Here is a 72,089-nt window from a genome sequence, read left to right as displayed (position 1 = left end):
CCATGATCTGGGGATTTAAGCAGAACATCAAATATCATGAGACGTGGGATAAATTGTGGGAGTTGGCAATGCTGCTTAAAGCATATCTCCTTATATGTTCAAGGTGACACCACCAAGTTAACCAACGAGCTTCTTTTTGTGACTCAGCCTTGGGCATAATGAGCATTGGAGACATGGCAGTACCAAGTACATACTGCACATCTGTAGGTGCAGTGGAGTATTATCCAACAGCAGGATCGGAGTGACTGTGAATGATTTATACTAGAAGGGACCATATCTGTGAAGAGGAGAATGGATATGACTTGACTAAAGCTCAGAATACCTAGAAGACTAAATTGCAGCTGGTGATGAGCCATTACCAGCAACAACTCCATGTCCTGAAAGTCACTTGGATTTGTCACTCTCCAGGGCTCAGTGTGGCTTTCCCAGTCCATCCCAGGCAGTGAGAAACTAAAATCAGTGATCAAATACTGCCTGACATTTATACAGCACCTTTCATTCCAAAGAATCCCAGAATGCTCTTATAGGCATAAGCAAGTACTGTATGCATTGGGACTACTTCATCCACGTCTGAAACACAGGCACCTCTGGAGCAGGCTATGTGCACAAGAACACTACTCACTAGTCTAGAGAAAGCATGGAGGAATAATATATCCAGCTGCAAATAGAAGGAAGTTAGAGAGGCAGAATATTGCAGGATCTAATCAGGACACAAGTGTTAAAATCCCTCCCTTGTGAATAGTGCCATGGAATCTTTCATGAGTGCAAGTGATTGGGACCTTGGTTTTACATCTCGTCCAAACGATTAGCAAAGGATGTCAGAATCTCAGGGGCAGAAAATTAAAGTCACATGCAGTTTTCCAGAAAACATACATGCATTTAGCTCAGCTTCCTGAAATGCTCAAAAGCAATGATTAAAAATACTCCCAAATAGTTCTAAGTGATGACTTCAAACTCCAAAGCAATAAAGGATTGCAAAGGTACCGTGTGTGTGTGTGTGTGATATTTTGTAATACCAAATAGCAGAACATTCACTTCTTTTTCTCTGCCTTATCTAGATTTTTACAGGGACCTTTATGAAGTAGTTACTTCACTGTGTATACAATTAAACATATTGACACAGCCTTTTTTTAATCACAATTTACGATCCTGCAATGAATAGAGCACATTCTTTCCCCGGAAAAACTTAGCTTTTTTGCATGTTATTTCTAAAGACCCTGTGGGTTATATTTTCAGCCTGGTGCACCATATTTCAAGGGGAAAAAATCAATGTGCTTAAATTATTAAAATTCTAAGTATCCGTTACGGATTCAGTCAGGTGTTGTAAAACTTACAGTACATCAATTTACTTGCTATATTAATTTTAGACATGTGCCTTGACATGAGAATTGAAGGTGTTACATCTCTCTCTTAGCTAAACAAAATGGAAGTGGCTCTAAAATATAGACCCTCTTTGCCTTTTTTAAGATTTATATTGAGTGGGTAGCTCTTCTCTGAGTTAGAAGGCAGGTGAATGGCAGGGCTGCATTATAAATGCCTGAGGTAACTATAAAAATATAAATGGTATAAGGTTATTGATTTTTTTCTTGAGACCACAAATTAGAAATGGCACTGCTAAAAATCACTGGTCTATCCACAAATTTTAATTAAAACATAAATAAATCATTTTAGTTGCTGCACTTGCATATAAACAATGAGAGAGATGGCACACTTACAACTACTTGTCAACATTTTGTGACTAATGAATCACTGTAAAAATACAATCTAAAGCGACTGAATTGAAAACAGATTCCAGAGCTAACTAATATCACATGCAAACCATCTAAAGCTATTACAGCAGGAGGCATTGAAACCACATATCAGGTTTGGGAGGGGGAAATAATTTTAAGTACAGCAATACTATTTTATTTTATTAAATAAAGTGAAACACTGTAATGAGATATTACAGCTGCAGCACTTTTGCCACATTATGGAGTAATGTTTTCCCCTGTCCTTGTAGCAAACAATAACCATATGCTGTATTTGTTACCAAATGTTTATTTTATTTCTTCATTAGAACGCTGAAAAGAGTTTTTTGTGGTTGTAAGCACTCTAGAAGAGCTTTTAATCAAACCTGCAGGGATCGAAACATTTAATATAAAAGAAATGTTCACATTTATTGTCAAATATCCACTGGCACTTAGGCAAGCAGGAAAGAACGAGGTATATTTGACCTTGTATTTTGCTACATACCAGAGTGCAAAAGCAATACCTAGCACTTCCTCTGTACAGATCAAAGTGCTTTACAAAGCTGGACTAGCATTATTAGCCCCATTTTACAGATGGGGAATCTGAGGCAGAGAGGTGACATGTCTTGCTCAAGTTCTAACAGGGAGTAAATAAAAGACAGTAATAGAACTTGGGTCTCCTGGCTAAAAGTCCAGTATATTGACTCCTACACGTTGCCTCTCTAAAGGGCCTACTCCAAGCTGTATGAGCTAAATGGGAAGAAAACATACCAGTAGTTTGCATTTCATCTGATAGCATGTTCCAGAATGAGACTGAGCAAGCGATTTAGGCAAAGGTGGCAGAAATGCTTGTGGTCCCATCTGTGTCTAGGCATAAAGAATAATGAAGGGTCCCTAAGGTTCTTATAGGTACTTCTCACAGAAAAGAATCATAGATTCCAAGGCCAAAAGGACCACTGTGATCATCTAGTCTGACCCATATAACACAGGCCACAGAGCGTCCCCAAAATAATTCCTAGAGCAGATCTCTTAGAAAAACATCCAATCTACCTTTAAAAATTATCATTGAGGAAGAATCCATCACGACTCTTGGTAAATTATTCCAGTCATCAGTTATTCTCACTGTTACAAATTTATGTCTTATTTCCAGTCTGAATTTGTCTAGATTCAGCTTTCAGCCATTGGATCATGTTATCCCTTTCTCTGCTAGATTGAAGAGTCCATTATTAAATATTTATTTCCCATGTAGATACTTATAAACTGTGATCAAGTCACCCCTTTATCTTCTCTTTGTTAACTAAATAGATCGAGCTCTTTGAGTCTACCATTATAAGACATACTTTCTAATCCTTTAATCATTCTCATGGCTCTTCTCTGAACCTTTTTCCATTTCTCAACATCCTGGAACTGTGAGCAGGAGAACTGGACCCGGTATTCTAGCAGCAGTCACACCAGTGACAAATATAGAGGTAAACTAATCTCTCTGCTCCTCCTTGAGGTTCCCCTATTTAGTTTTTAAATCTCTGACCTGTTGCTAAATTTTACAGTCATGGATGAGATAGTGGCAGCAATTTTACTGGCTGGAAAATATGCAACCCATACAATTATATAACAACAGCAAGTTGGGTAAAAGTTTGTGAAACATATTACTCATCTTCTGCCAAGCCCTTATCTACACACTCATGACAAAGAAGTCCAAATAACACAGAATAGATGTGTAATAACTTATTCTATTGTATTTTATAAACTCTTTCTATCTGATTTGACATATACAATAAGATTTTTAGGAACCTAAAGAATTCAGAGATTTTCTAGCAATTGTTAGGGTCAGTGAGAACCAGTTTTATGGAATGAGCCGAAGCCATATTTTAGGAGAAAATTCACTAGGTTTTGGATCAAACCTTTGTGGTGAAATCCTGACTCTATTGAAGTCAACAGCAAAACTCCATTGAGTTCAATGGAGCTGGGATTTCACCCTAAACTTCTGAAGTGCAGTTTGGTCAGGTTATGATTTGATCTGAACTTACAAGCTAAGATGTACTATGGTTGTCTATGCTTGGAGAGGAAACCTACAAGGAAAACCAGGTTCAGTAGAGATTAGGAATTGACTCACGGGCAGTCTCTTTTCTGAGTTAGTACTGAGCCAATGTCTCAGCATGGTTTTAAGGGCAATGAGATGCTGTCTTTCAGATGAGACGTAAATCCCGAGGTCCTGATCAATTCTGGTTTGTAGAGATCCCTTTAATTAAAGGTCAAATTTATTAACTATCCATACCCCTGGTACGTGTTAGCCTTGACATCTTGGCCAAACTTCATCCCAGGTGTTCACATTCTGTCTGTCTCAATTCCAACTGCAATATAAATTGGTTACAGCAGGGGTTCTCCAGCTGGTATAAATAAGCATAGCTCCAATGAAGTCAATGGAGTTAAGATGATTTACTTCAGCTGAGGATCTGGCCCCATGATTTGGGGTTTCCCCCCCTACTTCCTTATTAGTTGTTGCTCTGTACTTTTCAAGAGTTACTGTATTCCATTCCAGAAGTGGCTGTCTTTCAGTGGTAGAGGAAGTGATTCTTGGGTACATATACTGTATACTTGCTGTAGATTCCAAAACAGCTGGTGATCATTTAAAAAGGTGTGATTAAAAAAAAAAGTAACATATTATTGCAATACAAGTGGTTCCTCTGCACTGAACTATGGAAAAAGCAATGTCAAAAAGCCAGTTTTTGCCCCATCCGCAGTCAGTGCAACACAGTTAAACCAGCGACTCTGGCCCAGAAAACCAAATTAATATTTTTAAATGATGTAAAATATTATGATAAAAATACACATTAGTTTTAATTGCTGCATATGTTTTTATATGCGTGTCACAATATGTTACACAGTAATTGGTGCTACAAAGGAAACATCTCACTTAAAGAATTTAATGTCACCACAGTATTGCAGTCTAGGAATGGGTAAATATTGTGACTTAATGTGATAAAGCCAGTACCACACATTTCCTATATACACACAGACTCTGTCAGGGCCAGTTTTTTGAAAGGCACAGTTCTGTGCGTTCCTGATTTGCACTGTTATTAGGAGTTTCGTGCACACAGTATTGTGCTTTCAAAATCGGCCCCTCACTGAGTTGCAGGTGGAAAGTCCTGGTGTATGTGTAGGATGTACCTGAGGATCCTCACAGGGAAGGTATGTGGGCTGCAGAGTGCAGGCAGAGAAGCAAGTCATTAGTACATCAGTTGAGCCAGTTCCTTGCTACTCCCACAAATTAGTTGGGCCATAATGACTCCCCTGGCTCCACACAATGTGCCTGACTATCCAGCCATAAGCGGAAGGTTAGCCCCCACAAAGTTACCTGACACTGCTCTGCAGGTGGGTTGCATCAGGCTTCAGCCTAGTGGCCCCCAACAAGCCAAGTCCAGCTCAGCTTTCATTTAACATCAAGAGTTAAGGCCCCATCCCAGCTCCAGGTGAGTGAGCAACAGTGTCCTCCAGTGGATAAGACATGGAGTTAGTAGGAAAGAATTGAATTGACAGATTTGAGGCTGGGGAAAAGGGAATTGACTAGAAACAGGAGGGGAGACAGTAGATGGATTTTGAGGGAGTGAATTGAATGGAGGGATTTGAGTGAGGAGAAATGAACTGATGGATTCGGGGAACAGTAATTGAACGGATTGATGTGGGGGAGGGAGGACATTGTGTATTAATGAAATAAGTCCTTAATATGCAACTTATGTTCATGATTGTGGCTATTGTAGCTAGATGTTGTTTATAAATATCTGCTTTCTCCATATGGATTTAATCACAAACACACATACACTGGGCATCTTCCAGAGAGCTCATTGTAGGCTGCTCAAAAAGGCATTGTCTAGGCTGCCCAGAGTTTACCAGGTTGGCTCTTCAGGTGCACTTCCTGGTACTGTCATTCACTGTCACAACTTCATGGCACTGAAGTTTGAAGCTGATCAGTAAACATTGCCATCCGCTCTGTGAGGGATTCAGAAGCACAAATCTGCAGCTCCCGAAAAGCAGCTAAATGGATAGTAAGGATGGTCCAGTGATTAGGGCACTAGACTGGGATGCAGGAGACCTGCATTCCCCGCTCTGCCACAGACTTTTTGTGTGACCCTGGGAAAGCCACTTAGCTTCTCTGTGCCTCAGTTCCCCATCTGTAAAATGTAGACAGTAGCATTTCCCTACCTCACCGGGGGTTGTGAGGATAAATACATTAACTATTGTAAGGTGCTCAGATACTATTACTATAGTAATGTATTATTTCATTAATACACAATATATTACTATAGAAGCCATCTAAGTACCCAAGAAAGATAGCTGTATTACAATTCCATATTTTTCCATCTGACAATATAAGAGCCATTTTGTTCCACTGTCGGATGTGGATGACTTAATGGACAATCTCCAGTTTCCAAACTCTTCCCATGTGACCACAATGAAATTCTGTATATTTATCATTGGGACACTGATTGATTTACTGTTGACATTTAGGCCTAATTTTCTAATCTCCTTTACACTGCCAGAGCGGTTTAAAAGGCCCTTAGGATAAATGAGAATTGGGCCTGTTTAACTTTTTTTCTGTCTTTAAAAGGAAGAAAACGATCCAATTTTGTGTGTGACTTATATGATTTCAAGAATGATTGTGACAGGAAAAATTCTGAAGATCCTGATTACAACACATGTTCTTGGAAACAAGATGTATAGCACAGGGAGGCTGTCCCAGGAAGCAAGTTTTCTAAAAATAACATATGCAGATTATGTACATAAAATGTCATGAAATATCAGCACATAAAAATGTGTGGTAGTTCAGGCTGTTGTTGCAATTACAGCTAAAATATGCCAGATGAACGACATGCAGCATTTGGTGCTGTCTCCAGTGAAATTTAGGCATTAGGCCAGTTCTTATTTTCAGTCTGAGGTCAAAGGCAATGCTTAGTTAGTACACATGGGCTTGGATCAGGACATCAAATACAAAAAATATTGTGGAGGACAGGCCGATTTTCTTTGTGGCTAGCCCAATCAGAGACACAGGTTTTCCTTGGACAAGTCATAAAATAAAGTCCTAGCTTGCTTGGACACACTGACTGTAGTCAGGAAGGTGTGTGGTTGAGTAGTTCAAGAGCAACTTGATGACAGCCCTAATGTACTTTCACGCCAATCAGGCCAAATAAGCTAGCTAGTCTTGTAGTAGTGTAACATCAGCCTTATAACAACATTAAGTTATGTTTGAACATGCAATAGCTTTAACTACAGGCTTTCTCCTGAATGAGAAAAAAAGCGACAGGTCCCAAATTATAGATTGTTGAGGCCCAGGGCCCGTGCAGCTCCCCGCCCCCCCCCCGGGCCCCTTCCTCCCGCTACAGCCCTCCCACCCTGGGGAGCCGTGCGGCAGCTCCCCACCCCCGCCCTGAGGCACCCCTGTGGCAGCTCCTCACCCCCCCGGCCCGGGGAGCCGTGCAGCAGCTCCCCACCCCAGCTCACCTCTGCTTCGCCTCCTCCCCGAGCACGCCGCCCCGGCTCTAATTCTCCTCCCCTCCCAGGCTTGTGGCACCAAACAGCTGATTGGCGCTGCAAGCCTGGGAGGTGGGAGAAGTGGAGTGGCGACCGCGTGCTTGGGGAGAGGGCGTAGGAACGCTGTAAAAAAATTGGGGCCACCGCTTTTTGGTGCCCCCAAATCTTGGCGCCCCAGGCAACTGCCTAGTTTGCCTTAATGGTAGCACCGGCCCTGTTGAGGCCCCCTGAAGAGGAGCTATGCGAATGAGCCCTTGTATGAGGATGAGATTCCTGAGAGTTCAAATATCCCTCTTGTTAACTAGCTATTTCACAAGAATGCTGTGAACCACAGGTCTGGATCTGGAGACTTAAGGGTCACTATAATCTTTGCAACGGAACAGAGCCAATGTAATGATTCACAAGGCTGAGAGGGTAATGCCTAAGATATAGACGACAGGAGCAGAGCTGCCAGCTATTTGATGGATCCATCCGACATAATCTGATTGTGATCCTAACCTTACATGTACCAGGCAGAAGGAAGTCCAGTTACTCCAGCCACTGGATGGGTAAGCTCCACTATCATGTTAGTTCAAGGTGACACTCATGCCTTAGCACAAATCCCAAGTACAGCTTCAGCCACTGCTATGGAATAAGTCCTAGTTCTGCCACTACCTGCTCAACCCCTAGCAGTTTTCAAATTGATGCCCTTATGCTTCTCTCCTACATAAGAATGCGTGGAGGGGAACAAAGTAATACTAAAACCCTGCAGCTTCTTTAGAGTCATGGAGGTTGTGCATTCACTGCCCCTGGATGTGCAAGACCATTGAGAGTATGGAGTGGGCAAGAAGTAGGGTCTGAAAAGGCAAAGAAGGAGTCTGGGATTCACAACTGTCTTGGCCTCTAACCCTGTGGATCCTAGTTTTTCTTTTTCATCCCTTGTTTCGACAGAGAACAAGAGCAGTAACTGTGCTGCCATTGCCTTTTGTGACATCACTGTGCTTAATTTTGCAGTGTGGACCGTGGTAGCCTATGTCAATTGGCAGGGAACAGCCTGTGTAGCCCCTTCTTTCTTCCTTCCTCGTGGTTCCAGCATAGCCGCTTTGCGCATCACACAGCAAGGCCTATGTTTGCTCTAAGACTGCACATTAAAGGGACCATCAAAAGACTGATTTTACTGGCAGAGCTGTGATTTGTCCCCACCAAACCGGCTCTTCCCCAACTCCACTGCAAAGGGAATGTTTTCAATAAGAGTCTCTTGAAATATTTTTTCCTGGTCGTGCTAAACTGATATATCTCAGGGCATGTTTTAGGAGTCCAGGATCTGGCATGAGATTAGTGGATGGTGTGAAGTAAAACAATGGTTAGAGATGAGTCTGAACCAAAACCACCTTGGGGAGTGGGGAGATCAGAATCTGAATCTGGATCCAGATCTGCCCCTGGCTATAATGGGTGAAATCAAATCCTCATAGCTGAAGACCCCTGATATTTGATGAGCTTGACCCACCTCTAATAACTAAGTAATTTGCACTCAGCCCCTTTCATCAGAAGATCTCAAAGCACTTTGCATTCCTTAATTAAGTCTCACAACACCCCGATGAGGTTCTGAATGCAACATACCAAGGTTCTTAAGGGGAGAATTATAGGACACATGACATTTTCCTAGCGTACAGCTAGGTTTTCTTGAAGTATTATAAATTTTGTTAGAGTACTTCTTTTGTTATTTGCATAGATCTAAATATTGTTTGTTTTACCCAGTGACCTATATAATTCATTTTAATATATCCTTAGGAGCCAGGCTGGAACTGAAGGGATGTTTGGAGGGAATGCAGCTTCCCTTGGTACAACAAAGTAATTGTTTCCATATTTATGGACAAGACAAAAGTGCAGTAGGTTTCACTTTGTTTAGGGTTTCATGCTGGAATCCTACTTACCAATAGGAGGACTTGTTTGGCAATTTAAATATAGCCATTCTAGGTAATACAAATGAACCCAGGTCATTGGTTCCCCCCGAAGGGATGAGTGAACTCTTCTTAACTGCCCATTTTAAGAAAATATGAATTTGTAATTTAATTTCTGACTTCCACAATGCATTTTCTATTGGTCCCTCACAAAATCATGACTGTTGTTGTTATAAATGAAAGATACATATTTTTGGGGAGATGAGCCCCAAGACTTAAGACAGCAAGCCTCATATGGGCATGCCACAGACAATGGTCAGTTACTATGGTGATGGTGACCCTCAAAACATCAGAATACACTAATTGTAGTTAGTTCATTGGTTCTAGGGTGACCAGACATCCTGATAAAATTGGGACTGTCCTGATATTGAGTTGTTTGTCCCGCGTCCTGACCGATGTACGGGCGGGATGCCATTTGTCCCGATATTTTGGTGCGGGGCTGGAGTGGATTGGTCACCCTAGCTGGCAGGCTCCCATGCAGCTCCCAGGAAGTGGCCAGAAGGACCCTGTGGCCCCTAGGCACGGGGCGGCCGGGGGGGTCTCCAGTCCGCAAGCTGCGCCTGCCACCAAAGCCGGCTCCATCAGAGCCAATGGGAGCTCTGGGGGTGGGGCCAGTGAATGCAGGCAGCGCGTAGAGCCCCCTGGCCGCCCCGACCCTAGGAGCCAGAGGGATCTGCCGGCCGCTTCCCCAGAGCCGCCCCAAGTAAGTGCCGCCAGGTTCTCACCCCTGCCCCAGGCGCTGCCAGGACCCCACCCCCACCTCCTAGAGTCAGGGGCGGCCAGGGGGCTCTGCAAGCCCTGCCCCTGCAGCTCCCATTGGTGCGGTTCTGGCCAATGGGAGATGCGGAGCTGGAGCTAGTGGCAGGTGCGGCACGTGGAGACACCTCCTGGCTGCCCTGACCCTAGAAGCCAGAGGGACCTGCTGGCTGCTTCCTGGGAGCTGGCCAGGTATGCGTTGCCTGGACCCCGCCCCTGCACCTCCTCACCCTGCCCCAGCCCTCAGGTGAGGAGGAGAGCAGCTGGTGGGGGGCCAGCTAGGGGCAATGGGGCATGGATGGCATGGTCAGATGCACACTGGTCTGCCTGCCCCTTCCTGTTGGGGGCGGGCCCATGCTGCGCCACACAGCTCCCCCCCCCGCAGTGCCCCCCAGACCCACTATGCCCAGCGTCCCCCGGACCCACTATGCCCAGCACCCCCTCACAACCCTTTAACCACAAATGCACACTGCCCTGCACACCACTATTGCTGCCCAGCGCCCCCCCCACAGCCCCACCACAACTGCCCAGCACCTCACACAGAACCTCCCACTCCCTAGTGCCCTAATACACACAGATCTCCCCCACTGCCCAGTGCCCTTCCCCACAGCCCCACTGCCACAACTACACAGTGCCCCACACAGACCCCCTATTGCCCAGCGCCCTGACACACAATCTCCCCCACTGCCCAGCATCCCCCCAACAGGCCCCCCACTGCCTAGCACCCCAAAACACACAAACCTACCCCACTGCCCAACCCCCTCAACCCCCTCACAGCCCAGCACCCCACCACAGACCTCCCAGACACTCACTCTCCCATGCCCTGCCCCCTCCCCTAGCCACACTCACTGACCTTGCTGGGAGGTGAGGTGACGGTCAGCTGGGCTGAGCCAGCAGCGCAGCAGGGGCTGGAACTGGGATCATGAGCCCCTCGCAGCTTCCTAGGGCTGTGCGCCTCACTCTCCCATGGCTCGGGTGGGGGCTGTGTGCCTGGGGTTGTCCCCCCACCCCCATGTGTCCTGATATTTTACTCTTGCAATCTGGCCACCCTAATCGGTTCACAATCTTACTTTTAATGGAGGGTCCACAAAGTTCAGGAGGGCAAACAGTAACACGGGAAAATAAGAAGAAAGATATGTAACAGGCCATAGCTCACATGGGGTGTGGAAATTTGTCAAAAGCATTTGGGACCTTTTTTTAAAAATGACTAAATAAAATATACATAATATTAGAGAGATCTTGATTTGATTATAAGGTGCTATATAAACATAGTCTTATTATTATGAGATGGAGCCACAGCCCACTGAAGTCAGTGGGAATCTTTCTATGGGCTTAATTTTGCAATTCTTCCTCATGTTGGGTAGTACTTATTCAAAAATGTAGTCCCATTTACCTCAACAGGGCTCCTGGCGCTCAAAAAGGCCACCTACCTGAAGAGGTACTACCTCAAATGACTGGTTTTAGGAAATGATTGCTCGTATGCAAAAATTCAGCAAATGTTTGCACATGTGGCTTTGTGCAATTAGAATGAGGGCATCTCTTGAAAATTTATCAATAAAGCTTCTACTTCAAAAGAAGAAGCCAGGGGGTTTTATTAGTAAATCTTTAAGGAAAACTGAAATGGCTTTGATTTAGAAAACTACAACTTATCATATAAAGTCACTGCTGCTTGTAGGACTCAATTCATCCTTAGTGTAACTCCAGAGAAGTCACGACAGCATTAAACCTAACTGACTGCATTTCTGATCATTCAAATGTGTGCCTTTGTACAGATCTGCCCTGCATTGAACCCTGTTTTAGTGGCAATGTTTTAAAAAATAAAGTAAAGATACTGGGTTCTAATTATGGCTCCAAGAGTAATTCTTCCTAAGGTTTTGGATGATTTCATTTAACCTCCCTGCCTCAATTTCCCCTCACTTGGAAATTACCATAATTGCCTGTTAGGGTTTAATATAAGTTATTGCTTCTAAAGCCCTTTCAAAAAGGGAAAATGCTAAGTATTATCACCATGACAGTATTGCATTTATACATTCAAGCTGGTATAAGACCCTTGACCTACCATTTGCCATCTCCTCTCTAACCCTCTTGACCCACACTACAGACCAACATTATCCCTTGCTTTCCTCACATAGGATGAACAGTGTAAGGTTTCAAGTTAAACCTCACCATATTGTTAACTAGGGTATCTCACATTCCACCTCTGCTTCGCATTGCACTAGCTGCCCTGAGAGTTTTCAACTAGTGTTTCAGGAGCTGGTTTTTGACTTATACAGCTTCAGGCAGCCTGGGACATACCTGAGATAGGGGCTCTCAGGCATTACAACTGCCTATACCATTACAGTGGCAATCAGCAGAGGTGCTGGAGCCCCTTGGTTTGGAAGGAAAAGATGTTCTCCAGGAGGGTCCTTTGGCTATGGAAATTGCTCCCCACCTTGGACCAGAATAGCCTAAATTGGTTGACCTTCTCTTTTGATTACAATATTTTAATTATGGTCTCCACATATATCTCCACAATAATGCAATGTTTGTAAGCTCTATAGCAGAGGTGGGCAAACTATGACCCTCAGGCCACATCCGGCCTGCGGGACCCTCCTGCCCAGCCCCTGAGTTCCTGGCCCGGGAGGCTAGCCCCGGCCCCTCCCCTGCTGTTCCCCCTCCCCCGCAGCCTCAGCGTGCCCCGCCGGCGGCGCAATGCTCCTCTGGGTGGCGGGGCTGCGAGCTCCTGGGGCAGTACAGCTGCAGAGCTGGGGCCTAACCCGGTGCTCTGTGCTGCGCGGTGGCGTGGCTGGCTCCAGCCAGACGGCACGGCTGCCTGTCCTGGTTCTCTGGGTGGTGCGGTAAGGGGGCAGAGGGGTTTGGGGAGGTGGTCAGGGGGTGTGGATAGGGGTAGGGGTGGTCAGAGGGTGGGGAACAGGGTGGGGTTGGATGGGGCAGGGGTCCCGGGGGGCGGTCGGGAATAAGAGGAGGGGTTGGATGGGGTGGCGGGGGAGAGTCGGGGCAGGGGTTCCAGGGGCTGTCATGGAACGGGGGGGTGGATTGGATGGAACAGGAGTCCCAGGGGGCTGTCAAGGGGCGAGAAGCAGGAGGGGTCGGATAGGGGGTGGGGGTTGGGGCCACGCCTGATTGTTTGGGGAGGCACAGCCTCCCCTAATCAGCCCTCCATACAATTTCGGAAACCCAATGCGGCCCTCAGGCCAAAAAGTTTGCCTGCCCCTGCTCTTTAGGGTAGGGATGGTCTTTTTATGTTACTTGCCGAAATCATCATCTGGAACAATGAGGCCCTGAGCCAATGATCTGAGGGTACAAATAAAAGTAATAATAATAACTAAGCAAAAAAGCTAAATTTTCAAAATGATTAGATAATCTAGAACAATGGTATAGATTCTAATCAAGGGAGTGAAAATGACACCCTCAGAAACCCAACTAATGGCTTCTGACTATACTGATAATACTTTGTACATACTTCTCATCTAGAACAGAGGCTCTCAAACTAGTGGGGGAGGCAGGCCACCAGGTGGGGTGCAGAATGTATTCTGGGGGGCCATGAGAAGCTTTAGGGGGGGAAATGTACTGCGCACATTTTACCCATAACAATGAATAACTAGCAAAGCTGATTCCTCCAGACATATCAGGTCCTCAGTTGGCGCTGTGCCTTTGACTCTTGGTGGCGCTGTGCATTTTGACAAATGTCTGTTAAGCTTGCCTAGCATGATACAAAGTCGTTGCCATCTGTATGTTAATCTGTTTGCTACGATGCAGCGAGCACATTTAATTGTAAGCATTGACCACAATTGCAGTTTTGCTTTTATTACAATGGCTCATTGGCTCATTCGTACAACAGCAAAAATACCAACTCAAGTGAAAACAAAGAAGACGAAACGGATTCAAGTGAAGTACCTCTGCCGCATATATCAGCATATGTACTTTATCGTGGTGGGGTGTAAACTTCTACAGATACAACGAAGTTGGACGCAGTCAAATACATTTGAGAAATACTGATCTAGCAGGATCTCAAAACACTTTGCAAACTGTATATACAAGTTTAATTTCCCCTGCCAATAAAATGCAGCCATCTCACAGAAGTGAAGAATAATTTAAATGAAACTACAAGGGAAATGTATTTAGGTGGGATATAAAAAGCAGTGTTGCAACTTGATCCGGACATTAGGGCTAAGATCCTTGAACCTACTCTTGCAAAAATTATTTTAACACCTTTAATTACCACAAATTCATGGTGCTAGTTGTATGTCTCATGTGAAGGATTATTGCTATTTTTTAAATTTGTCTTAGCGAAGTGCCTTGGTGCCTTAGTCACGCTAAGGACCCCATTGTGCTAAGTGCTGTACAGACACAGAACAAAAGATGGTTCCGTCTCCAACGAGTGTACAATCTAAGTCTAAGACAAGAAGAGAAAACAGATGGATACAGGTGGACAGGGAGTACAAGGAAACAATGAGAAAATATTGGGCATCGTGAAAGGCTGTGGTATCAGTGCACCAGTGGCCTAACTGATGTCAAATTTTTGTAGGCGTCATGGCACTGGGGAGTTTTAAGGAGGGTTTTGAGGGAGGATAATGAGGTAGGATTGTGGATGCTTATGGGGGACCCCCTCCCAAGCCTGCGGGGCAGCATGGGAGATAAGGCAAGGTGCTTGTTTAAAAATGTAACAAGTAGGCAATGGAGGCTGACATCCTGGGCCATTGGGAGGGAGGGTGTTGATATTTTGCTAGTGAATGAGTGATGATAGATAGGATACAACAGGCCATGAAGGGGCTTGAAAATTAATACAAACAGTTTATATTTGATGCAATAGAGAAGGGAGGACAGCCAGTGGAGGGATGAAAAGAGAAAGGTGACATGGTCAAAGCACAGACTAGGAAAATTATCTTTGCAGCAGCATCCTGACTGGATATGAGTGGGGCCAGATAGCATTTGACATCTGACACCATGTGGAAGGATTGGTTCAGTTCTGACTCAAAAGAAAGATTGCTAATTATTGAGTCATCAACTCTACTTCCTGCAGTATCTGAGGGTTTTCTTGGAGGTCTCCTTTCCAAGTCCTGACAAGATCCAACACTTCTTAATCCGTGAAATGGAATGTGATTGGGATTTTCATAGACTCAGAGAAATGCAGGGCTGGAAGGGACCAGTCATCAATGCCAGCCTCCTGCGCTGTGGCAGGATCAAATAAACCTAGACCAGCTTGGACAGGTGTTTGTCCAACCCCTTTTTAAAAACTCCAATGGGGATTCCACAACCACCCTTAGAAGCCTATTCCAAAGCTTCACTACCCTTATAGTTAGAAAGATTTTCCTAATATTTGCCCTAAATCTCTCTTGCAGCTGATTAATCTCATTACTTACCTTTAGTGGACATGGAGAACAATTGATCACCATCCTCTTTATAGCAGCCCTTGACATATTTGAAGACAAGTTATCAGGTCTCTCCTCAGTTGTCTTTTCTCAAAACTAAACATGCCCAGTTTTTTTTGACCTTTCCTCACAGATCAGGTTTTGTAAACATTTAGCATTTTTGTTGCTCTCCTCTGGACTCGCTCCAATTTGCCCACATCTTTCCTAAGGTGTGGCTCCCAGAACTGGACACAGTATTCCAGCTAAGGCCTGATTAGTGTCGAGGAGAGCGGGACACTTACCTCCCACGTCTTACTTACGACATTCCTGTTAATACACCCCAGCACGCTGTTAGCCTTTTTTTTTGCAGTTGCATCACATTGTCGACTCATATTCAGTTTGTGATCCACTCTAATGTAACGTATAAGAAATTTGCAAAGGGGAATCATATTTGGCTCATTATTTTCAAAAGTGATTCTAGTGATTCTTTGGGTGCTTCAATTTTGGGTGCCCAATTTGAGTCACCCACCCTTTGAAAATCAGGCCCCTTTAAGGTATCTCAGATTAAGCACCTAAAACAAATTACTATCCCTTTATAAGTAGAAACAATGGGTCCTGGTCCCTGGCTAGGGCTTTTAGACACTTTGGTAACACAAATGATAAATACAATAATAAAATGTGTCTACAGTCCAACACCTATTTATGCCACTCAGAAAGGGATGTCCTTTTTAGTAAATATAGCATGTTCTGGCATTCAAAGAGTTAATCTGCTGCCATCTAGTGGCCTGTGAATAACTTGCAAGCTGCCTTTATAATTGCCCTATGGATACAGTTTGTGTATTAAGGAAAGACTTTTAAAGTTCTTAATAAATCTAATACTCTGTCAAATTGCCCATGTTACACATTTTTAATAATTCTCTAGATAATAAAGGTTTTTACCCAGAGAGTCAACCAGAATTAAATTACTTTATAACAGATTTTCCCCCCAAGGATACTTCTTACGTAATGCAGTAAGTGCATGCTGTTCCGACAGCTTTCAGAGAGAACAAGGGCTTTTGTATTGAAATATAGAAAGGCAACATGATTAATTAGTTTCTCATTATTTTTCTTTTATTGTATATTGCTAGGGATTTTTTTTTCCTGAAAGAAACTAACAGAAGAAGAGTAATACTCACTTCCAAAGCTTACCCACTTGGTCCGTTTGGTTGTGTAAGCGCTAGAAACTTTTATTACAAAAATACTTCTGAGAAGTACAGTCTGTCCTGTAGCTGCTGCACTGCAAGGCCTAGCAACCTGATCTCAGAGGACAGTCATGTGAACAACTGAACTGTTTGTTTGCTCCATGTTGAACTATTTGTCACTGGACATTTTGTCTCAAAAGCTTTTAATATTTAATTAGATCCGGCCTCGCTCTCTGTTGTTACAGTTTTGCAGCGATCTCTGCTCTCCCCAAATGTTGCAGTTTGTTTTCCTGCAGTGCAGGGGCAGGCTGTTGGGGGGAGTGAATTGTGTTTCTGCGGCAGATGGGACTCTTTTATTTCAATTGATTTTCAGTTAATAACTTTTAACCTCCTGAACCAATGAGTCTGCTGCATGGTTTATGCATCAAAGAGCAGAGCTGCTGTATGGCAGGATGAAAAGTACAGCTGTTGCATGTGTATGGAGCAAATAGCACCATGGTAACTGTTAAAGAACTAATCAGAGACGTGGAAAAATATTCCAAACCCCTCTTTACCTTCTAGAAATATGCCGCTACCACCACCAAAGGCTTTTTCAGTGTCAACAGCTATGGAGATTTATAACTCACTAAAATTCTCTGGGGAACAAAGAATTGGGAGATTGAACAACACCTCATCTATCCACATGGCAGTTATTTATATAAGGAAGTAAGCAATAACAACATTAACAGCAGTCCTCACTTGCCTTCATTCTCCAACTCCAAGTCCTACACTAACAGGGCTTTCACTTTGCTCAGTCAAGGAGTTAAGATGATTTGCTATGACTTATTTTTTCTAGAGTGCCCCAAATATTCCAAGGCACAAGGTACCAGGCACAGCCCTGTCTCAAAGGAGTTCCAGTTTCACTTGTAGCCCTAAGACAACAGAAGGTAACAAACAAAGGGGGGGGGAGGTGGCAAGAGTTACAATAACAGGATAGTGTGATTAAATCTATCGTAGGCGCTCAAATGTCTGAGCACACTCAAGCTTTAATCTTCAGAGGAGTCTTGTTCCCAATTTACAGCTGGGAACTGAGGCACAGAGAAGCTAAGTGACTTGCCCCGTGTCACTCAGGAAGTCTGTAGAAGAGCAGGGACATGAAGCCAGTTTTCCACGTCCTAGGCTAGTGCCAGAACTGCTGGACCATCCTTCCTCTGCTTACTCAGTTACACCTGGATAGCGCTGGGTTTGAGTGTTGTTTTCTTTCTTAATACAATTTGTGAAGGCAGCACAAGGGAAGTGAATTTTTAGGAAGGATTTGAATGGTGAGGGTGGTTGGTTAACAGCCTGTCTGCAACTCCACATCACCCACTGCTTTTTAGTAGCAGACCCTTGCTCAGATTCCTTAGTGGTTACTGGTGAATTGCGTGCACATTGATGGCAGTACCTCTTGTGGGAAGGAACATTGTCTTAGTAGATAGTCACTGGCATTGCTGGCCTATGATGCAAGAGTTTGCAGGTTGCTTGTGAAATTGTGGCTCACTGCCATACAATAGTGCATAGCATCATCGAACACAGTTTTGAATTTTTTGGAGAGGACTCCAATTTTCTTGGAGAGATTTAGCAGCCAGCAATGGGTAGACTTTCCCCCCGAGCTGAGGAGGACCAGGGAAGGCAGAGAGGTGTGGATTTCATTCAGAGCTAATTGGGGAAGTGTAGTATCAGGGTTGAAATCATGTGGGTAGGGGAATGTTATCTGATACAAATAAAAAAAGAATAGGACAGCAGCATGATTCATGTAGACAGCCACAATAAATGATTAAAAGGCAATGGACCAAAGCTTGAAAACATCCACAACATGTACTGGCCGACAGCAGGCAGGAGTCAGGAGCAGGAGGCCATGATACCCACTCTCCGTTGCCAGCCCAGGTTGCATCTCTGCACACATCAGGCTACTAGAGGAGCAAAAACCCATTAATCCACTATGGACCATGCCCTCTGATGTTCCTTGGGACTGGGCTGGGCAATTGCCAACTCATCACCTAACTCTCTATTCAGTTATTCCCTCTCCCTTTCCCCACACCTCCCCAACCAGCCAGTCAATCCCTAGCCCCATAAAACAACTCTCCGGGTCTAGAACTGCTGCCCTCAACAGGGGCTCCTATGAAAGGTGCTACAAGCCGGTGTTGCTGGGTGCCAGGTGCTCCAAAAATCTTCTGGTGGGAGGCTTGCAGTGGTACCAACCCTCATAATTTTGAGTCTCATGACACAATGTCCTTCTTAAAGTTCCAGTTTCTGGATTCATGTGATTACGTGAGACTCCCAGCTTTCATTTGAAGGAACAAGTAAAGTTTTAGCCCTTATGCTTTCAGAGAAAAGCTTGAAAACATGACCCAAGTGCACTCTGAAGGCTCAGAACCCAGAAGCAAAGAACAAGACCTCAAAATTTATTTTTCAAAACTGCATGAATTTTAAGCCAATCTCCTGATTTTTTGAGGCCTCATTCATAACTGTGGCATTAAACTTACACAGCACAACCAAGGGGAAAAACTATGCTTTTCTAATAAAAAAACAGCCACAGAACCTTTATTGTCCACACAGAGAGGAGATTTTTTCTTTACAGGCTCAGCTGAAAGACCCCTAAGGAAAGAATAAGTCTGCTCCTTAGCAGGGAAGAAGAGGTAGTAACACATGACACAAAGAAAGCGGAGGTATTTAATACCTATTTTGCTTCATTCTTGACTCAAAGATTTAATTGTGACTGCATGCATAACACAATTAATATTAACAAGGGAGAAGGAACACAAGCCAGAATAGGAAAGAACAGGTTAGAAAATATTTAGATAAGTTAGAAGTATTCAATTCAGCAGGGCACTTAAAGAACTTGACGCAACCTTGGAACCATTAGTGATTATCTTCAAGAACTCATGGATGACAGGTGAGGTCACCGAAGACTGGAGAAGGATAAACATAGTATGTCTTCAAAAAGAGGAACTAAGAGGACATGGGGCATTTGGAACCAGTCAGACTAGCTTTGATACCTGGAAAGATACTGGAACAAATTATTATACCATCAATTTGTAAGCACATATAGGATAATAGGGTCATAAAGAAGAGTCAGCATGAATTTGTCAATAACAAATCATGCCAAACCAGCCTAATTTCCTTCTTTGACAGGGTTACTGGCCTAGTGGATAGGCAGGAAGCAGTATATGTGATTTATCTTGAGTAAAGCTTTTGACACTTTACTACATGATATTCTCATACGCAAGCTAATGAGATCTAGATGAAATTACTATAAAGTGGGCTCACAACTAGCTGAAAAAACATACTCAAAGAGTAATCATCAATGGTTTGCTGTCAAACTGGGAGGACATATCTAGTGGGGTCCTGCAGGGCTCTGTCCTTAGTCTGGTACTAGTCAACATTTTCATTAATGAATTGTATATTGGAATGGTGCATAGGTTTATAAAATTTGTAGATGAGACCAAACTGGGAAGGGTTGCTAGCACTTTGGAGGACAGGGTAAGAATTCAAAAAGCCCTTGATAAATTGGAGAGTTGGTCTGAAATCAACAAGATGAAATTCAGTAAAGATAAGTGGAAAGTATACTACACTTAGGAAGGAAAAATCAACATACAAATACAAAAATGAGGAATAACTGGCTAGGCAGAAAAGGATGTAGGTGTTGTAGTGGATTATAAATTGAATAGGAGCCAACAATGAATGCAGTTGCAAAAAAGACTAATATTCTGGGTTGTATTAACAGGAGTGTCATATGCAAGACACGGGAGGTAATTGTCTCACTCTACACACCACTGATGAGGCCTCAGCTGGTGTATTGTCTCATTTTGGGCACCACACTCTAAGAAGGATGTGCACACGCTGGAGAGAGTCCAGAGGAGAGCAACAAAAATGGCCTAAGATTAGAAAAACCTCATTTATGAGGAAAGGTTACAAAAATGGGCTATGTTTAGTCTTGAGAAAAGAAAACTGAGGTGAGACCTGATAACAGTCCTCAAATATGGTAAGGGATGTTATAAAGAGGATGGGGATCAACTGTCCTCCAGGTCCACTTGTAGGTGAAAAACTACAAGTTCCATTTTGTTTGCAAGGAGTTGTTGTTTGTCCACCATGTTGGTGACCTTCTTCTTGAGACAACTGGTGCCTTTTTCTCTCTAAGGAGGGAAAGAGCAAGGGTCACATGGCCTGTGTTCTGCCTAGTAACAGGAGAGCATAAAAGACTGCTGCACCCAAGAGGAGAGGCTGTCCTTCCTGGTGGCAGCGCAGTACATGTCCTAGCCAAGACTTCTTCTGTGGTCTTCTGTAGAACCATCGAAGATCCAAACACCATCATTCCAGCTATCAGTTCCTGATTGATCTTACCTGTAAGATTGATCTTACCTGTATCCTGATCTCCTGTGTCCTCACCTTGGTGTCCTGATGCATTCCATCTGTGATGTCCTCTGTCGTGGGTCCATTCCTCTGAACCTGGTGCAGTATGCTTTGTATCTCTGTACCTTACCTGTAGCAAATTCCCCTTTGTCCTTATGGGTTTGGGACCTTTACTTTATATCAGTTTGTTGTGCCAACCTGTACCTGTATGCTGGGGGTCCTATACGTCACTGTTTCCTGTTTGAGTCACTGTTTAATAAACCAGTTTGCTTTATAGTTAATCCTGCCCTTAGTTTTCTCTCCATTGATAGATGAGGTTTGGGGGAACGAGTCTAATGGGTGGGGACTCTGAGGTGTGGAACCTAGAGCACATCCAGTTAACCATAGGAAAGATCTGAGTTCCTGGTTAACACACTGAAGGTAGGACAATAAGCCATCATACTAATCTGCAGCAAGGGAGATTTAGGTTAGATATTAGGAAAATCTTTCTGACTAGTTAAGGATAGTTAAGTACTGGAACAGGTTACCAAGGGAGGTTGTGGAATCCTGATCACTGGAGGCTTTTAAGAACAGGTTAGACAAACACCTGTCAGGGATGGTTCAGGAATATTTAGTCATGCCTCAGCAAGGGGGGATGGACTACATAACCTCTTGAGGTCCCTTCTAGCTTTACTTTTCTAAGACTCTGATTTGAGCCTGTGGTTCCAAGGTGCCCACGCCTCAGATTTGAAAAGCACAGACCATAAAGCCATGACCCCAATAGGATATAAAACCAGAAATATTTTGGGCAAACTATTTCTTCTTGCTGATACTCTCCACAGAACTAGTCAGAAAAGAAAGAATCTTGCTTGTCTCTATTAACACTCAGTCTGTAGGGGAATCAGAGCAGTTCTGATAAAGATATCACATTTAACATCATCCAAGGTAAACTTTAGAAAGATATCAAATTTACAAATATTGCAGAGTCTGGGTTCACATTTAATTGGCTTACACTTTTATATATATCTCATTTTTAAAATAAGGCCTTTAAAATGCAATTTGGACAAGTTACTTGTATAGAGCTGGAATCATAGATTCATAGATTTTAGGACTGGAAGGGACCTCGAGAAATCATCGAGTCCAGTCCCCTGCCCGCATGGCAGGACCAAATACTGTCTAGACCATCCCTGATAGACATTTATCTAACCTACTCTTAAATATCTCCAGAGATGGAGATTCCACAACCTCCCTAGGCAATCTATTCCAGTGTTTAACCACCCTGACAGTTAGGAACTTTTTCCTAATGTCCAACCTAGACCTCCCTTGCTGCAGTTTAAACCCATTGCTTCTTGTTCTATCCTTAGAGGCTAAGGTAAACAAGTTTTCTCCCTCCTCCTTATGACACCCTTTTAAATACCTGAAAACTGCTATCATGTCCCCTCTCAGTCTTCTCTTTTCCAAACTAACCAAACCCAATTCTTTCAGCCTTCCTTCATAGGTCATGTTCTCAAGACCTTTAATCATTCTTGTTGCTCTTCTCTGGACCCTTTCCAATTTCTCCACATCTTTTTTGAAATGCGGTGCCCAGAACTGGACACAATACTCCAGCTGAGGGCTAACCAGAGCAGAGTAGAGCGGAAGAATGACTTCTCGTGTCTTGCTCACAACACACCTGTTAATACATCCCAGAATCATGTTTGCTTTTTTTGCAACAGCATCACACTGTTGACTCATATTTAGCTTGTGGTCCACTATAACCCTAGATCCCTTTCTGCCGTACTCCTTCCTAGACAGTCTCTTCCCATTCTGTATGTGTGAAACTGATTTTTTCTTCCTAAGTGGAGCACTTTGCATTTGTCTTTGTTAAACTTCATCCTGTTTAACTCAGACCATTTCTCCAATTTGTCCAGATCATTTTGTCCAGATCATGTGTAGTCTCATCGCAACTTTAGTGACAAAAGCAGCACAACTTGTAATATGACCTATGCGTATGCTTAGATTTACGGTGTATTCATTATTTTAATAGCACTTAATGACTTAGTGTCAAAATTCTTTTTCCAACTTCTTTTATTTAAGGAAAAGCTGTTATGTCACAATCTCATGCCTCCTCTAATTGGATAAGCATTTCCTTTGTCCTTGAAACAGCAAAGTAGAATGTGTACCCAGGAGCTAGAGAATGAGAAAGCATCTGTCTTTGCATTTGGCAGGCCTGAATTAAAAAACTCACTGTGTGTGCTATAATTTTTTGAATTCTGACCAGCACCCCCATCCTCCGATTCCAATATGCAGTTGTAAATGTCAAGATAGGCCCATTTAAAAAAAAATCCTTTGGAACAACGCATAGAACATCAGAGACCTGCATACAACAGAACGCAGGCCGTGATCCAGCAAAGCACTTAAGTGTAGTAGTCTATTGAAGTCAATGAAATCACTAAAGTATGTGCTTAACTTTTGCATGTGCTTTGCTGGATTGGGGCCTAAGTCTCTTTCTAGTCAGAGACAAACAAAACGAGCGCTGAATACACACAAAACACTTCTGCCAATTTTGTTTTTTAAAAGTACCACCTAAACTACACTGGGTGGCTCATACTTTATTTAGAAGATGCTTCATTGTGTCAAATATGTAATGGAGAGGTTATGATGCCCTGCCTTCAGAATGTCAATGCATTACAATGGAGCACTGCAGAGAACGTTAAAATTCCAGATGAACATAAAGCTGTCACGTTTTTTAATAACATGTGAAAAATGTATTACCACACACCTATTACACAGAAACGAGGTCGAGAAAAAGAAGACATACATGAGCTTTGGCTACTCTACTGCTTCTTACAGGTACTGGTGTACTGCATTAGCAGCCACCCTTTGGACTCTGGTGCATAGTTATGACTTGTTCTCCTTTCCCATTATATCAATTTGTATAACTACTCTACTCTACGGACTCGGGGGGTGAGGGGGTGTTTTTGCAATGCAGGTATTTATACCCTGGACAATGTTTCCCACCACACTTCTTGATTAATATTAACACTTTGCCTGGTTATAACCTGCTTAAACCTCGTATTTTCTGCACGTATTTCAACCTGGCAAGAGATCATAATCTTTCTTCACAAATGCAGACCTTGTCATAGTTATTAATGCCTTTGTCACCTCCACAGTATCTTACTGCAATGAGCTTTACTGATCACTTGGAAACTTCAGGTAGTGCAGAATGGAGTTTACCCATTTACTAAGTGGCATTTCTCACAATGAGAATAACACTATTGTGCCATAGTTTTATTTACAGGTGCAACTGAAGCTGCTGGTTTTAATCTAGGAGGTCCTAAATGGTTTGTCTTCACTACTTAGGGACTCCGCCCCTCTCCATGTCCGATCACAAGTGTGATCAGCTGAAGCACAGACTAATAGCCTGCAATTTTACGTGGGAGGGAATTTGGGGGAAAGCTGTTAATTGGAGTCCTCTATACTTAAATTCACACCCCAAGTTGGTTAGAAAGGGCCCAGATGTATTGATTCTGTTGCTATGCTGCATGGTTCACCATTTACATAGGCTTTTCCCTGTGCTGCAAAGGTCTTGAGGTTTTTGAACGACAGAAGAGTCTCTCTTTTTTTGGGATGGGGATTCAGAGTCAATCAACTGGCTCTGAGTCAGTAGGTTAACTGTTTAATTTGTTGTGTAATTATGTATTAGAGTTCAGCAGCATGCATTTAGGTTTCAATTGGCCTATTTTATACATTTTCTCATAACCTATAATTCAACACTGCATAGTTTCACCGCATGTCAAAAGTAACCACACTCGAGTAGCTTACTCTTTAAAGAGATTTCTTTACCATTAACTTTGTTACAGTAGACACAGCCTGGACACTGTTAGAGTGACAAGGACTATTTCCTTAATTACTGTACACTGATAATAGCATTTACTCTGGCAGCTCCAGTGCTATTCAATCAAGCGAGATCCAATACAAAAAAGCTGATTTGCCAAAAAAGAGATTAGCATAAGTGCCTACAGTCACTTTTTGAAGTTAAAGCTACTGTCTCTGTGAGCACTTCTTGTGGGAACTTTATGAAGATAAAATGGATTACTCTCATCTGAGATATTTGGGGACAATTGTACTGAATCTCAATTTTTAGACTAATTGCATTTTTAAAGAAAAATAATGAAAAACACTGTAAAATAAAGAATTGATCAAATCTGGGTTTCAAAGTGCTAAGGAGCATAGGAAAGGCATATTTATTATCTTATGTGTACATGAATATTTGTCTGTTGTGGTGAATTCTGCACTCCCCAATTTTGTATTGCTGGACTTAGTCATCAGCCAATCTTGTGGTGACTAAAGTTGTTGCTTTTTATAATTAAATGCCATTATTTACAGTAGATCTCATACATGCTGGAAAGGCAGACTTTAGCATTATGTACATTTGTAAGCAGAAGGTTAAGCCCGATATTTAAATGGTGAACTAAAATGAGATCAAGGCTTAAAAGCAAATTGCAATGAGGTATGAGAGAGGTGGTAAGTGGACATTAATCACCATACAGACTTAATCAGGTTTTAAGCACTCCTGGGGAAAACACCAAGACTCACTCACATAGGGTCTGATCCTACCAACACTTATGCATGTGAATAACTTTACTCGTGGGAGTAGTCCCACTAATATTAAAAGTGTTTAAAAAGATCTGGACCATATTCTGCCTAAGCTACAATAGCAACCACACAATCATTTTGTCCTAAGGGGATTTGAGAGTATAAGTAGTTGTAACCTCACTCAAATCGTCACGCGAAGCATGATAACACACATGTGGCCAGGGAGCATAAAGATCCATTTTTCCATGTTTTATCCCTTCCTATAGTCTATTACTCTGACATCAGGATCACAGACAATCAGTTATTGCCAAAGACGGGCCTGCTAAAACCATGGAGCTAGTGCCTTCTCATGGGACTGAGCTCATTGTCTCAGGGACACATTTAGCAATCACAAATCCCGGCTTAGAACACTAGCCCATCTCTACTCTTATTTCAGCACTTGCACAATGGACTTAAACTACTACTAAAATAAAAATTCCAAGTGGATAGCAACATTTCCATAGATATACAATTCATTGTGACAAGGCAGTTTTATTAGATGCTTGGAAATACTAATATGCTTCACCATTTAACTCTACTCCCCCAAATACAAAACCATACTACTCCCAAACTCCAGCCCACAGCACGTTTAACGCCCTCTTTGGGATTGTCTCAAACAGTAGTAAAACAGATCCAACAACCAGGGTGAGTACAAGATGATCTACCCTTGGCTGGGAGGGGAGGGGGCACTGAGGGGAGAAGAGGTAGAAGTGGGGAGGTGAAAAATGGGGCAGATATCCATCCATTGTTTATCTTTTCAAGGAGTAGCAAAATGAAAAATTCTACAACCCCTTAATTCTGATTGTAGAAGAGGGACAGTGATGTAACTGTTCTCAGGGAACAATATTCTTATTTTGTGGGAGGAGGTGAGCCAAGATACTTAAGCTCTAGAGAACCTTTAACACAGGAAGCTATTTATCATAACAAGCTTGGTTGATACTGCTCCCATACTGAACCAATTAGATTAGCCTATTTCGTCATACTTCATAACCTGGGATGATAGGTTTCCAAGCATGGTACAGTGCAGTAATTGAATTTTGATCAAACACACATGGCTCATAACCCTGTATATGAAACTTTCAGAACAGTTCACAGCTTTTAAATATCCAGTCAACATGTTGCCAAAAGTACAGGATGTACTTGATGCAAGTGGGAAGGAGGAGAGAGAGTGTGCTGTAACTTGGTACAGCTGTAAAACAAACATTTTTTATTCTGATTCTGTTCCTACTTTTGCAAAGGAGCTGGGAGAAAGACAGCGAATGTCAAGTCAGTCACTTTTCATCCCAGCCCCCATACCTCCCAGATACACACTTACATTACCACATGCTTTTAAATTCAAGATACTGTCTGAGATACCAGGAATTGTGTCTGTTAGCATGATGTTCATTGCTCATACTTATTTAACAAAATAACTGAAAAGTGGTGCACATCATCCTCTTGATAGGGCTATAGTGGATGAGATCATGAAATGACAGCCCTGAAAGATAAAGATTCCTTCTTTCCCCGGCTTCCACTATTGACAATGCAATCCATACAGTGGCGTAGTCCTGCTCTCTTCAGACTATGCAGGGACAGTCAGTCACACAGACGTTGGTATCAGTCAGGTCCTTAGCAGATAGTGGCTTCCCATTACGTTTTCCATACGTCTTCCTCTCAGTAAATGCAAGGGGTTTGAAAGAGGTCTCTAAAGAGAACAGAAAATAGTAACCATTTCATTCCCAACAATTTTTGGTACAAGATGTTTACCATAAAATATGTCCAAAACACTGTGAATCTGAACAGCAAAATGAACATTGTGTGTTTTGGTACTTGTTAAAATAATATGTCTGATAAATACAAGTTACAGCTGCCACCTGGCCTACAACTATCCTAAGCATGCTAGGGCTTTTTAGAGCCATGGTTCCCGAACCTACATGTTTCAGTAATAGCACATCACTGCCAACCTCCTTTTTAGATGTGTGCACTCTACCCTGCCAGGGAGCTGGGGCTGCTTCAAACCCCAGTTTCATGCAATCCTGTACAACTGAAAGGGATACACTACTGATTCGGCTGAGAGCTTTGTTTATATTACGCTGATCCAAATGACCAAAAAAGATTGGGAACTTTCCACCTCACAGCCTTCTTACACACCTGTTTTGGAGCACAGGTGGGTAAGTGAAAAAAAATTACAGCTTCCAAAGGGGAAAATGGTGCTTTCCAGGTTTAACCAAAACGTGGACCCCACTTGGTCTTGCCTTTTGGTCAGGACCAGGTACAGTGACAGGGTGCAACCACCAAAGTAAGTCTTCTAAACTCAGAACAGAGTCCAGGAAAAAAATGACTGACTTAAGCTGTTGCAGAAAAGAGGAGACAGAAAAAGAACTTAATGTGCCACACGTCAAAACTGGGTCCAAGTTTCAGCTCAAGGCAAGGTTAAAAAACAGGCCTGTTATAATCCTCTTAAAGAGAGGATTTATACAGTAATTACAGTAATGGAAACTGATCTTTATAATTCTTATACCAGCTACAGACCCGCTGTGTCATATGCATCGACAGAGGTTGCTAGCTACTTTTCTTACAGACTGCAGATGCAAACTTGAGAACAGACCGTTCAAACCTACAGAGGCAGAACTATCAAAACAGAGCCTGGGCATGTCCAAGATCTAATTAGGCTCAGGGGCTAAAGATAAAAAATCCTAGAAGAAACTGGGAGTATGCTATTTTTTTCTGTTAAGACGGAGAGATGCTGTGCAATATATTTTAATTTCTTGTTCATGGAATTTGTGGAACCAGGTTTTCCTTTCACACTGTGTAAACAGGTTTAGAATGCATTTGTTTTTATCTTCCCATTTCCTTTCGTTTGTTACAGCCTGAGGTCCACAGAGACAACACAATGGTAACAGCATCCTGTTCTGGCACAAATTCACCTCACATTCACACTCCTGTTAATCTTTGTTGTGCGAGAAAGAACACGAGTGCTAAATCTTTGCCTGTGTACTAAAGAGCAGCTTCAGCAGACCTAGGAATTCAGCTATGGGGTTTGGTTCCACCTACAGGAAGCAGGAGGCAAAAAAAAATAATCATGCTCTCAAGCTTCTTCTGTACCTTATTCCTCAGGTCTAGAACCTGCAGCCAGGCTTGTTGAAGTCATTATCCAGTGGTGGATTAATGATTTTGCTGCCCCAAGGCCCTGAAATAATTGCCGCCCCTGGCCTCATATGAACTTGTTTTAGTTTTTTTATAAATTCGTTTGAACTAAAATGAAGCTAAATATCATTAAAATAATTGAACATTTACAAGTTTTATTATAAATAAAATTACAAGTATAGCGGACCCTCGCTTGAACGCGCATCTGTATAGCGCGATTTCGCTTATAGCACAGGACCACGCATGGATCCAAAACTGAGAACCGATTAATTTCTTCCTTCCAGTCATATTATTAACGTTTAGGATTCTCGTGAGTATGTTTACTAAATGGCGTCGCACCGTCATTGGTGGTTTCAATATGCGCTATGGTTGGTAGAATCACGGCATCACTGATGCCGTGATTACAAAAATGCTGCTATTATAAATTTGCTGCCCTAGGCGTAGGCCTTGTCAGTCTAGGCGATAATACGCTGCTGCATCTATCCAGCCCAGTTCTCCTGACTTCATTCATGTAAAGGACTCTGACTGGGTGCCAGGTCATCTCTAAATACTAATTAATATAGTTCTGAAGAAGTCCAACTTCTCCAAAATCCTTCAGAAATTGTGGAAGGAGGTCCACAAGAGACAGGTATTTTTGGCAGCTGACGTATGAATGAATAGGGTGTTACGTAGCACATAGATGGAAATATGCTTTAAAGTGGAAAAAATACTGATACAACCATGCTTGAAATATTATGGATCATTTTGGTCTTCTAATATCTGGTTAAACATTTGGAGAAAATTACGAAGAAAGACAGCAACTTTGACTTAGGCTTTGTCTACACTGGAACCTGAACGACAAAACTTTTGTTGACCGGGGAATGAACCCCCTTCCCACCTCCCCAAAACAACAAAAGTTTTGCCAACAAAAAGCACCGGTGCATCAGCTCTCCAGCTGACAAAGCTACCACCGCTCGTTGTGAGTGGAAGTTTTTTGTTGGTGAGAGAGCTCACTCCTGCCGACAAACAGCGGCTACACTGCATGCCTTTTAGCGGCACGGCTGTATGGCACAGCTGTCTCGTTAAAAAATGCGTAGCGTAGATGTGGCCTTAGAGTTTGGTAGGACTAGAAAGGATCACAGTGTAACAAAGACTGGCTTTGGGGTGGGGGCAGGGAGAACAGCAGCAGTTCCTGATTAAAACCTGATCTAACAAAACACTAAAGCAGACGCTTAAAATTAAGCACTTGCTTTAATGGAATGGGGCCTATGTTACTTTTGTGGTTAACTGCCTCCTGCAACTGCTTGTTGAAAAGAATATATCTAGTACATGACTGCTGATTAAGATACATGCCCTTAGTGAGAGAAAAGAACTTGTGTAAAAAGCCTAAGTCCACAGGTGCATATAAATATATGATGGACCTTTACAACAATGAAGAGAGTGTAAGAACTCAAAGTTACCAGACTGTACACGTGTATCTAAGGTTAAAGAACTGTATTATGGCATAGTAGAGAAATATAATTGAATCATGTAATTAATTACAGTCACAATATATGACTATGAGACAGCAGAAACGTATGGTTGCCTGTGCAAGCTTATCTTTGACATTTCCCCAATTGAGTGTTTAAGCACACAACTGTAATGTTCCCAACATCGTTTTGTGTATAGAATAGTGACAGAAATTGCAGCAGAAGCAACAGGAAGGGCAGTGGATCCAGAAATGGGCTACATGAAGCTAAAAAAACATGAAAAGATGGAACATGTGAGAAGACTGAATACACAGAGCTGGGTAGGCAAATATAACCCAATATACTCTTGAGGAACAAAGGAAACAATAGTTGATGGGGTCACAACAGATGTTTTCCAAAAACCCTGATAGAACATGTCAAACACAAAGATCTTCCTGCAGCTCTGAACAGTTTTACTGGCAAGCTACAACAATACACCTTTGGAAACAATAAAACCTCGCATTTTAAGGTTTGATCGGGTACAGAAGTCAAAGCAGAGAAGTGATATCTCTGTGTAGTAAGTGGAGAGAGAAAAAAGCAGCAGAGTAAACAAAACAGCATCAGGAGACATTAGCTATTCCCCCTGCCATTTAAATCATTGCAGTCCAATAGCAGTCAGAGAGTTTGCTCTTTAAAATGCTTTTAAAACAGTTTTCCTGGAAAACGTGGTATGTGCATATTATGATGATGAGGTATACAGGTTGACGTGCACAACTAATGCAGCCATGTCCTACTCTCACACAAAACCAAACAACTACACCACAATGTATTTCCTATTTTTATATAAAAATTTAAAATAATGTATATATTTTATATACATCCACCTTCTCTAATTTCCTTCTCACTGTACAAATCAATGCAACGTGCCTCAAAGTGATTCCTTTGACTAGGTACTACACTACACTTCAATACTGCAGTGATGCATGCTGTAGATAGAAAACCTTAAGATAAAGAGAATGAAATAATGACAATGTTTATGGAGAATACATGGTCTTGTGGTCTGACTGGCATTCAGGTGATATGGGTTCAATTCCTGGCTCTGCCACATCTTCAGCAAAGTAGTTGCTTTCTGCCCCTAAGTTCCCCATCTGTAAAACAGCAGTAATATTTCACCTCACAGGGCTGCTGAGAGGATAAGTTCATGCATGTCTGTGAAGCAGTCAGATACTGTGGTGTTGGTGGTTGAGTTGGGGCAGGAAAATAACTATCTAGATATATGATTAGGAATTTTATTGCCTTTCTCTACAGAGAGAGGCAAACCAACTATTGAGGGAAGAGCTCCAATCCTTCGAGAAGCTTGTTCTGAAATAGTAAGATCACTCAAAACTAGAGAAACAATAGGGTGAGCAGCTTGACTTATGGGAGGATTCCACAGCATTCAGCAATTCAGAAAATCATGATAAACACTTAGATGCCTACTACTGCAGACAACGTGTCATGAATTCAGTGGTCTGGATTTACATCTTGCAAAGATGTTTTTACAGTCCTTATGGTAAACATTCAGTGTCTGACTCTTACAGCATGAAAATGCAGACCTCATTACTTCTTTAGTGATCTTGTCATTATCATATGCCTGCTCAGTTAAGCCTCTCCAATTATTAGTATTGACCACACAGCTGAAGTTTAATCACATGAGGATGCATGTGTTGAGCCGCACAAGATAGTTCAAGCACAAAATGATGTGCTGGCAAAAGCTGTAGGAGGTATGTAACTCTTGTGATGCCTGTGACATTGTATGATTAAAATATGACATGTATATCATTGTTGCTACCACTGTTATACAATTGCAACAAATCTTATACGAAGTATATCATATTAAGGTATCAATGGAAAAGTTACAACCTATCAAATCTGATTATCCTTGTTTGTATGTGTGTATCGTCTTTGTATCTAAAGTTATGAATATTGACTATGTACCAGTCTTTCAAATGTGTTTGCTCCATGGGTAACACCCACCAGGTAGTTTACATTCAGTCTAGCCAGTACATTGTGAATGGACCATTCAAGTTGATGGCCCATTAATGAACACAATGGGCCATGGAAGAAGCTTATCCATGCTTGGTGGGTCTTCCTGTGGACGTTTTAGCCAGAATATGGGTAGTGGCTGCTTCTATGACTCATTGAAGCATGCAAGGGCATGTGATTAGCTCATGTGACTCTGGACTCCGTCTTGTGCCTGTACTTTTCCACAAACTGCACTGCGGGCTTTGTTTGGGACAAAGAAGTTTCCTTCACATGGGAGAAGGTATAAAAACCCTGGAAGCATCTCCATTTTGCCTCTTTCCTGCTGTGATCTCTGGACTTACACTAAAAGGAGCATTCCAATCAACGGACTGAGGAGCTTCCAGTCTTTTGCAAGTTACCAGAGACTTTACAAGCCAGCAGTTTATTCCATCATTGCTTCAAACCTGATACAAAAACTCTGCAATGCTTGTATGTATTTGATAAGAAGACAGAAAATACATTGACTCTATATAAATCCATGGTACATCCACATCTTGAATACTGCATGCAGATGTGGTTGCCCCATTTTAAAAAATATATTGGAATGGGAAAAATTACAGGGCAACAAAAATGACTGGGGTGTGGAACAACTTCCATATGAGGAGAGATTAATAAGACTGGGACTTTCAACATGGAAAAGAGACTACTAAGGGGGGATATGATAGAGGTCTATAAAATCATGACTGGTGTGGAGAAAGTAAATAAATAAGAAAGTGTATTTACTCCTCATAACACAAGAACTAGGGGTCACCAAATGAAATTAATAGGCAGCAGGATTAAAACAAACAAAAGGAAGTATTTCTTCACACAATGCACAGTCAATCTGTGGAACTCTGCCAGAGGATGTTGTGAAGGCCAAGACTATAACAGGGTTCAAAAAAGAACTAGATAAATTCATGGGGGATTGGTCTATCAATGGGTATTAGCCAGGATGGGCAGGGATAGTGTCTCTAGCCTCTGTTCGCCAGAAGCTGAGAATGGGCAACGGGATGGATCACTTGATGATTAACTGTTCTGTTCATTCCCTCTGAAGCACCTGGTGGAAGACAGGATACTGGGCTAGATGGACTTTTAGTTTGACCGTGTATGGCTGTTCTTATATTCCTTTGACCATTTTAACTCTCTCATCTTTCTTTTCTCTTATAAATAAGCCTTTTGATATTAGATACTAAAGGATTGGCAACAGTGTGATTATTGGGTAAGATCTGAGTTTTATATTGACCTGGTTATGTGGCTGATCTCTTGGGATTGGAAGAACCGTTTGTTTGATTAAATTAAATTAAATAACCACTCACCATTAAGTCTAGTGTCTGGGTGGTAAAACAAAGCCTGGGATACCTAAGGAGACTGCATTTCTAACTTCTCATTAACCAGGAGTTTACTTTTGTTACTGGCTTGGTATATCTTATGGAAGAATAACCACCAGTTTGGGGTAGGTCTGCCCCATTTCTCAGCAGTTTGTCTTGAATCTGGTATTCTCAGCTGTGACCCACTGAGGCACGGTGACAATGTCAACTTCTGAAAGGCTTCATAGAAGCAGCATGTTTTGAGGAGGGATGTGAAGGAGAGGGACACAGTTAGTAAGAAGAAGGGTCAGAGGAAAATAATCTGAAGAGAAGAGAGAAATTAAAGTTGGCCAGAACTTTGAAGGTCTTTCTGTCTAGTCATCCTTGGGTGTAACATCACCACCATACACAGGCTCTTACATAGAGGAGAGGGAATATGAAATGGGTGGCAAAATCGTACAATCCTGAGCAGTATGAAAAGGACACAAACAATCACTCCATGTTTTGTTGCAGTTATATGAAGGGGAATAAAGGATGGAAACACTTTCAAGGTGGACAGGCCTAAAATAGTACTTTTTAAAAAATAGTGTTTTTGCTGAGTCTCCACACAACGTGCCTCTGTACTGACAGATGCTCTTCCCTGCTAAACTTTCTGTTCTTGGGAGTGGTGTAACAAAGATATGTACAAAGACTTTATATAAACAGATGGACTTGCCAACATGTCAAATTTTCATCCACTTTAAGTTTTCACACACAAATCAGCCTCAGCATCGTTTAAAAGATAATAATATGGAACGCTGCAAGTAGTCTGGACATGCTAAATAACTGTGTTCTTGAACTGTACCTTTCTTAAATGTACTCAATATAAATAATTTTAAACCCATACATGGTTTACTTTTCTTCTATGTGGCATATACTGATAACACCCTGATTGCTTAAAAGTAAGGTTATGTTTATGTATGGTGTTTTTTATACTTATCCTTAATTTAGATTAAAAGGAAACTGACTAGCTGAAATGACACAAATTTTCTATGAAATAGTGGTTTTTGGAAAATTCATATATCGCTTAAGAAAACATTGATAAGGAAATATTAAAATAGTTTTGAAGGTTGTATATAAATAAAAAATCCGGAAATGTTATGTGAGAGGTTATAGTGAAGACAATGTAATGTAGATTTCTGGTCCAAATTAAAACAGTTTTTCTGTAATAAGCTTGTTTCAAATCTACTAAATGGTTAAGGGAATGTTTAAATTAAACAGTATGAAGATATTGACTATCAAACATCAACACTGAAGCTTCTCACTGTATCTTTCATGACCTATTTTTGGTAAATCTTGGATGTCACACGGAAGTTTGGTAACAAAGCATTTTATGAGATGCCCAGGATATATGTTTCATTAAAATACAAGATGCCTTTGTCAACAAGGACCAAATAAAAGAAGTGTAGGTTAGAGGGATAAATCCACATACCTATATTTTATTACATCTTCTATTTAACTAGTATAAAAAAATTGTACTTCTGACATATTCTGTTTCATTAAAACATAGGTACATATGTTTGGTAAGAACTATTTTGAAAAAGATGGCGCACAGATGGTGGTTAAAACAGTAATAAAGTTGATATCTGACCATGAAAGTCAACAAGTTTGGGGTTTTTTTGAGACTGAAGGTATAATACAGACAAAATAAACAGGTTCTATTCTAACTTTGATGCATAATGTCTACTGTGCCTTTTGAATGAGGGTGTTCTATTTATGGCATTACACTTTTCTATCCCTTCCCCAGCTGCTGATTATCATTATTAAACTGTGAGCCAAATCAGGCAACCTCACTCAAATTTGTTCTTTAATTTAAAGAGGTTTTCCATGAAGGTAATAGGATTGCAAAGGATATAAATCCTCTCAGATTTTGGACCAATCTTTTTAAAATCAAGCTATTAAGTCTTTTTTCTGATTTTTCAAAAAAATAAAGATGTCCATTTCATAACTGTTACAGAGACCTTACAATCCTGGAAACAGTGACACAGGTTTTAGACTCGGGATGATATCCTACGCCTCCTGAAATCAATACCAAAACTCCCACTGACTTCAACAGTGCCAAAATTTCTTCCCAGATGCTTTGCCTGTTACTAACTCACACTGAAAAATAAAACCAGGGCAGGCACCAGGCACCCAAGCTGGTGCTTGGGGCGGCACCTGGAGGGGGGCGGCGCGGTGCTCCGGCCGCCGGGGAGAGTGGGGCCACAGCCGGGCTCGCCGCCCTCCCCCCGGCGCTCTGGCCGCCCTCCCCCCCGCGCCCTCCCCCCGGCTGCCGGGGCTCGCCGCCCTGCGCTCTGGCCGCCGGGGGGAGAGCCGAGCCCCAGCCAGGGCTCGCCGCCCTCTCGCCGCCCTGCCCCCGGCGCTCTGGCCGCCGGGGGGAGAGCCGAGCCCCCGCCGGGGCTAGCCCCCCTCCTCCCAGGGCTCCAGCCGCCCTCCCCTCCGGCTCCGGCCAGCCCCCCCCACCCCCCCGCGGAAGTTGCCGCCCCAGGCAAAAAAGCCAGAGCCGGCCCTGGATAAAACATTGACAGTGCAAATTATGAATATCTGCATAACTCACAAGTAGCACAGCCTAGAAGTCATGAGCTACGTGTTCACAGAAATGCAGCAGTCACACAGAAGAGACTTCCGATGTGAAGTCTTGCGCTTGATGACATTTCTTTAATATCTTTACCAGCTTTTTTCAATACACAACATTTAATATGCAGTTACATAATTCTAATAAAGTGTCATTAATATAAATCAGTTATCAGGAATTTCAGTGGACTACTGAATCCAATCAATCAAAATGCACCTGTGTGTAGACGACACTTCCTGCCAGACTTAAGGATACGTCTGTGTTTTTCTGAATGTCTCATTGGTAATACTCAGCCTGGTAAGCCTTGCTCCATAGTAATCTATAATGTAACTAGAGCCATCGGAAGGTCCAACGATCTAGAAAAAAGAAAACAAGATTTTCCAATATTAATTAAAATGTACACACTTTTTGTGCTAATATCTCAATTATTGTTAATTTGTCCATCACAAAATTAATCATGCTCAAATTACAAAATATAAACTGGATTCATTTTGAAGTTGTGCTGCAGTTTAACCATTTTAGTGAGTACTCTCTTTGAAGCAAGACTTCCCTAGAGCTCCTAATCAACCAAATTACAGTGGTGAATGAGCTGCTAGACTCTGGCCTTAGGCTGAACCAATCAGGATTTGAGCCACAGCAGGCTGCCTTTTAGAAGATCTTGCTGACAGATGGATGAGCCCCAGAAAATGTCACCATTTCCGTAATAAGGGAGGATAGATGAGAGAAAGACACTGAGATGATGGCAGCTATTTTGGGAATATGAAACTGGTAAGGAATGGGGCCAAAGAAGAGCTTCGCTGGGATTTTTCTGCAATTGATAAATGGAGGTAGAGGGCCCAAGGAGATGAAGAACAAGAAGAGAAAATTGTGAGGGGGAGAGGGGTAAGAACTGTCTTCAACTGTTCCTATCTCTGATGGGAGGCAAGGCTACTGGCATAAGGTAAAGTTTTAGAGCATATATAATTTTAAAAACGTGAAAAACACTAACATAACATATATTCTTTTATAAAACACTTGCATGTTTTAAGTTATGAATTGAATTTTTTTCCAGTCCTGGTCTTCTCTTGTGCTAAGGCTGCAAGTTGTAGCTAATGGGAGTTGATTTTTGAAACATGAACAGTATCAGAAGGAAGGAGGAGAATGAATCCAGAATCTTCTTCCCTTAAAATCATTATGTCCAGAAGTGAAAAAATAGCCCATAGGGAGGCAGCATGGTCTACTGAATAGGACAGAGGGCTGGGAGTCACGAGACAATGGGTTCTTTTGGTAGCTCTTCCACCATGTAACCTTAGGCAAATTGTTTCACCTCTGTATAATTGAGGACATTTGAATTCCATGAAGATGGACATGGCATAAGAACCTGAATAAAGACAGAATAGGCCCTAGAATGTCAATCTTTTGCTGGCTGTTTTCAGAGTATGGTGCAAAGCCCAGTTACTTCAGTTGCTCTATTCTTGACCTTTTTGGCACTCCTTCTCTCCCTCCACCCTTCATTCTTTGCGCCAATGGACAACTGATCCCTTTTGTTGATGAAGATTTCTCTGCTTTGTGGGAACATCGTTGTGTCTGATTTGATTATTGTCGTCTTTCAGATTTTTAGACTATTTTGATGGTGCTTGAATGCCTCAGAGTCAATTAAGTAAAATTCAACTTGTACTGTATGACAAAATTATTATGTATCAAGCTATTCACCCCTGCCACTTGGTGCTTTCTTGAGCAATCCTTTACAGAATAGTGGTTGTTACAGGTTGAGAGATGTCTCAACTGACTTTGAGAAGCAGGGCAATGAGGCAACAACATTTCCCCCTTAACATGTTACAAAGCTTCCCCCCACTCTCTCTGCACCACAAAAATCAGCTCAGATGGCAGAACTAAACCAAGCTCCCTTCAATCCTCCTTTAATGCCTTCTTGATGGACCAGCAGGTATTGACTTTATCTCCTTCAGAAACACAGGAATTTAACCTTCTTCAGGAAAGTTGATGGTGTCTCTGTGCATACAGTTAATTATGAGGGGGTTCTGAGAGAAGAAGGAAAAAAGCAAGTAAAAACTGCTTCCGAGCAAAAGCACTACATGCCAAAAACCCATACTGAATATTTACAACCAGGTGACACTAATAAGCAACACATGCTCCATGTTTTGCTTGGACTAGCACTGGAGAAGAAACACTAGGTTCATCCCCTAGTATGTCTGTGACTGAATGCACCCCTATATTCACACCCTACACACCATAGTAATAATCTTTGTACAAAGTATGCCTTGTATGGTTGTGACAGTCTGTACCCCTATGTTCACCCCCTTTATAGGACTATGATAAATCTTGTACAAAGCATGCCTTGTGAGTATCACTTTAAAACTCATAATTTGCTGTTCATTATTGTTCTAGTAAAATATATGTGGCAACATTGTATGTAAAGCTATAAGATACTACTATATGATGTTACTAAGACATATTCCAAATCTGGAGAACTGTCACAATCTGGTTCTCCAGAGATAAAAGGCTAGCCAATGCCTCATCCAGGTGTCAATAAGATCAAATGGGCCTGGTTAAGTTGCCTTTCTTTGGCAGGAAAGCGGGTGTGGGTAAAAAACCCCTACATCTTGACAAAGGAGCAGCTGGGAGTTTCCATTCACACACACTTTCTGTCTCCTGAACTTTAGCTGGAGATGACAAAAAAAAGAGAAGGATCTATAAGAAAGGAGAGATGTCCAAAGTAATCTCTCTCTTTCTCTCTACCCATGGCATCAACAGCGCTTGAAGAACAAAGGAAGCAGCATAGGACTGGGGAGGGATCCTGACTGAAAGAGTTTCAGCCAGTAAGACTGTTGGAACTTGTGGTGAGAGAGACCTTTGCCGTGAATTCACTCTAGCTTGTTAAGTTAGCCATTAGTTGTGTTTTACTTTTATTTTCTTGTAACCAATTCTGACTTTTATGCCTCATTACATGTAGTCACTTAAAATCTCTCTTTCTGTAGTTATTAAGCTTGTTTTACTGTTATCTAAACCAGTGTGTTTGGGAAAATCCATTTGAGATAACAAGATTCATGAGTATCATTTTCTATTAATAAAATGATGGAGTTTATATGAGCTTGTATTGTCCAGGTGAGGGCTGGGCAGTACAACACATACATTTCTGGGAGAAAGTCTGGAACTGGGAATTTGCTGGTGTTGCTCTGTAGTATAATTCATGAGCGACTGGCTATAGCACTCATACTCCATAGCTGGGAGTAACTTACATGCTGGAGGCTGTATGTGAGCAGACCAGGAGTGGTAGTTCTCACGGCGAAACAGTGTATAAGGCACCCCAGGTTGGAGAATTGAGGGGACACAGCTGTTCATAAGTTCAGATTGTACCCTGGGTAATATCACAAAGGTATCACTAATAACTCTCTGGTCAATAATATCACGGTGAAATGGCTACAGCAGCATTGTATGTAAAGTTATGAATATAAGCTGAAATCATGACTGAAGATGTTTACCAGACAAGTCTGGGAAGTGGGTAAACCTGTATCTCAGAGACAAAGGACAAGGTGAGACTTCTTGCCAGGTGTCATTAAAACTGATGGCCAATCATCTGTCAAGTGGCCATTCTTTGGCAAGGAATGGGTCAGGAACAAACAGATTTGAATCTTAGCAAACAACAGCATGAAATCTCTTTCATCAAAGATTCCTTGTCTCTATCCTCACAGCAGGAATGAACTTTATCTAGGGTAATCCTCAGGAAAATGCATTTCAAAGGGTGACTGACCTATACAAGTCAGGGCCCAAAACACCCCAAGTTCTCTCTCCCTATTTATCTCTACTTCACCTAAGATGACAAAAGAAACAGTCTTTAGACTTTGGGAGCAGATCCTGGCCTGAGAATTTGGTCTGGGAGCATGTGTTAACAATTTTACCTTGAACCAAGTCTAACTTGTTAAGTTTTAGCACTAGAAAACATTTTATCTTCATTTTTCCTGTAACCATTTCTGACTTTAAGGCCTTATACTTGTACTCACTTAATCTCTCTCTCTCTCTCTTTGTAGTTAAATAAACTTGTTTTATTCTTTAATCAAATCTAATCCGGTGTTGCATTAAAATTGAACTGTATGGGTAACTCCATTTAAAATAGCAAACTACTGGATATTGATCCTCTTAGAGGGGCAATGGACCTAAAATATCTGAACTGTCCAGGAGAGGGCTAGACAGTACAGAGTACGCGTTTTGTGGGAAAATTCGGGACTGGGAGTGTGTTGGGGTTGCCCTATAAGTGGTAACCAAGGCTGGTGGAAACCAGAGTGTGACTGGAGTATGATGGCAGGCTGCAGCTATACACAGACACTCAGGGTGTGCTCCGCCTGCTGCTGGCTGTTTGTGAGGGGCTCAGGTTGGGAACTACAGCGGCAAAACATCATGAGGCACCGCTGGTTGCAAGGCAGGTGGTGACACAGCTCCTCACTGGTCTGGACAGCACACTAGAATGTTATAATATCATACAAACATGGCAGCTAAAGAACAGTGGTTTAATGTACATATACAACCATCTGATTTAGAATTTTTAACACAGAAGACAATGCAAATGACATAGAATGCACATGTGCCTTTGTGGCTACAGTGATGAAGTTAAACAGCAAATGCTCAGTTGGGCTTTAGTTCAGTTCAATTAGTTTAGCAATAGCTACTAAGGTAATAACTTCAGCATTGCAGGTTTTATCTTTGCAGATCTGTATTAGAAAAGAATATGCAAGTTTATTCTAAATTGTCTTTAAAAATACAGTAGCATGAACCACAGACACACTGTTCCTTCTTCTCCCATTAGGCCATACACAATGTTTGAGATGATGGCCCAAAGAAAAAACATTGCTATCCCATGGGGGAGTAGGAATCGTTTTGGGTGGAAGGAGACGAAATTAAACAGTGTGGGAAATAAGTGTATGTAAAGGTCTATGGTCAACTGGAATAAATATTCTATCAAATAAAGGTAAGTTATTTTAGCCTATTGTGGTCACAATTTATAGTGGCCTTACAAAACAGGTTGTATGATGGTGCGAGGATTTGTGCCTTCCTATTAAGATGCAAAGAAAGTTTACGACTGACAATACATTCTGTATATTTTAGCACAGGAGAGAGAAGTTACAATATTCTCTTTGGCCAGGATCAAGAGTTAACTACATTCTTGGTCACCTTTCTCCCCAGTGTACATGATTCCATCACTGTGACACTGATGATTTGCCTCAAGAAAGTGTGAGAAAAAGCACATACTGAGGTAAAACTACCAACTGTACGAAAAGCAAAACTGAACAAAAAAATTGAGTTTAAGTATTCTGGATGTGACTGATTTAGAAAAGATAGTTGGAAATCAACCCCCCCTCCCCCCTTCTTTTAAATAGACCCATTCTGGAATAGAGAAACTCCGGCAGCTTTGTGAGGCCACAAGATATCACCCCCAGTTGAAGGCCTTAACCTTCAGGAATCCTAAAAAGACCCTTCTCAATTAACATACGTCATCTTTTTGCGAATATAGGTAAAATAGCAACATCAACTTTCTCCCTCTCAACCCCGCAGTCCCTGAAGTCATGGGGTAGGCCAGCAGCTGTTCATATGTAAACTTGCAATTGAATTTTATTTATTTCAAAATATTAAATATAGAAGTTGGACATCACATGCACGTGCACCACAGTGCAAAACACAAAACCCATGTGTTATGCCTTCTTCTTTCTCACTCTTCTATAATACCTCTTGTGTTAGAAACACTGACCAAACTGCTCCTAAGCTCACCTTTTGATTGAGGGGGGAGGTGTGTTTCTGATGTTTATAGAACACCAGTTACTACAGTATTTCCCTTTCCACTCTGGGGAATGTGCAGACCACTAACCAGAAGAAGTAAAGCAGAAATGAAAATGGAGCAGGGAAGACAGACCATGACTGTGGAGATCTATGCTTACCAAATACTGTTTTGCGAACAGAAGTGCTGGATATATCCATTTGTTTTAACTTTTAAAATGGTACACAACATCCAACACATTCTGGTCTGCAAAGCAAGCATCTGGTTGGATTCCTGAAGTTTAGGAAATAAATGCACAAGCTTTACAAGCCACCTGGGGACATTTTTAGTGTTTACTATTCGGCATCATCACTGCCTCCTTTCTCCTGGTCTCCAGTAATTTGCTGTGTTTGTACAAAGAAATACTAACTATAATCCAGACTTCTGTAGCACCACTGGTCACCATTTCAGAGGTTGGTTAATTTTAATAAGATAAACTCTGATAATCTATACATGTCAAGGAGAGGAGGAGATTTTTTTCAAAAGTGCCTAAGTGAGTGTGGAGCACAGGTCCCATTGGCTTTCAGTGGACTGTGGCACTTAAGTGCTTTAGAAAATGTCACCCTGGGTCATTAGGTTTATCCCTGCACCCTCTTGAATGCATTTACACACATCTTCCTGGTGATATGTTAAGCCAGGGATCCTAAATACAATCCTAAATCCTGTGGTATTTACCACTCCAAGCCACATGTGACCTGGCCAAATTACAGTGCTGGACAACTAGATTCTGCTTAAGTTCTCAAGTAGTTTTAATAGGATACATCAGTCTTCACTCTGCCATATCACATATATGCAGTGTTGCTTTGTGTGTGAAAAAGCTTCCAGGTTATACTTAGAGGTGGTTGCACTGCAGTGACTGGAAGAAATATCTAGTTGGTAATTTATTTTAAGATCTCATCTATATACATTTAAATCTATTTCCTATGATGCACCCTCTGCAACATCATGACTGAGAAATCAGTACCTGGATTTTAATGTGTAGGATAGTCAGAAAATTCTCTTGAAGCCAAAAACAGACTGGCCCCTTTTTTTGGACTTTATCAGACTTTTAATAAACAAAAAATTGATTTGTATCCTAGTTTGAAAGTGTCAACTTACCTGCATTGAAATGAGAATGAAATCAATTAGGCTACCAATTCCACAAAACCCTACAGTGCAGAACTTTAACAAACCTAGAAAGGAAAATAAGACTTAATTACAGCCTTAAGCAATTCTCTATAAAGTTTATGGAACTTTACAGTTTCCAGGTGCATAGGCATTTCCCCCCCATCTCCTCCCCGCCCCGCACAGACCATTTTAGCATGAGAGTGAAATTAACACAAGAATATTTTCCTTAATTATCAGAGTCTTTGTTTTTACATTTATGCACCAACCTGTAAAGAAACTTGCTTAGTTTAAAAGATTTAAATACAAAATGATTTTAACAGACACAATTCTGAGAAAAGGAAGAGAATGAACATATTACTGTCAACTTAAATTACTGAGTTTTTCCTTTCTCTTGCTGGATGCACAGTTAATCTTAAAACAAAGAAATCTTTGCGCACTGGAGCTCCAAAACTTATTTTAACATGAAACACTTTCTACTGTCTCAAGTTGTAGAACATACTAATTAGACTTTGGAAACAGCTGCTGCATTACATGCTGGGTTTGAATATTGTTCTCATTGCTAGTGTATACAATACTAATCTTTAAGGGGTTGCCAACACCGTAGATACTTTTCTAGGAACTTTAATGTATTCATTCTAAATGCAGTGGAATATGTCTGTAAGTGACTAACAAATGATTGTTTCATTGAGATTATTTTCCATTAAAGGTCAGGCAGAACTGTAATAAAATGTGGAGATACTTAGAGGCTGTCTTTAGAAGCAGAAGGCTGCCTTAAATAGTTTATTGTTCAGATTTCATTGTATGTGAACACTGTAAAAATTTCAAAAGCATCAAAGTGACTTAAGAAGCTTAAACCCCAAGGACTTTCAATGAAGCTTAAGGGGCTAAGTTACTTTTGAAAACGAGTGTCAGTCTCCTAAGTCACTTAGGCTTGTCAGAAAATTTTATCCAAGATTAGAAAGTGTGAAAAGGAATGTTTGTCTTTAACTAGGTCAAGTTAATTGTAGGATATTGTATGGGGAGAACTGTGCTGTCTTTAGCAGGGAATACAAGTTTATACCTGTGTGTAAAATGCACAGCACACTTTGGATGCAACAGAAATCAACATGCTGGAAATACAGGATACACAGAGATAGCTATATTGTTAACAAAGTTGAAAAATGGAGACCTAATAATGAGTATGTGACTCTTGACCAAGAGGAAGAAAAACTGTTAGCAGGACGGCCTTCCAATGGACCAAAAATAATTTCGCTATGACACTATAATATGAAATGGTGTCAATCAATGAAGCCCACAAGTCATGTTATATATACAAAATTATAAATACATAAATGTTTAAAACAAATTGTTCTCAGTGGTTGGTATCTGGGACTTGCAGCAGCCAAGCATTTTAAGCTTTGCCATCAGTATTGGCTGTAGTGTCAAAAAACATAAGGGCAACAGCCAGCAAAACAAATGCCAGCAACAGGGGACAACAGTGCTGAGCTAGGACTAAAATGATGCATGCCAATTTCTCTGGTAAATACTAGAGTACCAAATTTATTATCTTTGCAACTGGAGCATTCCCCACCCAAAGTATTCATGGATAACTCTCCCATCTTTTGTCATGCTCTCAATACATATTCTGAACCCCACTGGAAGTTGGCATTTTAGGGACCCAACAAGCCACTTTCACCCCACCATCTGTACTGGTGTCAGAAGCAGAGACAGTAGCTCCAAGTGTGTAAGCACTTTATGTATGGAATTAGCTGCAAGATTTTATCATTCTAGTCACTTTCATTCTCCATTATTGGTTGTAGAAACACTTATTGAGCCCAATTTTTGCTCTGGGGAGTATGGGGAGGAAATGCAGGAAAGGAAGCAAAGACAGAAAGGAGGAAGAAAAAATAAACGAACAGTGGAAGTGACCAAATAATTGTAAGAGTAGAGGGGGAAAAAACAGGCCATTATATCACAAAAATTGTGGGTTATTTAAATTTAAGGGGAGGAACTCCAAACCCGTCTTCCATGTAACAAACGAACTTTTTCATCTGTATTCAGTAGTTTGGATGAACCAATGCTCCCTCTAAACACAGCAGAGGGAAGTATATGTCTGCAAGAGTGTTTGTAATTTTCACCACATTTCTGCAAAATATTTCAGCACTATTTACTCTTTAGTTCTGCTTCTGTCAGGGAATGGATGATCCCAAATAAACTGACTGTTGACAAGCAAGCCATTGTATTGATTTTATATAAAAAATGCTGCAACCCCACTGCCCATCCCCCAACCATATTCTGAATATCAACAATGACACTTGGTAAAGGATTAGAATTTTGCAACAACCCATTCACTAATCAAACTTCAGACTTTCTACAGGAACAACTATCGTGGCTATAGGTCTTGATGCTTTAAGGGTTTGAGCCTTTGATTATTGAAGTAAAAAAGCCTGGGAACTTATAGTTAAATCCATCCTAAGTGAGGAAAAGATATCAGAAAAATTAGGGTGGATGTCTTTGGAGCTAAAAATCCTGAATTACAGTTTTTAAAAATGACTACCATAAAGCACAAGGGTAATTGAATTTTCGTGAACCTGAGAAATTTTGGGGATTATTGCCCTTCTGGATAATGTAAGATGCTCAAGGCTCTTGGAAGATATGCAATGCCAGCCACGTGTCGACTGGAATCAACCTTCAGCCCGTGCTGAGGGCACCTGGGATCTGGTTCCATAGCTCAGGGGTTAGAGCATTGGACTTGTAAACCAGGGCTCACAAGTGCAAACCTCACTGGGGCCTGAGCAGCAGTTTCTAGCTGGGCCTGTTGTCCCACCTCTCAAATTGCAAGTGTAGATTTAATATGGATTATACTAATGTGTAGAAGAGGAGAAAGTATTTTATCTGGAGACTAAAAAGAAATCTAAGACTGAAACAGGACTACACTTATTTCCTTTACAAGTGAATAGTGTTACTTATTTGTAGCTATAAATTAATTTTTTTAATCCACATATTGCAAGAAATAAGAGCATATGGGGGAGGGGGGAAGTGCTCTATGAGTTTCAGAACATCTTGTAAGCAAAGCACCTGAAGAACACTGGAATTGCCATACATGATCAGACTAGTCCAGTAGCCTAACAGTGGCTAACACCAACGGCTTCAGAAAAAGGTGCAAGATGCCCTACAGAGAAAGTCTCTTCCTAACACAATTGGTTAGAGATTGGCTAAAGTCCTGAAGCATAAAGGTTTACTTTCCTTCAGGGTGGATAAAAATCAATTATTTAAAAAAAATTATCGGATTTTTTAAATTTAAATCAGATTTTTTTTTATAAAATGCTTTTTGAGGAAAAAAAGATAAAGATACATTATAGCTCAAAGATATCTCATCATGGAATAGGGATTATAAATTCTATAGTATGAAACAATATATTCATGTAATGTTTAAGAAAAGTTTTGTAAATGAGTTCCAATAGTTCATGGATTAGGGACCCAATTTTATGGGGTTCCAGGGGCTTCTGTATAGATTATTTAGGTTAATCTTTCTATCTACCCAGTGGGACTCAGTGCTCAGTCTAGAAGATGACATCAGAGATGCTTAGTTTTGCAGTTCTCAAACTGTGGATTTGTGTCTCCAGAGAAAACATGCTTGTTAACTGCAAAAATGTTTTCAAATAAATAAATAATATATAGAGGTGAGAAATAACAGACCTCAACCGTATTGTCCCTCTGCAAATTTGTGTACACAGAGTCAATCCCTTACCTCTCTAAAAGTGAAAGGTTTCAAAAAGTTCAATGAATAGAAGATTGTTGGGGGTGGAATAGATCTGGACAAGGAAAAGAAGTCTGGAGATAAATGTGAGAAGGGAGGGACAGGCAGTAGAAACAAAAGTGAAACTGTTTGAGCAGCATATTCCAGAAGTCTTGAGGTCTTTCTGAGTGTAGCCTTCATTGATTTGAGATCTTCCATACCATTCTCTTACTAGAAGGGAAAACCTATAATGGCAGCAGGCTGTAAAAGAGACCCAGTTTGGGAATAAGAACCATTCAAGAAATATATGTTTGCTGATGTTGTTTTAAAGGAAGTCACATCGGTGAACTGGTGGAAGTTACATAAGCACTTGGATTCAGAGACTGTTGAAGTGATAATCTCACTTTTAACAGCAGTAGCTTCTGCCATGTAGAAAGAATATTTTCTTCCTTTGGACTAATTTGTTCCAAATTGAGAAATTGTTTGGGACCTGTAAAAGCAGGAAAGCTTGTTTTTCTTTTCCAGATTATGAACAAACAGGAAAATGAAGGTGAAGACGATGGAGTTAGCTGCAGAAGCCAATGTTTTAAGTTTCTCACGTTGACCTGGCTGACATAGTCGATTTAATTTTTGTTTTGTTTTTAAAATATTTCATTTAACTATTTTAGTTAAAAACAATTTTAACAAAAACAAACCTGATTTTAAAAAACTTGAATGTTTAACTAAATTCAAAAATTCATATGCTTGTTTTGTTAAAATATTATATGTTTGCTGTTGAAGAAAAAAATCCAGAATATATAACATTGTTGGTTTAGTTAAATAAAACAATTTAAATGTCTGTCTGGTGATGTTGTCCTCCTAATACAGCATGGCAAGAAAATCCTCCAAATATTAATGATTAACCTGTTGAATTGGAGATAGTTCATCTCCCAATGACTTCAAAATATCTGCTTCAATTACCTTTGGTAAAAGAAATGACCAAACAATCATTCATTTTCTGATATAGCTGTAAAACTAATCTGAAAAGTTTTTGAAATAAATCACTTTAAAAATGTATAGCGTGTACCTTCTAAAAATGAAACCTACATCTATCTCTGAGTTCTGAAGAATATGTATTAAGGTTATAACAACCAACAAGAATGCACTTTTATGTAGAAATCCATGATTAAATCAAGTCTTTTTAAATCAAATCCACCCTGCTTTCCTTACAAAACGTTAGATGTTTCTGCTATCCATACAACTTTTTGGCTTCAATGGGTATGTCTACACTGCAATTAAAAACCCACGGCTGGCCCGCGCCAGATGACTCAGGCTCGCAGGACCTCAGAGCCCTGGCTCCTGCCGAAGCTTCTACACTGCAATTAAACACATGTTAACTAGAAACTTTTTCCCCCCGTAGAAGTAAGAGCAAAGAACCTTTGATAGCTCATTAAAAATGGAGGATTGTTGCAGGATTGCAAGATGTTTAGAAGTCTGGACAGTACGGGTGTTGTGTACTCTGTACTAACTCTTCACAATGATGTAGTCAATGCTATTCACTGCCAAAAAATAAACTTTATTTTAGACCTAAAATGTTAAGTTAGAGGTCTGGATTTTTTGATACTCATCTAAAACTGAATTACAGTATTCTCATATCTGGGAAGAGGGAGAATAAAGTTTCTGAATGAAGGCTTATGCAATTTTAGCTTGAAGCCTTGTTTGTTTGTATGGCCAAATGGAAATATGGAGGTTTACAAGTAAAGTTCAAATCCTAATTTAAATCCCAAGTGAGTCTGAGTTTGGTGGTCTCACAAACACAAAACATGAATTGGTACATATGGCACCATGGACCCCCTTGAGAACAGACTAACAAAGATGGAAATAGCAGGGAGCTTATAGCTCAGAAGAAAGGTGCATCAGCAAAGCTGCATGGGGAAGCTTTCACAATGCCCGGCTAAAGCCAATGCTTTATTTCTCCATCTTCATGAGAATTAAATTCACTCAATTAAAGAGGAAATACCTTAGAGTGAAAGCCTTTGCCATACTATTTATCTAACAACAGGAGACTATTATTTTGTGACATCCTATTTTGCCAGTTTCTTGAAGCAAGAAAAACTGGTTTATAGTCTGCCTTTGTATTGTCAGGATTTATACCATCTTGTTAAAAAATGGTATCTGTTGTATGTAGAAAGGTCAGTGAGGAAAATCGATGTGTGCTCCAGCTTTTAAAGTACCATGCAAAGCAAATGCATGTATCTTGTCTTTAAAGGCAATGTGCCAAATAAACACATTTACAAAGTAGTAAGCACTATACAGCTTCATATAAGGATAGTCTATGAATGACAGTTTTTTCAAAATATGAATTCAACAACAATATATATTGTGGTAAAAGAAGAAAAACAACAACTAATTTTTAAGGTAACCTGCTGCTTTGCAGGTCAGCTCCTAAACGTAATTTGCAGGAATTTAATATTTAAGAGGTTTCTTGTTTGACAAAGCACAAGAATTCTCTACAAGAAGTTGTGTGATTAGTTACCAGTATTCTTTTTGCTTCATTCCTCTCCATCCTTTCAGAGGGAACAGCTTCCAAGCTTTATAAGAGCTTATCTTGCAAATATTTTAATTGTGGCTAATATCTGTGTACTATATTTCAGGTCCGATTGGTAATTTAAGTGTAATACATATAAGAATTCAAAGCCAAGGTTTCAGACATCTGCATTAAAAGTAGTGCACATCCTTATTCTAAGTCCAACTGATAAAATAAGAAAATATTTGTATTTTGAAACATTTGTTTTACAGAAAGTGGGCATCTAGAGTTATCAATTGCCTCTAAAAAAAAAAAAAAGGATCTTAGAAGATCTAATGTTTTTATGCAAATATAAATATGCAAAATAAAAATGTGCTAATTATTGCATGTCAGAAAAAAAGGCCACAGAGGTTAACACAGAATTATCCATCAGAACAGAGAGCATTATTAGAAAAACATCACTTCATATTTAGCAGACAGAAACTCAAAGATCCCAGTTGAAGCAGTACTAGTGTACTTAGCTTCACCAGTCCATTACATCATGCAATCTAGAGCTATACAAAAAAGGCAACTGTTTGTAACATACTGAGAAACTAATGAAGCTTAGACAGAGAGTTTCTTACAATATAGTGAAGGTAATTCTAGCAGAATAGGATTTATGTGTACCTTAAAAAGCCATCATCATTTTCTTCATCCTGTGGATAAATCTGGCAAACACTATCTGAGGTAATTTTTATCACTGTGGGAAGTCCTATTAAAGCCAATAGCTTCAAACAGAATTAACAATAGTAAGCACTATCCTGAGTGGTAAGTGTTTGCAGGATCAGGTCCCATATTCTGTTCATGTTTACTTGTTTTTGTACATATAAGATTAGGATCTGGTCATGCAGATTTAGATATGACACACTTATCTAGACATGTTTAGATACATGTCCAGAAATCTATAGGTTATTTCTAGTACTTCGTTTTCAAAACCAGTGGAAAGCAATCTGTAAATACCTTGAGAATCTTCAAAAAAGTTAGAAACAAGCAATTTAAAAATAACCTGAAATGACTGCAAGAGTGAAACTCTTACAATAGATTTTCTAAAATCAGTATCTTAACTAATTTCATCTAAAAGGTGGCAACTTTTTTGGTTGGGAATTTAAATATCTTAGTGGAAAGCACAACAATCAAATAGACAGTTTACATATTAGTAATTTTCATAGAAATAAAAAGAATTATGACAATGTATTTTGAAATAGAAAATATTACCTGAAATTGAAGATCACTACAGTTATTAATTTAAAATGTTACATATCCAGAACGGTTAATACAACATATTCAGTAAGATTTAAGGAAATGATCAGCTAAGACGTTGTAGAAAGTCATACATTCTCTTAAACGTAGACATGGGGAAATTCACACCAGATATTCCATCTTAACTTTGACCCTCAAGACATAGCTTATATAGCATTATATTGTGCAAGTTCCACAAAGACATTTAACTCATTTCAGCACACACATCGCTAATGTATAGTAACAGACTTACATTGAACTACAAGAATATATATCAAGTTCTATTTCACACACATTCTAATTGCAGAACATTAATTATATTATTCAGACACTAAGCACTGTTTTGAATTTAAAATGGGTATTTAGATAAGACATTATTATGGTTACAGGGCTAGCAGCACTTTTGCCTTTTCTGGACTCCTACAGGTAACAGGTCCCATGCCTATATGTCTCCTAGGGTGGAGTTCTGCAGTTCTTGGACGCTTAGGGTGCTGTAGCCCAAGGCCCAAACTGTGTATCAACAATGCTTTCCCAGCAGGTCCAAATGGGTTTGGCACCTGCGGTTCTTCCTTTCAGGACTCTGTGGCCAGTGGTATTCAGTGACCAAAAAGCCTACTTAAAATTAAAATATTTGTTTATTTTAATAGTAGGAATAAAGCATTTTAAAATAGCCTACAAACACATCTACCTTACCCAAAGGCTTAATATCCCCTGATGGCCTAAATTCTTCCAACTCCTTAGCAGGTCCTGTGTGTCAGTCTGTTCTCCCCAATGGCTCCCCAATAGCTACTGCCCTCCTCATGAAAGTCTTCCTTTTAAACTCTGTCTTTTGATCTCCTGGTTCCCAGGCCTTTTCCTATCCAGCACTGTCTCTTAACAGCCCTTGAGCGTTGAGAGAAAGTGGCTTATCTTGAACAATTCTTTTCTTTTCTGCTGGTTTTCCTTCTAGCTCCCTACTGAAATCAACCAATATATTCACACAGAAAGCATCCCAACAACCAGGTCAGCATAAACAATATTCATAAATTACAGAGCAGCTCCATTTCTGTCACACACATCTTCCTACAGTATATCTTCTACTATATAAAATATGTAATACTTAGAATACCCATAACTGATTCATAGCCTTTATACAACTGATTTCCTACACCGTGCTATAAGTTATATAAATTGTTAACCTGTACTGTGTGAAAGTAAATAAGGCATCAGTTAAGATTATTATTGGAAAGTTTACTGCGACTTTTCAGAGCTGTTTTTTTTAAGTGACTGCACAGAATTGAAGAACATTTATTATTATAACTGATATTTCTTGGGTTTTGACAGCTGAATTTTCTCAGTATACATTTTTGTAATGAGAATATTACTTACTGAAACAACTTAAAATCATTACACTACTCTGATCACCTTTTTAGTCACAGGCACTTCGACTGTTACCCAGGGATCCCCATCATGAAGGACAAAAGAGCGGAGGCCACATTGACTCTCTCAACAGCATTGTCCAAAGTCAGTCTTGGGGTAGGCAAGCTCAATTCCCATAATTAATGCTTAACCATAACATATATTTTCTCATCAACAGATCTCAAACAATTCCACAACAGAGGGAATAAGGCTCAGAAAGGTTAAGTGATTAGCGCAAATTCATACAATAGACGGGCAGCAAAGCTGAGATCAGAACATAGGCTTGCTGACTGTCAATCACATGCCCTATCCCCTGAACTACAGCACCCTCCCCTTTGTCACTACTAAGTTCAAGAGGAGTTATGTCCACTTAAATCAGGTCGGGATTTGGCCACAGAGCCATTCTAAACAGCGAAAACATGGACATGGTTCATTGCAAAAGGCTTTGCTTTTAAAGTGAGATGAGTACACTAGTTAGTGGATTTGAAAACACTGAGAATCAGAAGTCAGTAGTTAAGACATAAGTATGCGTGTAAACTGGAGTCATATAGAATTTACGTTTTATTATTTAAAATCAAAACAAGAAAAAAAACTCACCTAAGGCAGGATACCCAAGATAAAATCTATCTGCTCCCAACCATCCAAGAAATAAAGACAGAGCCACTGCCACTTTGTATGAGTAACCATTTCTGCCAAAAGACACAAGTAAAGATGACTGTGGTTGAAACAAGATATTAAGTTGTGTATATTCTGAATAATTAAATTAGAAATGACAGTCAATTGCCTATTAAGTTTCCTTTTATGAAAGAGAAGACTTGTGTTGTTTAGCTTACACAATTTTAACTTAGTCTTCAATAATTCAACATTAAAAAACTAGTATAATACTATTATCTGTGTAGACATCCACTGTAACATGGACCTCAAGAGTGTACTTGGGCTCCAGCAGAATTTCCATCCTTTTTCTTAAGGTGGATTATCATTCTCGTTCAAACAAGACATGAGCCAGCTGTTGACACAATCCTAAGTTTCTAGAGTATTTTCCTATCCACTTGTGCATTCTGGGGCACAATTGATTGAAAAGCCCCAGAGTTGCACCAAATGCGCCTGGTAGGGTCAGTTCCAGGGCCAAACAGTGAAACAGGAAGCAGGGCCGGCTCCAGCTTTTTTGCTGCCCCAAGCGGCGAAGAAAAAAAAAAAAGCAGCGATCGGCGGCACTTTGGCAGCTGCTCTACCAAGCCGCTTCGTTCTTCGGCGGCCGGTCCTTCCCTCCAAGGGACTGAGGGACCCTCCGTAGACCTGGATGTGCCACCCCCTTCCATGGGCCGCCCCAAGCACCTGCTTGCTGCGCTGGTGCCGGCCCTGACAGGAAGTGTACTGGGCCAGATGAGGTATCAGCTAAGGTAGGCATTCATCAATGAGATTTGGGGAAGAAGTCAGCACTGGCCCATTGGTGAAAGTTGTGGGAGCAGCCTCGGATGAGGAAAGGGTCAGATAAGAAAGGAGAAGTATTTAAGATAAGGATACATTTATTTTTAGATTAATCTATCACAAATGAACAAAAGTTGGCTGCACAAAAATGTACTGCTAGCAAAAGATGTCAAAATTACAGCCCTAAAGATGGAGGAAGCCCTTTAGTTATTCACACAGATATGGCACAAGCAGAAGTGAAAGGCTCCCTGGACTCTCTTCTGAGATTGCCAAAAAGAGTGCTACCTAGTATCAACTGTTGTAGTGATGTGGACATGCCCATTGGTAGCTTTCAGTCACTTTTGAAGTGAGCTTAGTGCTAATCAGTGAACCTAGAGATGCTATTCCTCTTAACAATCCCAGAGCCATCCATTGCCACGTTAGCGAAGAACCAGCCTTGGAAAGGGGCAACAGAACCAAGTGTCATTAGAACCTTAAAATATGCAACAATTCACTATTCTGACACTTGCATGGCTAAGTATCAGCAATTAGTGAAAGTGGCCAAAATAAAGTCTTCAACACATACTTGAATAAAAATATTCATGTTCTCAAAGGCAGTGGCCAAGAAGGGATGCAAACGCCTTTAATAAATATTTACATTTTTGCTTATTATCTGGCTTTAATGACCCCACTACTGAGATCTTTACTCCTTCCACATCCACATTCCCCTCCTACTTCACATTCAAAAAACTTCCCTTCTGTTATCCTCTTCCGTCCATAATGAGCAAGTTCTGTTTTTAAAGATCACACCATTTGGTTTGATCTTCTAGTGCCTTTTATCAGTTCTCCAAAGACTTACGTCCATGTTTCCCATTTCCCAAGTAATTCCATTGACTCTAACAGAACTCATAGTGCCTAAAATTAAGCATGTGCAGGGCCTACATACATTATGCAGAAAAGAACATGCCATGCCAATTTAGAGCACTCCTGGATTTGGAAACAACCCTTTCATATGGGAGCAATCAAGGAAAGACTCCCAATCTTTCTTGGTGGAGCACTCTAATGCAGAGTCCACAAGCTTTTCTTTGAGATACTATGGAAGTCACTTGTTCAAAGTATGCCTGTTTACATACACACACCAAGCAGCTGTATGAACTTTATTCAACAGCAACACAGAGATAGCTTTATCTAGTGGACTGACATACTGTTGAGACTCTAGCTCTGAGTTCTAATAATTGATCTGCTACTTAAGGTTTGTCTACAGGGTGCTTTAGTCTGTACCAGAGGGGTGTAAAATTTTAGCCCATTCTAGCATATCATACACTAACTGGCCTGTGTGAACCCTGCTGGCATGCACTAAAAATTCCCTAGTGCATATTCATGTAGTACTGTTTGAAATGGGACTAGATTAATAGACCCTATTGAACTTTTAGTGCATTCCAGCAATGTCACACAGGCCAGTTAGTGGACAACATGCTAGTGTGGACTAAAATTTACATCACTCTTGTGCAGACTAAAACACCGTATAGACAAGTCCTAAATTGTGGACTTGAGCAAGGCACAACCTCTGGTTCTCCACCATCCCATTTTTAAGGTATAACAATACTTAACTGCTTCAGAGAACTCACTGATGTTTGCACAATTTGAAAGTGACAGATGTTATATAAATATCAATATGAGAATTCCATCACTTTAAAAAGTTATTTCTGAATACAATTTTCTTGTTTTAAATTCCGTTCACTTCTTTCTAGTAGAGGACAGTCAAGTTCTCCAACAAAACTCAAATGAGGCACTGAAAAAGCTCAGAAAAGCACCTGGAGTGATGGTTAGGTTTACTGTTGTAATATCAAATACCTGTGTAGAATAATGTTACCATGACTTAAGGGATAAAAATGGCCTTATAACAGACTGGTAATGGTTTTAACTATGCAGATATTCATTATAACTACCTCTATATAGACTTGACAACTTGTTACACCTATGAAAGTTGGGAATATTAAGGAATTTACCCTTCCTAGAAATGACAGCACACTACATGCTTTGTGACATTTTTCAAGAGTGCATGCAAAACTCTGCCTGTAGCCACAGCTGAAATTTACAAGAGTTTTAAACAACTCAGCTAAAAGCTGCTTTCCTGTATAAATAGTCATGGGAATGGTGAAGCCAGGGAAATTCTTTTAAGTAATCATGGGAAGAAAACTGCTTTTAGTGCCTAACTGAGAAGTAGCACAGGAGGACTGTTCCAATTTCATTTCTTGAATTTTTAGTTCTCAGTTGTGAACCCAATAAAAATTTAACAAGCACAATACTGGAAATAATATTAATTCAGAAAAATCTAACAAGGGGAAAACCACCCTAGGAATTGCTTTATATTCCAATTAGGGAGGAGGGGAGAAAATTCTACTGCATTAGGCTAGATTTCATCTTGTTCTCCGGCTTCCATCACAGATGTGGCAGAGAGCAATAATTCTGATAGAAAGTGGTGGTCACAATTAACTAAGCTAGCAGTTTACTGTGGCTTGCTAAAATAATATGTTGGCCTTCGGTGTGTTGAGTTTAGACTGTCCAGCAAAATAAGTATAGAGAAATTAGTGGTGGAACTGGACTGAGCTACACTACACTAACATTTCACAAGAAGGTGGCTGAGATAAGCAAACTGATGAATAATAAGAATATCAAGTTAGCGGGAACTGGTTTTCCCACTAGTGATGTAGGCAAAGTTCAGCTAGGATTGCTGGAGCTACGATTTCCTAAGATTCTGCAGCTGGACAACAAAAAAGACCAACTTTATAAAGAAAAGTCCTCCGGGATTGCAGTAAAGAGGAGAAACAAAGAACATTGATAAGTGTACTGTCATCTTTAGTGTTCAATATTGAAGAGTAAAAATAATAATTGCAGTGCTTAGAACGAATCCAGACAACACTCTGCACGGTTCACAATCTGTATGTAGAACTAAGTCAGTTGAGTCATCTTCACCGATCTGACGATCAGGCCCTTTAGAATGAAAAATGTGTGTTTGTAGACATCAAGTCACTCAAGAGAAGAGGTGAGAATTGGTTCCCATAAAATGGATATTTAGGACTGCTGGAACAAGGTTTCAGTCCTCCTAAAGTTCACATTTTCCATGACAAGAAGCATTTCTGTTTCAGGACAATTGTTCAGCAGAGTAGCTATTAACAGAATCAAAGGCTTACGCTATGTCTACACTGCAATCAAAGGTGTGATTTGCATCACAGGTAGGCATGCCTGCACTAGCTATAATCTATTTGGGATGCTAAAAACAGCAGTAAAGACACAGTCCCATGTACTTTAGAGTGGGCTGTACAAGCCTGCTTGGTACCCTACGGTACGCACTTACATTACTAGCTTGTGCTGAAGCCCATGCTGCGGTGTCTTCACTGCTATTTACAGTGTGTTAGATAATTTAAATCTACCATGGGTATGCCTACCAGATCTGCAAATCACACCTTCGACTGCAGTATAGATACCCTCAGAAGCAATATCAAAGAAAAAAAAAATCTAGCACAGAGGTAGATTTACTTAAATAATTATACCTTTTGCCTTTAAGCAAAATAACAGCTTTGTTAGAACATCTCTCAAGTACCATGCTAGTTACCTTAACATTTGCGATGCAATGTTTCTAATAACTAATTCCTCTCATCTAATATACTGAAACAAAGTAGATTCATCTGTCTTTCCCTTTTCCCTCCTCCCTCTTGCCAACACATGCTACACCATTTAAAATTAGTAACATAAAAACTGAGGCAAACGTATAACAAAGCACAATAATTGACTTACACATTACGACATGCAATAGGTTTGTAAAATCCAACTTCCTTTCCAGTAAAGTTGTTTTCATTGCCACTGTGATCCTTACAAGTAATATTTGGTGCTGGACGACAAGGAACTGAGGACACAATGTAGATTATTTAAATTGAGCTATAACAGGCCATGCACCACGGTACACATTGAGATTCCAAAAACGCAGAGTGAAAGAAATGATAAGTTCTACCTGTCCACTGAAGTGCACACAGGCGCCAACTCCATGGGTGCGCCGGGGCTGGAGCACGACGGGAAAAAGCAGCCCCCCTACCAGAACCTCCCCCTCCCCCCCCCAGCGCCTCCTGCCCACCAGCGGGCCCTGCAGATCAGCGCCTCCCTCTCCCTCCCTATTTCCTGCTGCAGATAAGCTGTTTCGCGGTGTCAGAGGCACAGAGGAGGGGAGTGAGGGCACAGCGTGCTCAGGGAAGGGGGCGGAACTGCGTGGGGAAGGGGTGGAGCAGGGGTGGGAAGAAACAGGGTGGGGTCTTGGGGGAAGGGGTGGAGTGGGGGCGGGGCCTGGGCGGAGCACCCCCTAGCAGATTAGGAATTCGGTGTGTATGGAAGTGCAGACACCCAATACAATACACTGCTGGGTGTGACTGATGACTGGGTCTTTTGAACAGATACTATAACCTGTCTTGCATTAATTTCCCCCCCAGAATAAATGTTAAGCAAACACACAAATTAGATGACTCACCTAAATGTTACAATTTCTAGATCCTTAAAGTTTTCATTTTACTGTGGGAATGGCAGAAACCAGCACAGTCAACTTAAATGTTTTCTCTCTCTATGGTAAAGCATTCTAATTGCTTGAGTGCATTTTATTTGGCCAGTTTCTCCGCATCAAACTAGAGAGAAATACTGTTTTTCTTATTTTAAGTGATAACTGCTAAGGTTAAGAATTAGAAAAAGTGATGTTTCCTAAAGTTTGCAGAACCCCACCTGAGTTCACAACTTGCCACTTTCTAATGCTGAAATCAGGCATTAAGCAGGACAACATTTCAGGTCTTTTTCCTTTATTTTAATTCTGACTTTCAGTACTTGTAAATTATGTCAGCCTGACAAACCTACAGGCCATCGCCTACATTTCTCCACTAATTTCCAAACTTCACTATTGTTCCAATAGCCCCCGGGGCAAGAAGATAGTGTAGCCTTTTTTCTGAGATTGCCACTAGAAATTGGACTGGGACTAAAAACTCAGTTATTAGGCAAGTCTGGTAGGTGGATTCTGAGGCAAAGGTGGACTTTTGAATGCTATGTTAGACCCATTCTGGTTCTGCATGAATGTGTAATGGGCATTGCTCTGTGGGAAACCAAGGTTCAATTCCTACCCTGCCACAAATATCATGTGTGACCTTGGGCAAGTCACTTAAGTCTCTCAATGCCTCAGTTTCTTATCTGTAAAATGGAGATAACAGTACAACTCTATCTCACATGGGTGTTATGAAGATAAATACATTAAAGATTGGGAGGCACTCAGATACTATAGTGATGGGGGTCATATAAGTCCCGTGGGTTGGTAGGTAGATACAAAGTTGTATTTTTGTTTAAGAAACAAAGAGGTTGAAGGTGGTTTTCTGATCTACTTAAAGAACAGGCAATAATTTATTCAAATGGTAAAAGCCACAGATTATCATCCAAAATGTTGACATCACTAAGGCTCCAATCCTGCAACTCAGTGGGATTACTCATGTACTTGAAGTTAAACATCTGTGTTCACAGGATTGGTGGGGGCTAAAATGGTATTTCAGAATAGGGTCTGGAGCTTCTGGCAACCCCAATGTGATTAGATTATATGGTCACATATGGATTTAACTTTTTATTGAGATGCCACTCTGGAGGAAGAGACAACAGATGTTGCAGGGTCCATTTAGAATAAAAAGGGAGCACATAAATAGTCTGGGATTTTCTTAAAACTGCCTAGAGCTGAGCAAATAATTCACAAAGAACAATTTACTTGGTGAATTAATTTAAAATTAATTAAAATTAATACAAAAAATTAATCTGTTAACCGAATGTCTGAGCTTACAACAACTTCCTGGAGTTTCTTTGTTGTTCAAATTTACTCTGAATTAGCTGTAAATTATTCAATAACTTGTTAGTTGTGACGGGTGTCAAGCCATATAGTATTGTTTCTGTTCACTCTTATAATCAGGAGCAGGGCTTGAAGGAGCATGGACCCCCTCAGAGCAGAGAAGATAATCAGGTTTGCAGAATTTTTTATTTCCAGTTTGTTTCCTGTATACCTGGGCTCAGATCAAGAATTGTCCCTCTGCTGTAATGAGAAATCCTCTCCCCCGCCCACAATATTTAATACTATATCTGTGAATGCTCCACAGTGTAAGCCTGAAATTAGCTTTTTGTAGCCATCTGAGTTAGTAAAATTATCATTCAAATATTTCTGGAAAGTGAATGCCAGAGGCGTACAAACATAGAAAGTGTGTTCAGTTTTAAATTTGAGTGCTCCCAGAACATTTTTTGCATTATTTGCCCAGGTCTATAACTGTCATAGTTCACTACTTCACTCAGCCTGAGAATATCTTACAAGATGAACACTATTCTAAGTGAAATGAGTCACTAATTTAAGTATTTTTACTGGTGACACTCAGGTGACTACCAGATAATTTAACTCCAAAACACACATATATGTCACCTCCAGAAAAAGATAGCTTAATAACACCAAAAGTCTCCTGTAGTCGAGTGCTCTCTTAAGAAGTCATATCTGAAGAACATGAAGGTCTTCAAAGAGGTTCTATTTTGAAGTTTGTTCTTTTAGTAAATATATACTAAATCTAAGGGGGAGGGATCATTTGTTTTAATTTTTATGAAAGGTAGAAACCTAGAGATTATACATCCCAAGTCGAAGAGATCTACAGAAACCAACCAACTCCCACACCCCCAAAAAAACAAACCAACCCAAACACTAAACAAACTACTGGACTTGGCTCTGCTGATTTCTGCCAGTGTTTTAAGCATTTTATTTAACGCTCTACTGAAAACAAAATAAACCCATACAGGTTCTCTATACTTTCAATGGAACTGCATACAAAATGAATTCAGTAATAATATTGCATTACATTTCAAAATAACCAAGTTGCAGATCTATAAGGGCACGAGTTGAACACGTTCCTTGATAAATTCCTTTGATCAGAATGTATATTAGACTTCTGAAAGCCTTACCGTTTGCTGTGTGATTTGTACAATTCAGTGGTTCTTGTGTGCTATTGTCTATTTTGGGATCTTCACAAATATATGTTCAAATAATTAAGGAAAACCATTTTTTGTACCAAACTCTTAACTGTTCTGTAACTCAATGTACTACACCCTCTTCACCCACCTAGGATTTGAGAGCTCTCAGTTCAGTCAGTTTTCCTTCCCCTAGTCTCATACAGCACTGAAAATAAACAGTAAGCTACTCTCAATCTTAACTATAGCAGAGCTGTTGCTTTGCTATACAGTAACTCCTCGCTTAACGTTGTAGTTATGTTCCTGAAAAATGCGACTTTAAGCGAAATGATGTTAAGCAAATCCAATTTCCCCATAAGAATTAATGTAAATTGGGGGGGTTAGGTTCCAGGGAAATTTTTTTCACCAGACAAAAAACTATATATTATATAGATATACACACAGTATACGTTTTAAACAAACAATTTAATACTGTTCACAGCTATGATAATTGTGAAGCTTGGTTGAGGTGATGAAGTTAGAGGGTGGAAGAGGGAGGGATATTTCTCAGGGAATGCCTTGCTGCTAAATGATGAACTAGCACTCAGCTGAGCCCTCAAGGGTTAACACATTGTTGTTAACGTAGCCTCTCACACAAGGCAGCACAAACACGAGGGAGGAGAGACAGCATAGCAGACAGAGACAGACACACACTTTGTGTGTAGGAGAGAGAGATACACACTGCCCCTTTAAGTAAGCTGACCCACTCTTAAGTGCATTGTCTTTTTAAGTGAATCAGGAAGTTGAGACAGCAGCTGCCCCAAGCTCTCTATGTCTCTCTCTCCCTCCGTGTCCCCTCCCTGCTCTATATGGAGAAGGGGTAAGTGAGGAGCAGGGGGACACCCTGACATTAGCCCCCCCTCCCCTGCACAGCAAGCAGGAGTCTCTGGGAGCAGCTCCAAGGCAGAGGGCTGAACTGCCAGCAATTGATAGCCTGCAATTAATAGCCTGCTGGGCGGCTACAGCACAGGGAACTTAGGGGAGTGGGGAGCTGATAGGGGGGCTGCCGGTCGACCCTGGTTACAAGCCCCCACCAGCTAGCTGCAACGGGCTGCTCTTCTTGCAAGCAGTGGACAAAGCAGGCAGCTGCCAAATGATGTTAGAAGGGAGCATTGCACAACTTTAAACGAGCATGTTCCCTAATTGATCAGCAACATAACAATGAAACAACGTTAACCGGGACGACTTTAAGTGAGGAGTTACTGTAATACAGAAACACACTTCCCTAGGCTGCACGTTTGAATGCTGTTACCAATAACACCTGAAGGAAATATAAGTGGCTAACTCTTATAAGAAGAGTAAAAAAAACCTTCTCTATTAAAAGAGGGAAATCAAGCACCTCAAAACCAGCTTTTATTTCCTTGCTTTTTAGGATGAGTGTCAATGCACACCAGTAGTCTATCAACTGATGACTGATTCGCTGTCAAGTATTTGGTTAAAAAGAGGTTCCACCTACCAACACCACCCAACAGAATGAAAAGTGATCATTTGAAAATCATAAACTGTCACACATCTGCACCAGACTAATCCTGAACAGGGACTGAATTGTAAAACTTCCTACTTATGTTACCGAAGACTGAACTCCAAGGGCCAAATAAAGCAGGATGGGAAGTCAACTTTTCCTTGCTTACCTTCCACTTTTGATCTCCATTAATGTCAGCAATTGTCAAAAACTATCAACAATTAACTTATTGGAGGGAAAAGGTGGGAGCCAGATGTGACCCCCTTTAAACAGTCAATAGCTTCCCAACGGGAATATGTCACCCCCATATTTCTACCTACCGCAGTCTGCAGATTCAAAACTACAGGCTGATCTCTTTCCTCCCAAATGAATTATGTCCTGCAGAACCATCACCTCCGGGTGATTTGAACACTAACAAAACAAAAGGGAGACCCCTCTCCCCCCCCCCCAAAAAAAACCCCAACCACAAACCCCAGGAAAGAATCTCTCACTTCCCCTATTAACCAGCTCAGTCACTCTCCTCAGCTACTGTCACTATCCAGAGCCTCTGAAATTTCACTACTAATGGGGGCGGGAAGAAGAGACCCCCAAACCATCCCAAGCAAAGATCTTGCACCCCTCACAGAGGCTGATCTCAGCTGCGGTTACCTCAGCGTGGCCTGAAGAGCCGGGGGGGGGCATCCCATGGGATGGGGGGGAGGTAGTAACAAGCCTCGCCACACTCCCTTTGACAGGAGCACCAGGGGCTGGCCCTGGGACACAGGCGGGAGCAGCCACAGAGAGAGACACACACACACACAGACCAGGCGTCACCATGGTAACCGAGCCCCCCACCGCAGCCCCAGCCAGACTCAGGATATTGCCCCAGCCTCAGCTCGTCGCACTTGAGCGGGGGCTCCCCGCCGGCAACGCCCTCCGCGGCGACACACGCCAGCCACAGGACGCCCAGCAACCGGGCTGCCGCTTGACGCCCCCTCAGCAGCAGCAGCCGTCGCCTCGGCCAGGCAGCCATGATCATGGAAACCAAGCCGGGCCGCCGCCGCGGCCTCAGCCCTAGGCGGCCTCGCGGGGAAGGGCGGCTCAGTGTGCAGCTGGGTACTTTGCCCACATCAAAGATGGCTGCCGTGTAGTATCAATCGCGCTGAAGGCAAGCCGTGCCCTTTGCCGAGCCTCCTCTGCTTCCTCTACCGGTGGAAGTCAGGCTGCCCCTAGTCAAGATGGCTACCGCGTCCCCATTGTATTAAAGTATAGGAAGCTGGGTTGCCCTCACTCAAGACGTTCCCTCCTCTCTATGGTTAGGAAGCTCGGCTGCCGGTGCCCGAAGCGCTTTGCATTGTGGGAACATGGAAGGGTGGGCAGGCGAGTGAGCTGAGGAGTGAAGGCTGGAGGAAGAATAACAAGGGAGAGGAGAGGCTGGAGAGGGAGAAGGGGCTGGGGACAAAGGTAGGCGGAATGAGAAGGAAGGGGGCTGGGAACAGGAGGGAGATTAAGTCCATCCTCCTTCCCACAGGGATGAGCTGTCAGGCTGGCTAAGGTGCTGTGTTCCAGATGCAGTCTGGAGGTGGGTTTGAATCCACTTCTGACAACAGGCCAGGGACTAGCAGAAAGAACATGAAGTTCCCCTCACTTACAAACAGGGAGTTTTTCTCTCCATCCTTTTAATGTGCATTTCAGACACAAATATGTGGGGGTGGGGGAAAACACATACAGAGGGGAAGAGGCAGCCAGTCCCTGAAAGTTAAGAAAACCAACCAACCGGAGGGCAGGCCAAAAAAATAAACAAAAAACAAACCCACCAATGTGATTTATTATTGTTGTAGAGGTTTGTTTTTAGAATGTCATTTTTTAAAAAAGTCTCTAATTTTTGGCGGGATTGTGGATGGAGAGGAGCAAAAAGTGTATCTGCCTCATATTTTCCTCCAACCCAAACATTGCTCATTGGTGGGAGAGAAGTTCCTGGACACTGGGGGTTAATTTTAAGCAAAATCTCCAAGACTATAACAGGGTTCAAAAAAGAACTAGATAAGTTCATGGAGAATAGGTCCATCAATGGCTATTAGCCAGGATGGGCAGGGATGGTGTCCCTAGCCTCTTTTTGCCAGAAGCTGGGAATGGGCGACAGGGGATGGATCACTTGATGATTACCTGTTCTGTTCATTCCCTCTGGAGTACCTGGCATTGGCCACTGTCAGAAGACAGGATACTGGACTAGATGGACCTTTGGTTTGACCCAGTATGGCCATTTTACCAGGACAAATAAAATGCAGCTAGACATTTTAGTGCTATGGCAGGTCATGGAAGGTTATAATTGGTTCTAACTGACACACCCACAAGGTACAACATTTTTTTCCTACAGCCAAGTATTATACAAAAAGGTATAAACATTTGTTCTACTTTTCAAAATGTCAAAGAAAAAACTAATGATTCTTATTGATCACTATAAATGACAAACACATTAACATCAGTAAATACCTAGGCCCTGTCCAGACTAGTTTTTCACACCATACAATTTAAAATCAACATCTGCAAATACAGATTAAACAAATAACCCAGACTCCAAATGTGGTTTACAATGCAGTTATGTCCAATGGCAAAATGACGTGTGCTTAACCAAACTCATTTAAACCTGTGTTAAAAACAGTTTCTTAACATTAGAAAAACTGTAGTGTGGAAATGACATCAGGCTCCCTGAAACCACAAATTCCAAATCCCAACAGTGTCATCTCTAGCCATCATTTTTCTATCCAAGGATCACAGAGTACTTCACAAATTTTAATAAATACAGAGCTTATCTATACACTAGGGATTCTTGCACCAATGTACCTGCACCTGTCCAAATCCCTAGTGTCGATCTACTTCACTACTGTAAAAAGAGTCTTGCTGTTTCAAACTATGTCATATTGGTGCAGCATCAGTTTTCAGCTGCTGAATTGGATAAAGGTGCTATAGAAATGCAAAGAATTATTACAAAGTAGTTGTTCAAATAAAAACATCATATTACCTACCTTGTCCTCTTTTTTAGTTTATTTCACATACATCTAGAGTTTATCAATTATAGTGTTGAAGAAAACAAGTCAAGGCTTCAGTTACCCGTCAGCACCTCTGAAAACAGATTGGTTTTATATTGGTAGGTCAAATTTTTACCCTTTGAGATTATTTATCATCCAAGATGAATGGTAATACTTGCTTGTTTCTGCCTGTCTTTGTCTCTTTGCTAACGAGAGAATTTTCATGAATGTAAAAGAACTAGGGATCAATTTGTGAACCACAAATAATGTAAATAGTCGATTTTGGATTTATTTTATTTTGGAACACAGTACAACTGGGAGTCCTAGGCATTAAGATAATACAAACAATAATAATAATATAGTATGTTTGTGTGCCACTCTTCTCTCTGTTTAGAATCAGAATGACTCAACTGTGTGTCCAAGTCCCTATGCTGCTGATGGCTAATGGCCGTTCCTCTTTAGTTGAAGTGGTAGGAGCTAGTGCCTTTAAAGCAGGACAAGGCGAGTTCTAACTATGTTGCTGTTGTGAAGTTCCAGGCAACTGCAGTTTTCAGGTAACGACAGACATGAAATCCTAGCTAGCCACTGATTTGTTGCACTATGAAGATCTGATTGACCATTTCCAACAGCCTTTTCTAAAACTACATTTTCTTTCCATCCAGATTTTTATGGACTATGTTTATAGGTATCTCAGAAAGTTCTTTGTCAAACATGTCACCACCCTAAAGTCTTTTGAATTTTTTGCTTGGCTTTGTGTCCTCTTTCTCTTTCCTTTTTATTACAATCTAGAGTGACCAGATAGCAAGTGTAAAAAATCGGGATGGGGGTAGGGGGTAAAAAGTGCCTATATAAGAAAAAGCCCCCAAAATCGGGACTGTCCCTATAAAATCAGGACATCTGGTCACCCTATTACAGTCAGTGAACCCCTGAATTCCAAATGGCAACTATGAGTGACTGTCCATGGACAGACTGAAATATCATGTTTTCAAGGACAATACAAAGCTTCCATCCAAGGCCCCAATCCTGCATGCGCTCAGGGTATTGCCAACTCCAAACATCCAGAAATCACGCGATTGGCTTTAAAACTCATGAGATTTAAAAAAATCTTTGGGTTCATTTTATTAAGGGTGCGTTCCTCCACAGCCACAAGGACAAGAAACTTATTTTTTTTTGTCTTTTTTTTTTTTTTTTAATGAAAGCTGAGATTCTTCTCTAACCACCTGAATCCAGGCGCTGGGGCTTTAAGGAAACCAACAAATATGACCAGAGTTGACTTTTGTACTTTTGCTATGGCGAGCAGTGGCATTGTAATCAATGGGGCTAGGCATGGTAGTAAAGCTAAGCCTGTGTGTAAGTGTTAGCAGGATCAGGGGCCAATATGGTATTCAGGTAATGAGAGATCCTAGTTAAAGGACGCTCAGCTGTAGTGCCAGCCCTGGTATGAGTTCAAGACCATGTTTACATGCTGGTAATGAAAGGACCCCCTTCTCTCAGCCCCCCCCCCCCACCCCCCCAGCTTCTCCATCCCCCATCATCCCCTTTGCTTGGGAATAATTTGTGCCTTTCTTGTCCTTCTTTCCCCCTTGTCTCCCTCCACTCCCTTCTCCCACCCCTTGTTCCTCCCCGCGTTCCCTATCTCCCTTTCCCCCTCCCGAGTCCTCTCTCCTCGAGTCCCCCTGTCCTGCGCTGAGACCCGCACGGAGCTCGCCCGCGGCCCGCAGCGCGGTGGGTATGTGCGTACGCGGCGCCCGCCCGGCTGATTTCCTGTGTTGCAGGTGACGGTGAGGTGCGGTCAAAATCCAGCCGCTCGCTTCCGCCCAGGTGAGAGCGCAGAGCAGCCGGCGACCCGGGAGCAGCCAGGCCTTTTACAACCCGCCTCTGCGGACCAGGTATTACACTCGGGGGCAGCTTGGCTTCCCCACAGACAGGGACCCCCCCACCCCCTTGTCCGTTTCCTGCCCCTTCGCTGGTTAACACTCCCGAGGGTGGGAGGGGGGAATGAACAGTGGCTGGGACTGGGCAGGTCAGGAACTTCCTGAAAGTTTGAGTTTTACCGATCCCCACCCGAAAGCACCCCAAATCTTCTGAAGTTCGGGCAGGACTGGCTTTGGCTCTGCAAAGCCCCGATGAGCCAGGGGCTGAGCTATCGGTCTAGGCACTTTTTAATAGTGCCACAATCAACATAGTGTTTAAAATACTCCCAATCAGGGACAGTTCAGATTCAAGGCCCTTTTCAACAGCAGCCCCACTCTTTCCAGGGGTTTGGCCAGCTGGTTCTGGTTTTAACTCCCTACTCTGTCCAAGACCTGCTTGGTTTAGAAATGGGGAGCTGATCACCTTCTGTCACTCTGGAAATGATCAGAGGGTTCTGTCATAGCCTTAGTTTGGGGGGGCAGAAATGACACATGGGTAGCACACAGGGTCATGTGCCACCCCCAGATTTCTGCCTTCCCTTTATCTCGGAGGTTTTCAAACTGGGGATGGGGCATGGAGGAACGTTTGGTGGGGAGTGGTGATGCCAGGCAGCTCAGGCCAGCCCCGTATGGCAGGGCGTGGGGATAGGGTTGCCAACTTTATAATATTTAAAAAACAGACTTTGGGTGTTCAGTTAGTAGATTTGATTGGACACTGTCAGGTTCCCTTTTCGACCACCTTTTTGGTCAAAAACCAGACACCTGGCCACCCTCTCCAAGCCCTGCCGTGTGGGGCTGTCCTGAGCTGCCTGGAGTCACTGCTTGCCCCCATTAGGGTGACCAGATGTTCCGATTTTATAGGGACAGTCCCAATTTTTGGGTCTTTTTCTTATATAGGCTCCTATTACCCCCCCACCCCCGTCCCGATTTTTCAAATTTGCTGTCTGGTCACCCTAGCCCCCATGAGTGTTCCTCCACACATCCCCTCCTCTCATTTGAAAACCTCTGTGCTAAATGGAAGGCAGAGATATAGGGGCACGTGACCCTGTGTGACCCCCCCCCCCCACATCAACTCGGGTTTGGGGGGGCAAAACTTCATCATTTTCCCCCCAATCTCCGCCCCTGCTGCATGTGAGTAGATGTAGCTGCCAGGATGTAAAGGGCTCTTTATTTTTACATCTGAGGAAAATTAGTTTGATTATTGTGGGGGGATTGGGAGGAGAAAGTAAAACCATTATCTGCACCTTTCCAGTTTTTCGTGTATTCTCTTTTCACATAATTTTTCAGAGGTGCTGAGCGCCACTAGCTCCCATGGATTCGTCTGGAGTTGGTGCTCAGCACTTCTGAAAACCAGGCCCCATGTGTCTTTAGACATAGACTTCATCTCCAATGCAAACGAGAGATGTTTTTTTTCCACCAAGACATCTAGCTCAATGTAAAGTCCTAGTGGAAACAAGACACTGTAATTTTTAACTCACTGTAGCTAGTCAAAGTAACAGCTACCTGTGCCTTTACTCCACTAGGACTTTACATTGAGATAGATGTCTTGGTGGAAAACACACATCTCTTCGGCTGTGAAGACACAGCTGTAAATTTGTGGCAGGAACTGTCCATATTTTTGTTTATTGTATGCTTTTTGTCTTAATAACCTGATGAAAGTCTTGTTTTTTAAAGCCATAATTCTTTGCTGATTAGGTGTGTTGGCTCCTGGACTGTGTAAGGTAACATTATCCTGTCACAGGGCTGTATAAAATAGCTTCTTTCCTTCTGCAGGATTCCAGAGTTGTTCAGAAAATTCTATGCACTTTCGGACAGAGCACGATCTTTGCCAGGTCTTAACTTTTTCTAGTATAGTAATGTTGTTTAGGGGTGTGACTTTGTGTGTGTGTGTGTGTGTGACACTTATATAATGGCAAAGGCCCTAGTGTAGCTACAGTCAAACAGGCATAAAAGTGCTTTTTCTGATGTAGCTTATTTCACTTGCCAAACTGGTATAAGCTATACTGTCAAAAGCACTTTTTTGCCTATATAAGTTGTGTCCACACTAGGATTTGCCCATATCGCTATACTGGCGAGCTTTTTTTTTGCTTTTTTTTTGTTAAAGTGTAGTCCTGGCCTGCATCTGTGTTTGGACAGTACCTAACACACTTTGGATGTTACTCCAATTTAAATTAGAGTGTCACACCCTGCAGACCTGAGTGCATTGCACATGCCATGGGATCCTTGCATTCTTCTGTGAAATGTTTGCTGGTGGTTTGCAGATAGCTGGCTGGTCACATGATATTGTCCTTCCTTGTTTCCAGCTGCTAAATTGCACTGAAAAATGCTGAATACTTTCCTAATATTACATGAGTAATTGCTGTAGTTGCCACAAAGATGTTGTTCAATTGCAAATCAGAGGAAAGGTACTCATGAGAACTTAAAACATGGAAAGGTTTGAGAACCCATGAACTACACTGTTTGTGTATAAACAGATGTATCAGGGATGTGTCTTTTGCTGTCCCCATGAAAATCTGCCCAAATTTGGCCAAGTTATAAACCTTTGAAAAATCATACTGGCCCTGGAACCGAAAGCAGGGAACCTGCCTCTCCTGTGCTCTCAGTGGCAACCTGCTGGGCCCAGGCAATGTGAAGAAAAGTTTCCTGATTAGAATGCAGAGGAGACAAGAGCTGGATTGCAGGGGATAAGACCAGGGCCCGATTAACGCATAGGCAAACTACTCATGTGCCTACGGCCCAAATTTGTTGGGAAATGAGGGCCCAAACCTGAGTGGTGCTGAGACCCTGTGCATCAGGTCGCAACGGCATTCACTCAGATTTGGCCTGGCTGCACCATCATCCTGGGTGGCATGGGACAACATGAACAGAGGTGCAACCCTGTGGTTTCCTAGGGCTCAGTGATGGCTAATCCAGCTCTGGATGGGTTGGAAGGGCAGTGTAAAATGGGACAAGAAGCCTGATAGGAGAGTCTAGGATTGGAAGCTAGAGCGCTTGGGAGTTGCAGTGGAAACTGGGGTGGAAGCAAAGAGGAGGAGACCATAGAAAAGGAGTCAGGGGATAGAGAGAGAACTGAGAATGGTTGGTCAAGATGACTAGCACTTAGAACAGGTGAGGAGCCAGGGATGAAAAGCCTGAGGAGGTGAGACTAGAACTAGCGAGGTGAGGAGAATGGGATGGGACGGAAACAGGACTGGGACAGACCGATTGTACACGAGGATCGCTTCAACTGCCACTGCCGTGTAGCTGCCTCTGCAATAGCTCTTAGCAACTCCAGTCAACAGTTTAAGGCTGTAAGTGGAAATTTTCATTTGATTCTTTTTCTCCTGGGCTCTTCTGCATATTTGGTGGAGCCAAAAGGACGCTCCCATTTTTTCTGCTTTAATCCTTCTCTCTTGAATCCTTACCCCATGTCATAACTACTGTCCTTCTACCCACTGCAACAGAAACATGATTCACCTTCAAGACCATATCAACACAAGCCTCTAGATGAGGTTTCTCTTGAATATGTGCTGCTTCCTTAGTGAGTCTTCAGGTTTCCTGCCAGATTGGATTTATTTTGTGGTGTGACAGCTCCTGTGTTTGAGCTGTCTTTAAGGTGTTTTCAAGTTACTTCCACAATGGGATTGTTTTGCAGCTCCTATGAATTGTGTTTGGGTGTGGGGCAGGTAAAATTGGCCTGTTTGAAAGTATCTTATGAGGTTTATCAAGCTAAGCAAGGTCAGGCCTGGAATATAGGAGAAAGTGGTGTTAGTGCTTCAATCTATTGTATTTTCTTCTGAGTTGATGCAGGACCAAAGCCCAGTGTGGAATTAGACAGCAATTGTGCCTTTGGATGTGCAGTATTTCACATGAAAAGTAAAAGTATCCTGAATAAAGCTGTGCAGTGCTCAGAGATTTCAGTCCAGAGGGATTTTCATAAACCTTTCTTAGGTTATGGGTCACATGGGTTTGCAGTCACTGAATTTTGCTATGAGTTTTGGTTTAAAGTGACACCCTCCCCCACCAAATCTGTACGTTGTCTTAAAAACATCACATTTTGCTTGGTTATAGGTAGAAGCCATGCAAACCACTAAGGTCTGTATGGATTCCACCAGAAACCTTAACTGTCCAGGCTGACCAAAATCATCACAAACCTCTCCTCAGCGGGGCTGGTTGTTAATGAATTAATCTTGTTTATTGCTCACACGGTATACTCCTGATTATCCAGATGACATGGGAGATCCAGGTTTTATTTGAATAATAGGGAGTTTGGATAATCAAGAGGGACTCGGCACAGGTATAAGGTTCCACCCACATGATCAGATTGTAGGATTGACAGCTGGGCTGCAAAGGGCGCCCTGTGCTACAGCTCCTGCCCTCTGATTATTGCAGGCGCAAGGTGTAGGGGGAGGCAGAGGCCCCTGGCCAGGACTCTGCTCTGCCCCGCCCCACCAGAACTGCAGCCTTCCTTGCACCTTGCTCCTGCAGGATCAGGTGTCACTGGCCCAGTGGCAGTGCAGGAAGTTCTCTGAAGCTCTGCTGTCATGGTAGGATTGCCAGGCATCCAGTTTTTGACTGGAACACGTGGTCGAAAAGGAATCCTGGCAGCTCCGGTCAGCACAGCTGACGGGGCCTTTAAAAGTCCGGGTGGTGGCGCAGCAGGACTAAGGCAGGCTTGCTGCCTGCCCTGGGTCCACGCAGCTCCCAGGAGCGGCTGGCATGTCCCAGCAGCTCCTAGGCAGAGGGGCAATCAGGGAAGCTCCATGCACTGTCCCTGCCCCCATCGCTGGCTCCGCAGCTCCCATTGGCTGGGAAACCATGACCAATAGGAGCTGTGGGGGGCATGGGCAGCATGCACTGTGCAGAGCTGCCTGGCCATGCCTCCGCCTAGGGACTGGACATGCTGGTCTGGAGCCGCCTGAGGTAAGCGCCACCACCTGGAGCCCGAACTCCCTGCCCCAGCTCGGAATTCCCTCCCAGACCCCTCATGTCTTTCCACACCCCAGCCCTCTGCCTGAGTCCTGAGCCCCATCCTGTACCCTAACTCCCTCCTGGAGCCCGCACCCCTTCCTGCATCCCAATCCCCGACCCATCCCATAGCCCCCTCCTGCACCCAAACTCCCTCCTGCAACCCACACCCCCTCCCGCATCCCACCCCTCTGCCCTAGCCCTGAGCCCTCTCCTACACCCCACACCCCTCATCCCCAGCCCCACCCCTGAGCCTGCACCCGCAGCCGGAGCTCTCACCCCCTCCTGCACCCTCATTTCTGGCCCCACCCTGGAGCCCCCACCCCCAGCTGGAGCCCCCTCCTCCCCAACCCCCTGCCCTAGCCCAGTGAGTGAGGGTGGGGGAAGAGCGAGCGACAGAGGGAGGGAGCTGGAGTGAGAGGTGGGTGGGGCCTCAGAAGGGGTGGGGCAGGAGCGGGGTCTTGGGGAAGGGGCGGCGCAAGGGTGTTTGATTTTATGCCATTAGAAAGTTGGCAACCTTATGTCACAGC

General features: G+C 41.9%; 2 protein-coding genes across 2 annotated transcripts in view; one reads left to right on the top strand and one right to left on the bottom strand.

Annotated features, from left to right (window-relative positions):
• Positions 1 to 25,613: 25,613 nt before the first annotated feature.
• LOC113407221 (TM2 domain-containing protein 1-like) lies at positions 25,614 to 62,709 on the bottom strand. Its single transcript, XM_026655439.2, has 7 exons — positions 62,552 to 62,709; positions 60,185 to 60,258; positions 56,981 to 57,089; positions 52,373 to 52,464; positions 42,867 to 42,940; positions 36,182 to 36,321; positions 25,614 to 27,132 (listed from the first exon to the last, which is right to left on the bottom strand). Exons 1-6 carry the CDS (start codon positions 62,707 to 62,709, stop codon positions 36,211 to 36,213), a joined length of 618 nt encoding a protein of 205 aa, XP_026511224.1. The 3' UTR covers positions 25,614 to 27,132; positions 36,182 to 36,210.
• A 3,775-nt stretch (positions 62,710 to 66,484) lies between these two features.
• Positions 66,485 to 72,089, top strand: part of LOC113407222 (inaD-like protein) — a 212,845-nt gene continuing 207,240 nt past the window's right edge. The window contains exon 1 of the mRNA XM_026655445.1: positions 66,485 to 66,588. The gene's annotated coding sequence lies outside the window, so the exon portion shown is untranslated. The remainder of the gene's footprint in view (positions 66,589 to 72,089) is intronic.

Source organism: Terrapene carolina, unplaced genomic scaffold (assembly GCF_002925995.2).
Source record: "Terrapene carolina triunguis isolate 2854851 unplaced genomic scaffold, T_m_triunguis-2.0 Scaffold210, whole genome shotgun sequence".
Lineage (NCBI taxonomy): Eukaryota > Metazoa > Chordata > Testudines > Emydidae > Terrapene > Terrapene triunguis.
This window is presented reverse-complemented; position numbering and strand designations above follow the sequence as displayed.

Coding starts and splice junctions, on each gene's coding strand:
- LOC113407221 (XM_026655439.2), bottom strand. CDS start 62,709: ATGATCATGGCTGCCTGGCCGAGGCGACGGCTGCTGCTGCTGAGGGGG. Junction 60,259..62,551: donor GACGAGCTGAGGCTGGGGCA/ATATCCTGAGTC, acceptor AATTATTTGAAC/ATATATTTGTGAAGATCCCA. Junction 42,941..52,372: donor TCTTGGGTATCCTGCCTTAG/GTGAGTTTTTTT, acceptor TTTCCTTTCTAG/GTTTGTTAAAGTTCTGCACT.